The following is a 72089-nucleotide window of genomic DNA, read 5'->3' on the forward strand; positions in this document are numbered from 1 at the left end:
AGTAGTCACTGAAGACCATGCATTATCTGATTACATTTATAGTAAATTTCAAGAGGCAAATCTATGGAGCCATAAAACTGATTTGGAGTTACCTAGAGGTGAGAAGGTAAAGGGATTGGTGATAACCTGAATCCTGCAGGATTTTTTTTCGGGTCATGAGGATGTTCTAAAATTGACTGTAGTGTGAATGGTACAATTTTGTGGATATACAAAGAGCCCTTGTACACTTGAAATAGGTGAATTATATGGCATATGAATTAGATTTCAAGGCTGGTTTAAAAAAAAAAGATTGCTTGATTTTATCTCCATAGTCCTTGAACTGGTATGTGTGAGAAGTCACCTGAAAATTTAAAGTTGTGATGAATTCCTACTTGTTGACAATGATACTGGCCCAGGGACCATACTTGGGCAGCCACTGCAGTTGAGATGTATAACCTTGGCTGCCTTTTTATGATCACTGTGGAGCCTGAAAAAATCTGGATGCCGAGGATTAAAGCAGTATCTCTAGGGTGTGGCTCAGGTAATTTCTAAAGCTCCCTAGATGAACCAAACCAACCTACAATAAAGTTTGGAACTCCAAATAAATTAACACCACTAGTTACAGGCATTGGTGGGCAAAGTATGTAAGGAAGAGAGATCCACAGGCTCAGCTCTCAAGTAGGTACCTTATATTTCACAGTATTCTAAATAGAAGAATTAGCTAGAAGTGGAGACTAAGAAAATAATTAATTCAAACACTATGTTGACAAAGAAGTTGAATTGACTTTCCAACTCTCAGAGCATTAAAATATCTCAAATGCAAATAAAATTCACATTCTTAAGGTATACACTTAAAAGTACTCCAGGTTGTTTGCCCCGTAGGTTATCTTACATGCTACAGAGACTTACTTCTTCAATATAAGTGCTCCTATATTAGAATGGGGTCTGACTCGCTCTTTTCCTTCTCATAATATAAATAAACATACTCCTCCTCCACTGTTAAGGAAACAGACCAGAAAAAAAAGTTACAAGAGCTAGTTGCTATCATGTATATTATCATAATTTTCCAGATGTTCAACCCAGGTATGTAGCATAAACAAAGGTGTAGTTGGGTTGTACAGGCAGGGACTCACTTGGCTTGGCAGTGGCAAGCTGGAAAGCCGGCTCGGGCAGTAATGCCTTCCAAAAAACATGGGAATGAGGCATGGTTTCTTATTCAAACCTAGCATGAAGGAACAGTTAGGGTATGACATTCAGACAAGCAGACTGAGAGCAGGCAGGTGAGTTAGCATGGTAGCAAAAGTAGTCTATAAAGGCTGATCCATGGGAAGTCCTGCCTGCCCTGTATTCAGGTTTAAGAAACCTTTCTCCTGTGGGTTGGCAGAGTCAAGCAAGACTCAGTTCTCCAGGTGTAGAGGAATGCAGTTGGAGGTCAAGTGCTCTGGAGAGTCCCCAGATTTCCCTAGGCTCCTTCAAGCCCCACCTCTGCCATTATTTCCTGAAGTGGGACTTCTGCCAATTGATAATTTGATTGAAAGAACAAGAAAAAACAAACCTGTGGAGTAGACAAATACACCTACAAAACTTGAGCATTAAGTGTTTTCAAGTATTGAAATTCTTTTGATTCCTGAAACAATTAGATAAATGACATATGTCAATTTCATCATTGTTTCAAGTTTCGGTTACATCAATTGTTGCCTGGATCTAGGGCTTAAACATCAATTGGTAAAAATAAAAATAAAAATAAAAAATAAAAAATACCACCCAAATATTTTTCCCTCTCTTCTGCTTCCCAGTGAAATTCAACCATCTGTTGACTTTCCTCATTGTCCTCTGCTCCCTGCTATCTCTGGATTGCCATAAAGCTCTCTTAAATGAGGCAAATACTTGGTGATTCTTGATCGACTTAGTGCATGCATTTCTCTAATTTAACATACTTTGTATACCTGTTTTACCCAGGTTATTATTATTTTTTTTTACATTCCAAATGCCAAAAGGCAAGTACGCTCTTAGGTTTCATTCTGGTATACTCTTTACTGTGGACTCTGAAGAAGACATAACTGTTTGCACACATAAACCTGTGGGCTCTTCCTTGGTGTGAAAAAGCCATTCTGTTAGCCATCTGCCTAGTCCATACCAGTGGCTTTTTCTCATCTAGGACCCCACCATGTCCTCATTTGGGGTGAATCTCCCAACTTCTACTGGTTACTGAGAGGCATTTGGGGGTTATATCAAAAGCCTCTTAGGTCTTACCAGAATCTGTACCACTTTTTATTCCAGGCAGTTCTAGTCTGGCTTCAGCCAGTTCTGGGCAGGTGGAACCACACAGCATCTTGCTTCAGACTTTGTTGCCTACTTGCCTCTCACTCCATTCCCCAGGGGCTTTACTGACGCAGCAGCATGTGACAGCCATTGCAATCTTCTTGGCACCCTGCATGGGCAATGCAGAAATCTGGGGAAATTTATACCCATGCTGCTATCTCTGACTAATAACAAGGGGACCCAATGGATAAATAAATGGTGTGCTTTGTCCCTTGGCAGACAGTTCTGAGATAACTTCTACAAGGTTCTCAATAATGCTCCCAGATTTAATAACCATTGACCCACAGTGGTGGTTAACTAGGTGACAAATTATTTTTTTTTTGTGCTTTCCTTCTTCCTCTGTTTGTCTCTTTCCCTCCCTTCTGTTCTCTGGTATGGAATTCCCAGAGAGTGTACCCATAGGAGCATTTATATCAAGTCAGGTTTTTGGGAGAAACTCAGGTTAAGACACTGATAGTTCTTTTTCACTTTGTTTTTTCTTTTTTTCAAATTTTTTTCCTGCCTATTCTAATCTCTAGACTCACTTGTTGCCTGAATACTATTTACTTTCAAAATATCTTTCACAGTGCTTCTGCCTTATCTAACTCCTGGGCTAACTCTACAGATGACATTTTGATTATTGTCTAGGCATACTTTGGTCTCATCCTCTGGATGTAAGATATTTCTGTGGAATTTCTATTTATATTAACCAGCATCCAGTTATATTATCTACCGTATAGAGTCAGCTTGGCCTAGCATCTGAGTAGTTTATGCTGACTTAATTTTTCTTAGTTGAGTCTTGGACATTTGAGCAGATACCCTTGGGCTCTGAGTAATTTAGTTTGAGACAAACATAGTGAACATGATAAAATTTGGATGAGGGTAGCATGGGTTTTTATAGATGGGGAGAAAATGCCAGTTGCTTCCTATAATTAACACAGCCCCATATGATCTGCACCCTGTTTACATCTTCAATATTTTCTCCTGCCCCTACTCCTCTCAGGGTAGTACTCAGGGCAACTGGACTTGTTTGTTCCTATAAACTATCCTGATTGCTCTTGGCTTAGATTTATCTATGCCCCTTTCTTTACCTCCAAGCTGCCCTGTATGCCAACCTTCCCATTCTCATCCTAGTTCTCTTTCCCAGTATTTATTCTTCATCTAATTTATTTTTATTTAAATTTGAGGTTCTTTGGTCCTATGTTCCATTTCTAGACTTCTTTGTTTTTTTTTAATAATAAATTTATTTTTTATTGGTGTTCAATTTGCCAACATACAGAATAATACCCAGTGCACATCCCGTCAAGTCATTTCTAGACTTCTTTGTTAGGTGTTCCATAACCTACTATGTCATCTTGGAGTAATGATTTCAGTTACCTTTGGAATTCTGTGTGTCTCCTGAATTTTTTTTTTTAGATTTTATTTATTTATTTATTTTTAAGAGACTGTGAGAGCATGAGTGGAGGTGGGTGGGAAGGAGAGGGAGAATATCCATCAGATTTACCCTGGAAGAAAAAGTGATAATCTGACTGAGATCTGAATGGTTACAGATGGAGATTTGGATGGATCTGAAAGCAAGGAATGGATAATTTTTCCAGTTGCTGAAAGGCTCTTTAAAGCCTTTGTGAATTAGGAGGAGTCAGAATATACCCATTACCCATACGATGGAGAATTTTCAGTAGTTTGTATAGTGGTTAAAAAAATGTTACTTGAGTTACAGTGATTTTTATTTAATTCATCTCATCAGGTATCTCTTTGAAAACTAGTATATATAGAAAGGAAAAACCCAATTATAAAACACTGGTGACAGAATATTGATCATTACCAACTAGACATTTTTTATTTACAATATAATATTAAGCATTAAAATTACATAATGATTATCTTGACTCAATAATTCTAAAAAAACCCCTAAATCCTTTAAAATCTTTGTGTACAAAGTGTCAGTTATTTATTTACTGCCCAGAAAATAACTCCACAGTAAAAAACAAAAACAAACAAAAAAGTGATGGTGTCTGTTTCATTGAATCACACTTTTAGAATCAACACCTGATTTTAAATTTTTGTCAGTATTCCAGTATCCTTGGTGAATATACCAAATAAGCTTTATATGAATTATCTAAAAGGGAGAAGAAAGTACCAGGTCTGAGGATTGAAATAGTGCTTCTAAAATAGGAAATGGCTATATCTGTATCATTAAAATTTGATAGAATTGGAATAAATAAATAACGACTATCTTTCTAAGTTTAAGGTAACCCAGAGGAACATTTATAGACAAGTAGCCTGATAATTTTGTATTGCTAAACCATCAAAAATGAAAGATCAAGTCATTTTCACAAGAACCATCTAGAATTTCATTTACTCTTTCCTAGGAGATAAATGCTACATATATATTAGAAGTCTACCATCTCTTCAACCTGATAGAGTTTTTTTTCCCCGATAAAAACTTGAATTTATCTTCTAGAATCTTAAAACAGCATTTTAAAAGAGAAACATATGTTTCCTATTGATGAAACTCTAGTCTCATTCAAATACTTTGTCTTTCAAGGAAAACAAGCCATGTTCCTTGATATACTTGAAATGTCTTTTAAAAAGTGTGACTGGGGTGCTTCTGTGCACACACATGAATATTTTTCAGCTTTAAAAAGTGAGATCCTGCCATTTCCAACAATGTGGATGAACCTGGAAGACCTTATGCTAAGGGAAGTAAGCCAGACACAGAAAGAAAAAACAGCACCTACTCACTAAAGTTGAATCTAGAAAGGTAGGATACAAAGAGAAAGGGAATATGATAGTGGTTAATACGATCAGGGAGGTGGGGAATTGGGGATACATTGGTCAAAGGATATAAGGTTGCGATTATGGAAGATGAATAAATCTAGGAAAAGAAGGTACAGCATGTAAACTATTCTGTAGTTAATAATATTATATTGAAAACTGTAAATTTGCAAGGAGTAGATTTTATGTTGTCTCATTACACACCAGAAAGGTGGCAATGTGAGGGTAAGTTATGTTAATTAGCTTGACTACAGTAATCCTGTAACATATATATGTATATCAAATTATCATGTTTTATACCTTGAATATATGCAACTAAAAAATTTTTAAAGGTGGCCAAGAAATAATGTTGAACAGAGCAAAGTATATATTAGACTCAAAAAAAAAAACAAAGTCCTGTGAATTAGACACATTTTCCAGCAACTGTGAATCTTTACATTTTATTATATCATGGCATCAGATATATTAGCTGCGGAAAATGTGGCTGTCATTTTCCCCATTATCACCTATGCTTCATTCCAAGTTGGTTCTTAGGGAATGGAAAAATTACTAATCCTGCTGGCCTACAGGCAAGCATTAAAAAATGCTTGTTGAAAAGATAATCCTTATAAGGGTTTGTTGGAACAATCAGAGGCAAGCCCTGAGTGAGGATGTAATCTGCTAGAGATGGTTTACCATAAATGGTGGTAATATCACCAGGCCTGGTCATAACGACTTAAAGTTTAATCTAGATTTCCCATGAAAACATCTATTCTCAGAGGGCAGATGCTACATGAGTACTTATTAGGTTTAGTATTCTATTTACTATATATTCTGAGAGCAAAGTCCTAACGATTAACACCAATTTACTTATTTATGTTGTATATATTTCTGGATTCTTTTACCCATACTTAGACCTTCACTAAAGAATGAAACCAAGAATTATGTTTAAATAGTGGCTTTCTATTCATTACATTTCATCTGAAGGGATCTATCCTTTGTCAGATCTTTAGTACTTACTGTTTATATGCTGCTATTCAATTGCTAATTATACGCTATTTTCTGATGATTTCATGCATACTGTCTCTCCTGGAGTCTATCATCTAGTCATTTGCACTGTGACTTCCCCATTCCTCCTCAGGCCATATTTATTGAACAAGAGATACATTTAACTGAAGTAGTCAAAGCAGGTGCTATCTTAAGTATTGGGACTGAGACTGATACAACCAGAAAGTAAAAATGTTTGTCAGGCATTTTAGCATATAAAGTTGGTATTATGGATAGCTTTGTGCAATATGAAAAGGGAAAAGTAGAAAATCCTAGCTGAAGAGACAGAGAAGAATGAAAATAGCATCTTGATAAACTTGTAGTTTTGTTTACAGATTTAAGACCTCGTTGACATCTTGATTTGATTCCAAGAGCTACACTTTGACTTTGAAATCGACTGTCCCTGGCCCTTTAAGAAGGATGATGCAGAGCTAAATAGATAGGAAACAGGAATTCTTTCCAAGGGAATTGAGGAAATGAAATTGGAAGATCTCACGAAGGCATAGTCAATGATAATGTAGATGATAGTACAAGATGTGGCTCTGAGTCACTTCTCAGACATGTAAAATATTTTATCTCCATTCTAAAATGAAGTTAATGGAATTTCTCATAGTGAATAATTTCAAAAGTTGTTTTATAGTATCAACTGTATGTAAGTGGTATACATTTGGACTAATTGTTAAATCAGCTCTTTAGGTAAAATAAGCGAATCAGGTCTTGGTCATTATTTGGTAGGCTTCATATCCTCTGCCTTCAAAGAGTTAAAATTTTGCCTTCCATATATTTTCTTCAACTTAAAATGAACAAATTATCTAGAAATCTTGAGAGAAGAGATGAAAATGAACCATCTTTTTTTTTTAATATATACTTTGCCTCTGAAGAAGGGATAAGATTGTTTACTTAGGATTTAGGTATGGGATATTAGAAGAGAGATGAGGAACTTGAAGAACGTAGAATATTTTCTGAAGATAATTGAATAGGAATTGACAGTGTGTCGTAAATATTTGTGAAGATCATTTAAAGCTTCCTTAAAAATTTGAATGGGTAGGGATCAGACTACCTAGCTATATTTATTTTATCTAAAGGCAACAAATTATTTCCGATTCACTAATTTGTCATGCAGGTTAGTAAGCATCTGGTTTTTAATACTGTAAGAAATGTGTATATCTAATAATATGCTGCCTGAATATTCAGTATCTATTTGTACAAGACCAATATAGTAAATTTTTAAAAGGAATGCATAAGAAATTCTTCCAAAACTCTGCTCCCAGTATTTACTAAATTCACATCTAATGTATTTAACTGATAAAAAGAATGACTTTCATTTTTTCACAGACCTGTAATACATGATATTGAGATGTCAAAAATTATTAAACATACTTTAATGTATTTTTTTACATAACTTAATGAAAAATCAAAAGAATTTTGAAAAGGGTTTTTAAAGCTTGAAAAATATAATGTCATCAATGCCAATTAGAACAGCATTTGAAGAAAAGTCCTTTAGAAAATTTGATTTTTAAAAAAAATCCCTAATGAATTACTTTTAAAAATATATATTCATTTCATTAATTATGTCTAAACATGTAAAAAGGCAAAGTCAGTTAATTGAGTCTGAATAATTTATCACAACTTTTTTCTCTTTGGCATAGCTGCAAGTCACAATTACTGAGAGGGAACATTTTTTCCAATCATGCAGCTTCAAAAAAAAAAAAAAAAAAAAAACAAGGTGATAAAATAAAAGAAGGAATCCACGACTACTTTAGTCTTCTGTTCAATTTTTGTTTTCCTCCCCCCTCTGTCTTCTTTCTTCTTCTTCATTACCTTACTTTATTTAATTTTTAAATACTTCATTATTTTTGAGAGACACAGAGAGAGAGGCAGAGACATAGGCAGAGGGAGAAGCAAGATGTGGGGCTGGTCCCAGAACCCCAGGATCACACTCTGAGCTGAAGCAGACGCTCAACCACTGAGCCACCCAGGCATCCCCTTTACTTTATTTTATTAAAATTGTTTTTTAATTTGACAAAATTGGAAAAGATTTTTATATGCCTGTGTGTATTATAAAATTCCAGTCAACTGTATGTTCATAATTAGGCTCATGATTATTCATAGAAATGACATTCCTAGAAATGACCTAGAAAGTTAACCTGCAGGTCAATGGATTTCAATGTAGTTTTTTCCAACCATTCTTATGGAACTAGCCTTAGAGCTACATATAATATAAGAAAATATGGTCTTTGTGTTCCCACATTTTGTAATCTGGTATAAATATGTATACTTACTACCCATCTAATACTCCACTTAAAACTATCACTTTTTAAAAAGTGTACATTGTAGTATTTGGAATAAAAATGTAAAAGGCAAATGAATTTTAAAAAACAATTTCACCTTTTTCCATCCTGGAAAGAACAAATGTTTGAAGGACTTAATCACTTTTTTCTCCATTCAAATTTTGTTTATAAATATATTTGTAATTTTTTTTGAAAAAAAATTTTAACCTTATAATCACTTGCCAACCATCCAGTTTTTCCAGGGACTTAGGGGATTATCTGATGTGGGACTTTGAGTTTTAACGTCTAGATGGTCTCAGGCAAACTGGACCTAGTTGATCTCCCTAGAATTGGAATGGATCAGCATCATCCATTTTAGCTGTTTTATTTTATACAAAAAGTTACTGACTGATTATACTTCTCAAGGCTCTTGGCTGGCCCCAAGATTCTTGACTTGTGGTTCACTGCTTCATGAATTCACTACATAGTAGTTTTTGAGGTTAGATAAAGACGTTTTGGTATCTATTCTTCACAGTTCCTTCCCCCTTTTTTATGCTTGCATAAAAATGTCTATTACATCTTGTGGGATAAATAAAGGCATCTTTAAATGATTAAGTGTTACAGTATTGGTATATAATCAAAACTTTCATTGAGAAACATAAAGTCTGCATATAGATCTTATATGTCAATTTGAAGGTTAAAAAAAAATACATGTCAATGCTAAATCTATCCAGGTTTCCTGAGCCTCGAAATGGAGTCCATGGAAAAAATTTGGGCAAAATTAAAGGATTATATTACTAAATCAAATTCTAGAAGATGAGGCAAACACAGAGTTGTAAGACTCCCATAGGGTAAAACACATAACATCCTTTTCAAGTTTTTATCCAGCTTACCCTTCAATATTTACTTTGTTAGAAACATCATAAACCCCTAATATAAAATTGATATTTTGGGTAATACATGGGGATATTTCATTCATAAGACGAATTTATTTATCTCCCTATTAGGTTTCATCCATTGGCCCTTGAAACAAATAATAGTCTTTCATTTCCCCTTAGTTTGGGCTTTTGAATACCCCAATTCACTATATTGTCATATTATTATTTTTTAACTTTATTAATCTTTAATCTTAGTTCATAGAATACTTAAATTTCTTTCTCTAGACTCATATCCTTTTTGGAACGCATCATAACTTGCATATAGTAACTTCTAAAGTGTGATCCACATACCTTATTTTGTTTTATTTTTTTTAAGATTTTATTTATTTATTAATGAGACAGAGAGAGAGAGAGAGAGAGAGTGTGGCAGACACAGGCAGAGGGAGAAGCAGGCTCCATGCTGGGAGCCCAATGTGGGACTTGATCCTGGGACTCCAGGATCAGGATCAGGCTCTGGGCTGAAGGCGGCGCTAAACCGCTGAGCCACCTGGGCTGCCTCTCCACATACCTTATTTTAGATGTACTGTGATCATTATGGCTATGATGTTTTTTGTAAAACCAAAACCCTAATACCGCCCCCCCCCCCTTTTCTGAACCACCCCCATTGTCACCTATTGAACTTACTATGTATTGGTAAATTGTTTATTTGGGAGGACAACATATTTTAATGCCTTTGCACTTTCAGTACTCTAAAGAAGACACTATCTTTTCCTTTGTTTTCTATTGACTATCTTGCTACATTTATCAGACTCTTGAATCTTCTGATGGTGAATCAGAGGGCAGACAGAAAAAGGAGGTGTCAGAAGGTGAGAATGGAAGGCCTTGGGGGCACACAGCTTTGGGGGCACACAGCTCTGTGCTCTGTGCTTGGGGGAGTGAAGATTTGCTATTTCAGCTTTTGTGGTGGGTGAGGACAAGTGAGTGGAAGTAGAAAAATAAGGATCTTAAAAATTTCTGAGGAATATTATCTATAGTATTAAGGAAATACTATAAGTGACTGAAATTATAATGAAATTAGCATGGACTCTATTTTTGTGACCGTCAGTATACTAGGACTGAACAAAGTGGGTCAACTTAGGAGAATTGTATATATATTCAAGAATGCATATTTTACAATGTTGTAAATAGGTATATGTGTTACATAGAAAGATTCAGTTATTTGCTCAGAGTTAAACTGCCTCATTATAATTGCATAGCAACTTAATGTATGAGAGTATGAGGCCTTGATAGTTGAGAAACCATTTCCTTTGAATGAATGATGCCTGAAGTATAAGTCTGTCTCATACCTGAAAACTGGAGTCAGCCCAGAAGTAAGCTGGGGGATCCACTAATGGGGTCCTCTTCTCTGCTAGACTTCCAATCTAAACTTGAGACATTTTCAGGTTCTCCCGCAGGATTTTCAGAATCTGAAATCTATGTTTTAAAAGATGGATAAGGAAGAGAAAATATCTTTGACAGTAGGACTATTGTAAGAAATAACTGATGTTATTTCTCTTATCTCTGAAGACTACCCCCCTTTTCTCCCCTTTCCTGTGTTTTTCAAAGCCATTGAAGTTAAGAACTCTAGGTTGTAGTTTCCACATAGAATAAACATGAAACATGTTATGTATGAAATAGGGTTAAAAGCTTAAAATATACCATATGTTGTATAAAGTAGCATAACGGAAAATATTGTAACCTTTATCAATTGCTTAAGGGTACTTCTCTGAAAGGAGGAAGAAAATTGGTAACTTGGTTTTCATCTTAAAAAGCTTTCTATGAAGTAGATGAATAGAGATTTAAAAAGCACAGGCTATGTCTGACTTCATCTTTCATTGCTGGTTAAGTTACTTTACTGACCTTTAGTTGCCCAGAGGTCACAATAGGAGGGAAAATCACTGATGAGAATATCAGGAGTCCTTGTTCTGAGTTGATACTCAATGACTGCATGGTAAATTAATATTCAAAATGAATTTACCCAAGGAACATTGGGGGACAGCTGGACTCTATTCCTAAATTTGGATTCTACATCACACATTTTGCAAGTGTTTTGCAGGATATAATGTTTGTTTGCTGTATCCTGGATTTTTTATGCTGGTTGTTTATCCAGAGAGAAATTAGACTATTTTATCTACTCTAAGTTATTTTTACATGTTATTGGAAAATATGACAGAAATGAAGCAGGGGTGTGTGTAGGGAGTTGACTTTTCAAATGGAGAGAATGAAGAAATAAAAAGTGCAGAGGGACTGTATGTATGCTTATTTTTGTTTTATGAAGCACAGGCTCATTCTCAGACCGAGGAGAAATGTGAGGATTGTAATTTTCTGTGTTTGATGCTGAATCAATTGGAGGGAAAATAAATAATACTAAGAACAATCAAGGATTTTGAGAGAATCAGGTAAATAGTGACTTCAATGCTGGAGTTTCAAAAGGACTCAAACAGTAAATAGTAGCAAAGTTTTTCTGACAAGGGAACAGAAAATTATACCATATTTGCCTCATTCATTCATGTACTTAGTCACATAGCATCTACTGGGATCCCTTTAAAAGCCAGACTTACCAAAACCTTTGTTACTTTATAGAAGAGAAAACCAAAATACCAAGAAATTAAATATATCAGATTTATTAATATTTTTATAGTTAAAATGGTATCCATTATCAAATACTCAATTAACTGTTATACAATTTTGAATCTGGGTGTTACCTTGGTTTTGAGATGGAGAAACCAAAGTTGAGAAGGCTATCAAGTGGCCTTAATGCAGTTATTCAAAAGTAAAGCCATGATTAAATTTAGGATTTGACTCCATTAACTTAATCATTTATCATCATTTATTAAGTTTAGTAGATTTCAAGGCACACCACATACAGACATGAATAAAATAGATTTCTTGTGTCCAAGGAGTGAATGGCAGATAGGGAATAGTAAATGGGTATCACTTAGTCCAATAAATACTACAACAGAGCTACACAGTGCTATAGAGTGCAAGGATGAGCAGCTACCCCTAATCAAGAGGCTAGAGAGGGATTCCAGGAGATGGAAGTCACATCGATACCAAGAACTCAATGTTGAACAAAAGCTGATTAGTAGGCATGTGACTAGACATATGGGCAATGGACCATCTGTGGGTGGTAGTAAGGCAATGTCCAAACAGAAGGAATAGCAACTGAGAACAAAGTTCAATGTGGGAGGAGAGGAGAAACTCAGGACAATACAGTATGGCTGAAACAGAGAGTTGGAAGTTAAATTTTAAAAAGTTGTGCCTTGATAAGAATCCTTGAATTTTATGAGGCCTTAAAGCCATGTTACAAATTTTGGGCTTTATTCTTTCAGTTGGCTAAAAATAAAAATGTTCTAAGTTTACTGTGGGTATGATAAGATCAGATATGTTACTGAGATCTCTTGTGATAGGGCATTGAAAGTTGAACAGTTAAATGGTTACTACAGGTTCAAAGTTAGACTAGGATTGAGCTATAGGAATCAGAACGTTTGATCTAAAAGAAAATTCGATTTTCAAAATCCCATGCTTGTAAGATTGTTTGGTTTAGAAAAGCATAGGCGAAGAACCAAGGATAAAAGTTGTTGGGATGGGAGACCAAATACTTTCTGAAGTGGTCTACCTCTCCCTCCCGCTTCCTTCCTATTGCAAGCCACCTCCCCACCTACCTATAGACCACTGTAGGAGTAATTTCCTGTCTGGGCTCCATATACCCTTATTTCCCCCCCCTTAAGTTGCTTATTTTATCCAGAATGACTTTTCAAGAACTTCTGAATATACTAGTCCTTACTCATAATTCAATTTTTGTTCTTAATCTAATGACCAAAATCTTTTAAAGGCTTGCAAGTGTAAGCACCATCCCTTTCTACATGAAGTACTAACTCTCACTTTTCCTCTCTCCCTCTCAATATGCTTTAATATGCTGGAAGAACCTTTTCAAGTTCCTAAAATTAGACACAGTCTACCCAACCTTAATCTTTTATACATGTGGCTTCCTCTGTGTGATGCTTTTCCTCTTCTTTTTTATGTCTCCAGTTAATCCTTTGCCATTTTATAAATGTTTAAATCTCCCTTCCACAGGGAAATGCCTCCCTGCTGCTGGTTTTTGTCTTGCACTAGACTAGGACATTCCTTCTGTCTTTTACCTCTACTAAACTGTAATCTCCACGAGAATAGAGACTGTCCTTATTAATGCATACAAAGCACTGAATAAATGAAATATATCTGTTCAATACGTTAATGGTGCTATTTCCTAAAACAGGGAAAATATGAGAAGAGGCTATGAGGGAAAATATGATTATAGATTTTCTACTCACTGGGTTTGAGGTGTGTGGAGATCCCAAAGCTAGGTGGGATACAGATCAAGAAAAATGGTTCTACAACTTTCATGTTTATCAGAATTACCTGTAGGATTTATTAAAGATTAAAGTAATACAGATTACTTGGCACCATCCCAGGGTTTCTGATTGAGTTTATCAGGGGTGGGACCTGAGAACATAGATTTCTTCTAGACTGAGGTGATGTTGATGCTGCTGATATATGTACGATACTTAGAGAACTTATCTAGAAAATAGAAGCGAGTCCATCTGGTGATGAAGTAGGAGCTAACTGTCTAAAGAGAATAATAGAATGGATTTTAAAAGATGAGATTCCTTAGTTTCTTGATGACAATAAGGAAGACAGAATCTGGTGTGGGTGGGGGCAGCATTTGAAGGACAGAGGATCCTGTGTAATAAAGAATTTGGTTAGTCTTTGGGTCTGGTTCCTGGAGGAGGCCTAAATCCTTGCAATTTCTGGAGAGATGAGTGTCTTATTCATGGTGGCCCTGCTAGTTGATGCCAATGAAGTTGACATACAGTGTGTCCCTAAGTGGTTTTCGCTAAGATAACTTGGGATGGGGCTTGGCCATGCTAGAAACGCCAACCATGTGATTGGAGGGTTGGGACTCTGAACTTCATGATGTTAGCCTGACCTGTGGAAATTCAACCTAGGAGCCAAAGATTTAATCAATCTTACCTATGTAATAAAGCTCCAATAAAAATTCTGGATTCTGTGTAGTTGGCAATATTTTGTCTTGTCACACATGGATCTGGGAGGAAAGTTACATGTTCTGACTCTTCACTCCATGGTGAAGAGACCTTGGAACATGTGTATTTTAAAAATATCCCTGATCTTGGTTTGTATATCTCTTCTTTTGGCTCATTCTGATTTATGCCCTTTTTGCTATATAAAACTATACTAATCAGTATCACACTTCCCTGAATTCTAGGAGTTGTTCTAGTATTTAAAATCCTGAAAGGGTAGTGGAAACCCCCCTATGTTATAGCCAGCTGGTCAAAAGTAAAGGTGGCCTAGGGACCTGGAACTTGTGGCTGGTATCTAAACTAAGGGCAGTATGGAGGATTGTGCCATTAACTTGAGAAGTTTGGCTCAGCTTTGGGGAGCTCCTGTCAGAAATCCATTGCAGAAGAATAATGGTCAGTAAAGGAAACTGAGCTAGAACAGCCACTGAGGCAGGAGATGGACAGTGAGAAGAAAGAAATAGAAAAAGGCAGGAGAACCTACCAGAAAGGTGACTGTGCACCAGGCTTTCTATAACTGCTCTAAGAAGGCTGGTGATGAGAGCATGGGATGCTGATGATGGCAGAAAGTGGCATGTGATTTGTAAAACTGCCTAAAGTGTATGTGTAGGCTACTAACTCTTTAAAAACATGACTGTGATCAACATTATCATTTGCTCCAATGATGTCAGTAAACTCAACCCTCACATTGTTGGTATAAGACTTTCTTTGTAAATGAGTGGAATAACCAAAAGGAGATTTCTATAATATTTTATTCCTAGGAGACCTACATTTCCTTAACACTGACGATGAAGGACAGCAGAAGATTGTAGGGGAATAAGAAAATGAAATTTGATTCCAACTCTATCATTTGGTAGATGAATATTAAGTCTATATTCAGTTCTTGGCCAAGTTTTTCACTTTTGTGTATAGAAAAGCATTGGGATATGTATTACTGAATTTTTTGGTCCAGATGAAACTTGAGAGAAGCATTCATTATTTCGTTTGTTATTCAGAAACTCAACCAACATTTGGGATTTTGTAGTTTTTTTTTTAATTCAAAAATTAATACTCAAAACTTCAAAGAAATTTTGTGTGTTATTTCTGTGTATATCAGAAAATCTTGCTCTAACACTATGTGATCTGGAAAGGAAATACTTTGATGACTCTTGGTCCTTACATCTGTAATTCCTCTTCATCCTCATTGAACTCTGTACCAATTGATATTCATTCAGTTCATGATGTTGTTTGGCAGTCCACGAATTTTATATTTTTAAACGCTTTTGGCTTTTTGGTAAGAAGTGAGATGTTATCGATACCTGGGTGGCTCAGCAGTTGAGTGTCTGTCTTCGGCTCAGAGCATGATCCTGGAGTCCTTGGATCGAGTCCCATATCAGGCTCTCTGCATGGAGCTGGCTTCTCCCTCTGCCTCTGTCTCTGCCTCTCTCTCTTTCTCTCTCATATGAATAAATAAGTAAAATCTTTAAAAAAAAAAGTGAGATGTTAGGACCTCATATGGTGTCATACCTTTCTACAACAGAAAAACTATTAGATGATACATATGTAACTTAAAGACAGAGATCTGGGCCCTTTAATTTGCTCAACATCTTTGAGTAGAAGTTTCAAGATTATTTATGATAGAGGGAAAGTACTTGTCACCATCAGTATGATTAAGTGATGAAATCTGAGGGGAAAATTCAGTTTTGATTATCCTCAAAATAGATTTTGAAATAACAAAAAAGAATATATTTTTATACATGGTTCTTTAATCAATCCTCTTTATCTATACTTAGACTTATTAATCTGAGATGTAGTTTTCTATAAAAAGAATCAATATGCAAAGCATTGGATCTTATTAATAAAAGTATATATCCATCAGAAACCATATTTTAGCATATGCAAGGCAGTATGGCATTACTGAAGAAGTTTTTTTTTTTTTTTTACTGAAGAAGTTTCTATTTAGTGAGAGAATACTGAAAATACATTATAATTTTTAAATGATACATAAACTTGATTATCAACTCAAGAATTGTTAGAATTAACTACAAAGTATATGTACACATTTGTGTTATTTAGTAATATTGTCTGATTGCCTCTGCTAAATTGTAGCAATTCACACCTCCATCTTTCTTGAATAAAGAGTATCCTTACTCATTCTAGTATCCGTGTACATAAATATACAGAGGCATGGATGTCAACTAATATAACACATTGAAAATGACATCTGGTATTCTAATTATTTGGGTTAAAATGTTTTTCCCTTGTGTTTTTTTATAACGTTTTCTATGCTTTGGTTTACCTGTTGGATCAGAGTAACATATAAAAATTGACAGTAAAAAATATTCTTCCCATCAAACCCATGAGGAACACAATTTAACTTTTACGTCACAGCATATTTGGTTCTAGAGAAATTGAGAATTAGTTTTCAAAGTTGATCTAGGGTTGTCTGGCTGGCTCAGTTGGTAGATTGTGCAAGTCTTGATTTCAGGGTCATGAGTTTAAGCCCCATATTGGGTGTATAGATGACTTAAAAAATAACAGTACTTTTATTTAAAAAAATTATTGGAGTGCCTGGGGACGCAGCCAGTTAAGTGTCTGTCTCTTGGTTTTGGCTCAGATTATGATCTCAGAGTCCTGAGATCAAGCCCTGCCTTAGGCTCTGCACTTAGCACAGAATCTGCTTGTTCCTCTCCCTGTGCTCCTACCCCTGCAATCTCTCTTGTTCTCTCTTATCCTCTCTTGCTCTCTTGAATAAATAAAATACAATAAAAATTTAGTAGAGCGCGAGACGGTAAGATGTGCCGGCATCTGTGGCAGGGTTCAAGGAATTTTTCTATAAATAGTTCTAAGAGCAGTACAGCCAGAAATGGTGGCTTTCTCCTCAGTACCAGCATGAAATGGGTACAGTTTTGAAGCCTACATGTTGATATTCCCAAGGATTTGACTAAGCCTACGATAACCATTTCTGATGAACCAGATACATGATATAAGCGCCTGTCAGTTTTAGTAAAAGGCCATGATAAGGCTGTATTGGACAGTTATGAATATTTTGCCGTGCTTGCTGCAAAAGAACTTGGCATCTCTAGTAAAGTACACGAACCTCCAAGGAAAATAGAACGATTCACTCTTCTCAAATCAGTGCATATTTTCAAGAAGCACAGAGTTCAGTATGAAATGAGAACACTTTACAGATGTTTAGAGTTAGAACATCTAACTGGAAGTACAGCAGATGTCTATTTGGAAGATATTCAGCGAAACTTACCTGAAGGAGTTGCCATGGAAGTGACAAAGACAAAATTAGAACGGTTACCAGAACACATCAAGGAGCCAATCTGGGAAATGGTACCAGAAGAAAAAGCAGAAGGCAAGTCCTAACGTCTCAGCGAGTCCACTGGTGCTGGCATTTGACCCGAGGGTGGGTCGGACATGTATGTTGAGATAGAAGGGCTTCCAGTTGGGATGACTGTGAGTCTACCTGAGTGCTCTGTTGAGCCCACATGAGCCTACCACATGCCCTGATCAGCTCAAAGCAAGGGGTGGAACTTTAATGACACACTGGACTACAGTGAAAAACCACTGTACCTATTCTATACACATCATCATTTCAGGTCTGATTTTAACAAATGTGAGCAAGACACTTTGACTACCATCTGTAAAAAGAATCGAGTCTATATTTTGTTATTCTGTTATTGGTCAATTATTAGTTTGCACGGATTTTAATTTGTATCATTTCATTCATCTGAACGTGAATGTTTGAAATACTCCTTACGCACATTTTTTTCTTTTGAGGTACCTGGAAGGAACCTTCGGTTATTTTGGTTCATTTAACGCTGAACAGTTAAAGTTCTTCATATTTACCTCAGTGCAAGCTGGGAAATGCTAGTTGAGGGAAGGTAACCTCCAATTTTACCTCATTTAAGCATGACACTCTTGAAAACTAATACACTGTGCAGCAGATCATGCACGTTTGCGGCATGCACTGAACTCTTTGTTGCCCAAACCCTTACTTACCAGGTTGCCTAGAAGGATCACTGTTAAGGAATTTGAGCTCTCGAGAAATAACTGTATCACCTTTTATATCCTGTGATTCATTCATTCAGGAAGCTTTTCTTTTGTTCTGTAACCAGCACTGCAGAAAATACCAAACATTGAATGGAAATAATGGCTTTTGAAAACTGTGCAGGGCACAGATAAATATTTTTCCTTATTAAGTCCCACATTATAAGGACTCTTTCTTTTGGTAAATAGCATTCTTTTTGTTTGGAGATGGCTACTTTTCCATGAAATTAAATCGGAGTGAAGGCCCCGAAAGAGGCAAGGCTGCAGTGTGCTGAAACTGCCAGTGCATCAACCGCCAGGGAGCGATTCATTTCCTTTTGACAGCACAATCGTATCCATGTCTTTTGCGGTTTCTTCATCTGTGGGGTAGTTACACCTTCTCAGTTTTTTCCCCCATAAACCGGAGTCGGAGTCCCGGTTCTCTTTTCCCCAACCTACTATCAGGTATCTGTTTTGAATGCATACTGCTTGTGCATCAGACTTACAGTACTGCCATTAACAAGAAAAGAGTTACAGCCTCGTGCCCCATGACCTCATTCAGTTCATTCACAAATGCCTAAAGCACACTTATCCCAGGTATAAGCCTAGGGATTAAGAACTAGTCAATAAAACAAGAGCGATATAATGGAATTATATCTAGCAAAGCGGCCATCAGTGACCATTTTTACTTTAAAAGAAATAATTCCTTAAATACAGATCTACATCTAAGCTTTTTTTCTTTACAAACAATATTAATCACCATATCATAAGATGATTTTTGCAAACTTGCCTCCATTGACTCTCCATGTGAGCTCTTTTAAAGGGGCATCTACTTTGAGCTGTTTTCACATTAAACCAGATTACTTAGCACTACATGTTAAAATCTTGTTTTAAGGTAAATATACAAATAAACTACATTCACAACAACAACAACAACAACAAATTAGTAGAGTTACATGGAATAGTATGTAAAAAACTTGCTAGTTAATAGAATAATTGCTAAGTAAATATTAAGAACACTTCTGAATTAGAAGAAAAATCTACTGAAATAGCCTTGGGAAACATATTCATTGAACTAATCTCATTTTTTGGCTCCTGAAATATTCCTGTTTTGAGTACATGGCAATATGTGGACAAATTGTAGCCATGGAGAATTAGCCTTATTGTTTATGATAACTTTGAATTAAAAAAAAAAACTAAATCAACAAGGTAAAAGGCAAGTATCATTTGTATCTGAAAAAAAAGTGCCTTAAAATGATAAACTGAAAGTCCTATATTTAGAATAAAAAAGTCCTTGAAAGAGGGGGAAAAAAATCCTAGGAAACATCTAATTTGCCGCTATTCCCTGGAACATTTATTTGATATTTTGAATTAGTAGTAAGTATCCAGAAATATTTCATTTTCCATTAAATCACATTTTCCTTCTGATCATGGAAAGCACTAAATAGCATCCCTATATTCTGATTACATATTCAGTCTGCTGATTTAAGAACCAGAGTATTTATAAAAATATCTTTCCTTGGCATTTTTTCACTGGAGCTTATTATTCTCTCCTCCATTTCTTTCTTTTTACATATTTTTGTCCTTGGCCTCGCTTTCTGGCAGTCTCCTTTTTCTTGCTTTGCCTTCTTTTGCCTCATACAGAGGGTGAGATCATAATTCTCCTGGAGCAAATTGTTAATGGTATTTAGATGTGGGCTTTGGACAGAAACAGGCTGAAAAGTCTACCACATGGTGATAGTGAAGAGACATACAACATGCTTTATTTTCCATGACGAGTGTTTTGTTGTTCTATTTTTGTCATTTCATTGATCTATGATGATAAATAGGGTAATTGTGCTAAAATTACCACTCTATGCAAGCACCCTATATTCAACTCCCCACCCACCTCTCTCATCAGTGGCTTTTTTCCACCACTCATGAAAGGGTTCAGAGCACTAAGAACACACATTATTTAGCTTCAAAGATAGAGACACAGAGTATGTTTGAGTCCCTGACTGCCTTCAAATTAAAAAAAAAAAAAGTCACACCTTCACTACATGATGTGGTCTTGCTTAGTCTCCTACTTTCAATTCGGAAAAAAAAAAAATTTAGGAAAATTCAGTGTGAAGCCCTCTGTGCAAACTGCTTGTGGTATCATAGGATTGACATTTCGTGAGGTCAGCCTCCAAAGACCCCACAGTGTAGACAGCACTTATATATGTGAAGATATTCATTGTGTGTGAAATGCACCCTACACAGTGCTCGGAATACAGGGAAACTTGAAAAAATGTTAAATCTTTAGTTTTCCTTTTTCTTGATTCCTTTGTTAAAAAACTGTTTCAGAGTAAAGCAGACATTTATCAGTTTCTGAACTCACGTATATGATGTTCCTTCATTATGGAATGCCCATCCCCTTGCCTTCTGCTTACTGCTCTCCCCCACAGACTCCCCCTGGGTTTTTACTTGATAATTCTTTGTTCCTCTTCAAGAGCTATATGAAAGGCATCTCCTCAAAGATGCCTCCCGTGATCCCCTCTGTCAATCTGAGTTAGGTACCCCTATCAGGTATTTCTGGTGGTTTTTACATACTCCATTGCTGTCCTCATGGCTTTTGTGACTGCCTCCTAGGAGTTAGTTAGCTGTATTGACCAAGCGGGTGGGGTTTGTCCTAAGTGGAGGGCAGGAAGAAGAGAGCCTACTACTCCAGAGCTCTTTCTGAATCCGTAGTGTTACTTGACGTAAAGTTACCTGTATGCAAGTTCCTTGTACGTATAGATTTGTTCTTTCAGACATTTGAAAATTTAAGGGTGAAATAGATTTAATTTTCTTTTTTGGGGAGAGCATGGAAAAATGATGCAAATGAAGAGAACTGTAAATTGAAACAATAAAAACAAAGGATAAAGATTAGCAATATGCTCCAAGGCAGCATTGTTACAATGTCTTTGGCCTTTGGAACCATCTTTCTGGCTGAATGACTCTTAGATACTTTAAATCCATGATCTCATGATACTGCTTAGCAGGATCCTTTTTTTCAAAAGCGCTTTATAAACTAATTTGACATCTATTCTCAAGGTGCAGTCGAACTGTGATCAGGGATGAATAGTGGGCACATTTGGAATGAGATGGTTTCTAATTTGGTCTGTAGTGCCTGGCCCTGGTGCCTTGTTAGTGGTTGTGGGTATTGTGCATAACTGCTTTAGGAGAGAAACAAGACTGGGGTATCATTGAATTAATTAGACGAGAATAAAATTAGAAATGAAAGCTCTTTAGTTTCTTAACTGCTAATGGTAGAAAATCAAGTACAATAAATACACTCCAAGCTTTGATGAACCTTACTTACAATTAATTAACAGATTTTAATGGCCTGCCAAAATGTGACAGTTATTCGATTGATCCTCCTAATTAAGGATCATGAAAGGAAAGGGGTGCTTATCTTCACTTTGACTGAATTTCCCCTTGAATCAACCAAACTGCTCAAATGGCTGCTCAAAATGATTTTGGTTGTTTTATATGTGATGTTCAATACATATGCATACATTCATGGGAGGTGTGTCTATTGCGTACTTTTATTTCACTTTGCTGGGGTCACTAGATACAGATGAGGAATATGCAAGGCTAAGGGACACTTATTCCAAAATGTAAATACTTCATCATATACCTGCAAATGGTAGAATTTAATTACTTATAGCTATTGATCTAAAATCTATTTGACTTGTCAAATTCTTTCATTGGGTGTTGAGTTCAGCATGAGGCACTAAGAAAAAAGCCGCACTACTGTATTAAAATTGGCAAGAGCTGGGAGACTGTGCATTAGGGGTGCACAGTATTTCTCAATTCTGTGCTATAATATGAATTCATAGAATCATATATGCTAAGACCTCTTTTAGCTTCAATGGAATGACCAAGAGGTGTATTAAGACAGAGAAAATAGAAAGGAAAGCCACAAATAAACTATCTGTGCTGGTCAGGGTCTTTGTTTTTTGCAAAGGGCATCAGGATGGGATCTTGACTAGCCTGGAGAAAAGGGGTGAGAAGCTGGGCATGGAAACACCTGGGGAGCTGTCACCTGCTCAGGGGTGCTGATTATACTTGGGCAGGGATGCTAGAGATTCTGTTGTTCCTACTTTGTGAGGATGGGACTCACCACATGGAGAATAACTGAAAGATTGAAAGGCTCTTTAGGCTTGATGGACCACTCTATATGTCTGTGTCCACACCACAGTCCTTCTGGATAAGCTTTCATCCTTTCCTCTGTTCTTCATCTCTTTTTCTCTCTTTCATTTTTTCTTTCCTTTTCCTATCTTGTGCTTAGTCCTATACTTGGTGCCATTGTGAAACTGTATCAAAATGCTGTATTCTAGGGAATGATACGATATCAAGAGAGCGTGAATTCAAGCATTTTAGAAATTGACACCTATGGGTGAGTTTAAATTTTATAAAGAAAATATCAAAGTCAATAAAGTCTTATTACTCTTTCAGAGGCTTAAAGATTACTTCTAAAGTAAGTATTATCTCGGTGAAAGCAATATATCATTCATTGCAGATGTTTCAGTTCTTCAGAAAATGCACAGAGAATTTCAGTTTTGTATAATTGCAAATACCCCATTTGTGAATTTAAAGACCAGAGAAAGTGTTAGCTTAGCAGTTCTAACACAATGCACAGTGATAGTTCAACTTCTGCCTATACCCTTCAAAAGTACTTCAGTAAATAATAGTGTTCACATGAAAGAAAAAGAAAGAAAGAAAGAAAGAAAGAAAGAAAGAAAGAAAGAAAGAAAGAAAGAAAAAGAAGGAAGGAAGGAAGGAAAGAAAGAAAGAGAAAGGAGAAAGAAAAAAGAAAGAAAGAGACATGCCAGGGTACTTTGAATCAGTGGCAGAGTTTTTGATAGATTTTTTTTAAAGTTCTAACATCTGGTAAGTCAGTCAAAAAATATATACAAGTCCTCTCCTCCCCATTAAAATAGAATATTGCCGATTTACATGGACAACATAGAATTTAATACACTTTTAAATATAGTGGGTCCTTAAATTTTAAAGAGAGCACTTGGTAAACCATGAAAATATGAGAACCTAAATTTTTTGCTCAAAAGCAAAAAACAGGATCAACATGAACCATCTTAATTATGTATTTCTATTCTGTGGTCAGGCTGTACAATTACACAAAAACTAAATCTCAGGAATAATACATTGTACAATGTGCAGTATAGTACTAGAAATATCCTTTCAGTGTACAAGGTTAGAAATTTCTCAAGCCTCTACATAGCAACATTTGGTGCTATCTAAAACATGAATAACGAGGAAATACTCAACAGCTACATTTAAAATAATTGTTCCTTTTGATAATTACTTTTTTCATTGATTTAAAACTCGCTTTCCTTCAACAATTATCTGCATGGCCTCCATTGCAAACATGGTTCTCTTGACTAGTGAAAACTATATATCCTAAATAATTCCAAGTGAATTTTTTTCCAGTTTCAGGGACTTTACAAAAATAGCAAAAATCACACAGCATTTTCAAGTTGACTGAACACCTAAGTAGAACAGCATTATTTTGTGGTGCCAGTGGTCACTAGGACTGCAGGCGCTGGCTCTGCCAGGGAGTGTAAGGCTTTTTTTTTTGTGTGTGCTCTAGGATGTTGCTGTATCTTATGACCACCCCACCCTCTAGACCATTATCCAGGGAGGTGGGATATGTTTGAGCTTAGAGCTCAGTCCCTACCTTGACTCTTCTCTTCTCCTTTCTCCCTGGTGCAATTTTGAAAAGAATTATGTTTAAGCCTTGCTCTCTTTCCTCTTCCTTGCTGGATCTTCTGCTCCATCATGGCAAACTGACAGTCTAGGTCTCGGGAAACTGGCATACTGCCTCTGCCCCTCTCTGGATTTCTGGACTTGGATTTCTGATAGCTATCCCCCACACAAAACCCACATAAATTAGTCAGTTTTGCTTTTTGAAACTTGCTTCTGGGTGGCAAGGAGAGGGTAGCAGCTCTGACTGCACTTAATAGCGATTAACTGGCAGAGCAAATCTTCCCTTTGTCTTTCTTGTTTTCATTCTTTTTGAGGAGGGGATTTGATAGGGATATGATTTTGGATATGGTTTCTGATCACCACTGCCTTCTCCTAGAGCACATTGGCTAATAAAACACATCATCTGTTTTTACAGGGCCAGTGGTTAGAAATGTGATTGACTCAGATGGCTCTTCCTTTGATCTTTAGTCCATTAAAACAGATGACAGCCAGAATCATGCTTCTCTAGACTTCAAAGCAATGATAAAACAATCCCTTGGACCACAAGTCCTCTTGTCTCATAGGAGATAAATTTTAATATTTCCCTGTTTTGTGAGAATACATGAAGATATCCCTCTTCAGTTGATCCCTAAGGAAGAGCTTAAGAAAGATCCACTGTCTCTCCTTGGAAGTAGAGTGCCAAGACCTAAACAACCACTCCAGGCTTGGTTTTATGGTAATATGGCTTGTTGATCAGTTTTACTTTAGTGAGCGTATTCATTTGTGCTAGCTAGGGCTTTACATACACATAATAGGGAGTGACTTCCATGATATATGCTTAGGCCTGTCCCCTAATATATACATTTTATACAACACAATTTAGGATGTTTTAGAACTATGAATATATGAAGGGTAAACATGAATTTGTCTAAGATTGATTTTCTATAAGTTTGTTTCTTTTTTTTCTTTAAAGATTTATTCATTTATTAGAATCACAGAAAGGAAGAGGGTGGGACAGAGAGAGAGTAGAGCAAGAGCGAGAGCAAGAGGGAGAGATAGAGAGAGAGAGAGAGAGAGAGAGAGAGAATCTTCAGTAGAGTTCTCCCCGCTGAGCACAGAGACCCAGGTTGCCCATGATATAAATATCATGACCCTGAGATCATGACCTGAGCCAAAACCAAGATCTGACGCTCAACTGACTGAGCCACTGAGGCACCCCTGCAAGCTAGTTTCTTAGAAAAAGAATTGTCTTCTGCAAAACACCGTAGAAACCAGTTAAGCCTTCCTTCCTGCAAAACACCATAAAAACCAATTAAAGCGCACTAGTCAGCCCCTGGACTAGTACCACAGCTCCTGCATCATACGGGGGGGGGGGGGGGGGGAAGGGGGATGGGGAGGAGGGTGCTTTAGCATTTTCCCAAGCAGGATTCCAGAGGTGATGAACCTTGTTGCAAGCTTCCTAAGTCTTGGAGCTGCAATTTGAATGCTTGGATGCCTCATCAGATGAAGGCCTTGTGCTTATCCCCACATATACGGAGTTGCCAATTAGGACTGGAGGCAAAAATTCCATCATGAGATACATTTCTTAAATGCATCCCAGCATAACAGATCTGGGAGGTGCTGTTCATGGAGAGTCAGATGTCTGGCCTCGTGAGGTGGCTCTGAACGTCCGCAGAGTGTGGTAGGGCAAGAGAGACTGGTGTCTTTGCTACTTACCCTGACTCCAGGAGCTTTTCCCAAAGAACACTGCTCTAGCAGGTTAGAAATATACCCTGCTTAGCTAATCACCTTGTTTGTACCATGTTTATCCAAGGGCTTTACATTACTGGTGTATACAATGTTGCTGAGACAAACATGAATGCTGAATCGTTTCTTGAAAATGAGGCAATTTGTTCAATTCATTCTACAAATGGTTGAGTCTCTGCCCACTCGATGCTACAGAATGTACTGGGATTATTTTATAGTTATAACAAATCCTGCTTTCAGTCTTACAGGGAAAATCAGACCTATTCCCTAATAATGATAATGGAAAATAAATGTGGTAAAAAATATAAAAGGTGTTATGAGAGTTATAGAAGGAAAAAGAAATTACTTTTATTGGCAGTTTCTTGCAAGAGTTTTGGATGGCTTATAAGGATTGGTATAATTTAAGTCTTTAAAAGACCAACTGAATGGCGTTCTACCTGGAAGTGGGAAAGCACAGGGGAATAAAGTAGAAAATGAGTTTGGTTGGAGTGGAATGCTTATGGGAGGCATAATGGTAAATTGACTTTGAAAGACAAGTTGTATCAAGACCATAGAAGGCCTTGGATGCCAGGCTAAATAATTTGAATTTTATTGGAATTACTCCCCAGGAAGATGAATCTGGCAGTGGTATGTAAAGGTTTTGGCATAAGAAGAAGCGTTTTACAGGGCTGAAAGGATCTAGGTGAAAGGTTCTAACTTCTCATACCCCTTGGTTTGAATAGAGGAAAGTAAAAATACGTATATAAAATCCACCCTACATGGAACGTTATAAGAAGCATTGCTTGACATAATGTGTGAAACATAATATTACTACAGCTGAGCACAACATAGTTAATGGCCATTAGCAGAGTGAATGCAACATGGTGTCCTGACACATGAAACCTGACAGTGTACCATCTTTCTACAACCAGTGGCTGGCTTCTGGGGGATTTCTTACTATGAGGAATATCTAGACCTACCAGCTGGGGATGATATAGAAATAAATGAGTTTTTGCCTTACCTCTGATACCTGCAAATCTTTTTAAAAAAAGATTTTATTTATTTATTCATGAGAGACAAACAGAAAGAGGCTGAGACATAGGGAGAAGTAGGCTCCCTGTGGAAGCCTGATGTGGGACTTGATCCCAGAACTCTGGGGATCATGGCCTGAGCCAAGGCAGATGCTCAACCACTGTGCCACCCAGGTGCCTCCTACACTTGCAAATTTTAATTAATAAAGGTATCAAAGTGGAGCATCTGGCTGTTTCAGTCCATAGAGCTTGCAATTTGTGATCTAAGGGTTGTGAGTTTGAGCCCCACATTGGGTGTAGAGATACCTTTATTAAAGATTTTTGTAAGTAATCAAAGTGAAGAAAAGATTTTTATAAGTAATCAAAGTGAAGAAAAGAGAAAATGTAACAGATTATTTGAAAAGAAAAAAGGTTTATATCTGATATACTTAGAAGTAATAGCAGTGGATAAAGTGGGCAACCACATGCACAGATGACCAATCCCTTATAAAAATATGTAGATAAATACAGGATCAGTGAAATTTGCATACAGAAGGGTTTGCCTCTAATCATAGCTTCTCATTAGAGAATACTGCCCTACTTTCCTATCCTGGGTAGCACGGTCCAACCTGGCAGCATTTTTGTATAAAACCAAAGAGCGTGCAGTCTGGGCCAGAGTCCCTGCTGTCTGCACTGAAAACTTACCAGCTTTCCAGAGAGTTGAGGGCAGTAAATCTCCCCTGCCCTGGAAACCACATTATGGTATCTGAGATCAGCTTTAACTTGTTTGTGGCTGAGAAAGAAGGAGAAGATTTCATTATTACCAACCTGGATTTTAGAGACAAGAAATGTATATGTGCACAAAAGCTGGTATTTTCTGTTACAACTGGGGGCAATATTTAGCTTTGCTAATTTTATTTGGGTCAAGTTGATGTCTCCCATGTTCAGACACCATTCATGATCAGTATTTCTTTGGAAAAAAATGTGCTAAAATTTCTGGTAAAATTGAGCTCTGATTTGATCTATTTAGTGAATATGGATACAAAGATACTTTACTCTTTCTTAGCAAGAGAATAAAACTAACTGGTCTCAGACCATGATTTTAATGAGCATGGGGGTAAGCAATTTGTATATAATAACTGAATCATCAAAAACTTAAATGTAATACAGCTACATTCTGTTTCCCTATGTGTAACCTAAAAGGGATATTGTAGCGGTTTAAAATAAATGCTGAAACTACAGTGAACAATGAACCCTTTTGGCATGAGTAGTATCCAGTTCAATAAACGTGATGAAAAAGCTTTTTTCTTTCATGGATTATGCTCTTGTTGGGTAGCCCATCTCTCTTACCTTTATATGTCACTGGCAATAGCATGGAAATCATTTTTGCATTCTTCTTGGAGTGACTGCAGTATTCCTTCCTTTGCCCTGAGCATGATGAGAGCTGTCCTTTATTTTTTAAGGTATTAATTCTAGTGCCCTCTCTATTTCTCACATTTTTTTCTGTTGAGGATAGGGGTTTAAAATTCATGTACCCTGACTTAAGCTGCACAGTATTTATTTTAAAGTTTAAATTAATGTTGTGATCATTTATCATCTGTTAAGTTTGTATTGTCAAGCACAAAGAAATTAAACCTTGGATGAAACAGACAAGCAGGATGTAAGTAGTAGAATCTGTTAACAATTCAACAAGTCCAATTTATGGGAGAATAGACTGAATTTCAAGCCAGATAGCCTGCAGCGGGCAGCAGGCACTTGGACCAGTGGGGAAATGCTTTAGCTTGTGGCATTTTTCAGTAATCTAAGTGATTTTCCTTATGTTAAATGATTTGATTCTCAAGAGAATTTAAAAAAAAAAAAAAAGGACAATAAAATTGACTTTGGAGAACAAAGCCTGGGGTGGTTAAGGGTCCTGGTAGACAAACTTGGAGTGAGGAGCTCAGAGCCTGCAAGTGGACTTGGCCTATAGCTTGCTACCTGTCTGATCTCAAGGGAGGTTCTTTGATTATTTATCCTTTCAAAGTTATTCCTTCACTGATGACTTGAAGGTTGTGAGAAGTAAATAAGATACTCCATGTATATTTGTAAGTGAAGGACTTGGATTCACAGTGAGGGAAAGCATGGAATGGCTGACATTACCAAGTGCAGGAAGGAGAATGTAGAGCTGATTTCATGAAGCATTGGAAGTAAGGACCACCTAGATGCCCCAGTGCTGCCAGACTCCATCTCTCCATCTCCTCCTGCCCCTGCTTCTCTTCATGCATGTGTCTCCATGAAGTGAAGGTTACAACAGTTTGAATTTCTAGGGCTCTCATTTTTAGTTTTACTGTTAAAGAGCATGAAGCTTCCTTCAGTTTCCAAATTAGAAATTACCAGAATGTTGCAATTCCTAGGGCCCTTGCCAATTTCTGACCCATTTTCTTTTCTCTTTTACATATTTTAGTAGGGTTGATACACAATGTTAAAATAATTATTCAACATCTCTATATGTTATGCTATGCTTACTGCAAGTATAGCTACCATTTGTCGCCATTTATTGTATTCCCTACACTATTACCTTTTATTCCTATGACTTGCTTATTCAATAACTGGAAACCTCCATCTCCCATTCCTCTTCACCCATTTAGTCCACCTCTTCACCCACCTTGCGCCTGGCAACCATCAATTTGTTCTCTATAGGTCAGGTTCTGCTCTTAGTTTCTTAATTTTTTTTTTTTGATTAGGCACTGAGTGAAATGATACAGTATTTGTCCTTCTGAGTCTTATTTAATTTAGCATAATATCCTCTTAGTCCATCCATGTTGTCACAAATGGTACTATCTCATCCTTTTTAATGGCTGTATAATATTCTATCATATATATCTATATATATACATATCTATACACACAAACACACATACACACTATGTCTTCTCTTCTTTATTTATTTCACTATTGATGGGCACTTATGGAAGCAACCTATCTTGGCTATTGAAAATAATACTACAACAAATATAGGGGTGCTTGTATCTTTTCATATAAGTATTTTTGGGTTTTTTTTTTGGTAAATAACCTAGAAGTGGAATTACTGGGTCATATGGTGGTTCAATTTTTAATTTTTTGAGGAAAATACTTAAAATATTGTTTTCCGCAGTGTCTATACCAATTTACATTCCCACCAACACTGTAAGAGTTCCTTTTTCTTCACATTTTCACCAATACTTTATTTCTTTGCTTTTGACAGATTCATTTTCTTCTTGTGTGTGGTGAGGTACACTATCAAGCTTTGCCCAGCTTAGTTCAATAACTGCCTTTCTCTAGGATCTCTGAGTTCTGAGACTGGCACACCAACCACAAATACACAATTAGAAAAACTTTTTCCATAAAAATGTAATGGAAGGACTTGACCTAAAGTTTGATGGAAATTAAATGGTAATAACTGGTACAGAGGAAGAAGGGCTAGTGCCCGGCCTATAGAAAGTATTCCATGCATGATGGGCTTATTATGTAACTTCATTGCTATTGTTGTTGGTAGTAGATTTGTTTCTCTGTCCTTTCTGTAATGTATCTAGTGTTCTTTCTGCCATAGCCTTCTGATCCAAGGAAAATTGGCCACTAATAGATAAAACTGCCAAGTGGGTAAACCATCTTCAACCTCTCTTCTTTTTGCCAAGGGTCACTCACCTGGGCTTGCCTTCCTTCCAATATCTCAAACTGCAAAATTACTTCTCTCACTGTCACAGTTGATAAACCACTCTTACTTATTTATTTAAAGATTCTATTTATTTATTTGAGAGTAAGATAGAACACGAGTAGGGAAGGGCCAGAGGTTGAGAAGCAGAGGGAGAAGCAGACTCTCTGCTGAGCTGGGAGCCCGATGTAGGGCTTGATCTCAGGACCCCGGGATCATGACCTGAGCTGAAAGCAGACGTTTAACCAACTGAGGCACCCAGGTGCTCCAAAACCACTCAAATTTAAATACAATTGATCCCACTAGCCCTCAAAAGGATACTTTTCTACTCAAAAGAGTAGTTGATAAAACTTGTTGAATCTTTGACGAAGGGTGTATTTCTGAACTTGAAAGGTCAACAGTGGGCATGTTGATTATACATGTCTTTGCCTGCATGACAAACTGCCTCCTCCCCACAAAATGGACATTTTCTCACTCCATATTTTGGTCTTCATTATCCCAAGCCTCCCTCCGCCATACCCTCAAAGGATATCAGTAACTTGACTCATTTTCTGAAAGATAAGCACTCAATGACACAGGAAATGTATCTTTTCAGGAGCCTTAAAGGTAAGTCATACAGAAATAATGCATATTATTATTATTTTTTTAAATAAATTTATTTTTTATGGTGTTCAATTTGCCAACATATAGAATAACACTCAGCTCATCCCATCAAGTGCCCCCCTCATTGCCCGTCACCCAGTCACCCCCCTCCCCCCCCAACCTCTCTTTCTACCACCCCTAGTTCGTTTCCCAGAGTTAGGAGTCGCTCATGTTCTGTTTCCCTTTCTGATAAGAAATAATGTATATTAAATTGAACCTGCTTATGTATAAGGCAGTAATAGAGCTGACTTTTGAAACCTCATACAATGAGAAATGGAAACAGAAGCAAATTATGCTCTCCCCCACAGATATTTGCATACTCTCTTGTAGGTATTGCATTTCAGGAGACAGAATTTGCAACTACGGATTCATCCTCAAGGAGATAGATAATTTTAAGTGAGGCAGATGAAATACTGCATAGATAAATCTAGAGAACACTGGAAAGAGAGAGAATATAGTGAGGGAAGGCTTTATTTAAGAAAATGTCAGCTATGAACCAATTGTGGAGTGTAGGAAATTTATTATAGCTAAGAAAAATCTAAAACAGGCTCTTTTATGTATTGAAAAATCAACAAATGAACATTAGATTTCTGTATGAGGTAACATTTTTTACCTATACAAATTCCCAGGGAGTGTCTTCCTTTCTCAAACTCATCAGTACCTCTCCACTGCTTTTAAAAATTTCCCCATGCTACTAAATTGCTAATTTGAAGTTAACCGAGTCACTGATCCCTACTATAATCTAAAAAGGTTACCTGAAGTGAGATACTCATTCAAATGCACTATCTCTTAGACTCCTAGAAGCTTCTGCTACCACTAAAAATATACCTCACAGAACTAGCAAAACCTGCTTGTAGGTCAAAAGCTATTCTAAACTTGTATTACTTTGAACTGAAGATTAGATTATTGGACAACCACTAACCTCTAGGCTCCTAGGTGTGGCTGTAGCTAAAATTGAACCCACAAGAAAATCAGCAAGATAATGGACTCTCTCTCACTTGAACATGATCATTTATCAAGTGTTCTTTTTTTTTTTTTTTCATTTTTTTTCAAGTGTTCTTTTTAATGAAATCACCACCGTATTAGGTCTAGAGAAGATCAGCCCTGACAAGGGAAAGTTTGAGGCCCCAGAGAACAAAGGCAGCCAAGCCTTCTTTCCATGAAATTTTCCATGGCTGATGTCACTGGCCAGGCCTTCTGGATAAAAAAATTTGGTACAGCTCTCCTGTTTACTTGGTTGTTTTTGAGTTGTGCTCTTCCGGCAATTTTCTTTGAAAGGTGTTAATTTCTCGGCCTAAATAAAGACCATAAGATAACCATTTAGGAATGTAGCAAAGAAATGCCATTCTTGATCTCAGAAAACTTGATCCTTTGAAAAAGATTTAAATGGACTCATTTGTGCATTCATGATGAGAGACAGAGTAGAAAGGAGGGACAGAGTAGAAAGGTTGTCAGGGTTGAAGAATGAAGACTGAGTCCTTTTTCTGCAGCATGATTAGAGTCATCAAGTTTGTAATCCTTGATGTTTATAGAGAACTCTGTATTTTCAAATCACTTTCATAAATATTCTTATTTGATCCCATTCCTATTTGATGTCTTTCTCTTTTTTCTTTGTTAGGAAGGAAAGGGAGGAAGTAGTAGAACATAGATTAAATAATAATAATAAAAAAAGCGCTTTGTAGTTTCTTTGACACAAATTCTTCCAGACACAAGGACAGTTGGATTTGCCTCAGAAGACTCTGCTGCAGTCCAGCATCAAAGACTTCAATAGCTTACACCAAAAAAATAATTTGATTCAGCTGCTTGCTGGTATCAAACGAATATATTAGAGGTTGATATGATGGATTCAGTTTATTGAAGACTTCCTGAAAGGCTCTGTAAAGTACATTCATATCCATTTGCAAAATTTCCTGAGTAGAACCATGTTTATGGATAATGTGTTCTAGTTCATGTCCTCCAAGCCAACATGATAACTCTGGAATTGACGTGGCTTTTATAGAGGGGCTCAGGAATTGAACATACAGCTTTGTTTTTTTCCCTACTGTTTGTGAAAGAATCCTAATGATGATGATGAACTTGGTGTAGGTAATGTGGTCTTTACAGTAAGGAAGTGGAACAGGGATCAATATTTCAATGTTGCCGATCAGAAAACTAGTTGATTTGCTTACAACTGCATATGATTGTGGGTAAAAGAAGGAAAGGAAAGATTTCTAGGTATATTGGCTTAATGGGCTTTTATTGACTTAATAGTATTTTCTTCAACTTTAGAATGGAGGTGGATTTGGAAAGACATTCTATACTTAAATATAAATAGGGCACAACAGAACAAAGCTTGGATACGCAGAGAAGAAAAGTGAGCTCTGGCCACGTCATTTTAGTAAGGTCATTAAACTTTTTACATCTTGCTTTCCTTGTATATAAAATAGGGGCATTTTCATGCTAAAAAATTCTTAGCAGATTGATTGATTGATTTTTAGTGCTAACCTCCAAGTACAGAAAGGCCAATCTTAGAATAAGAGGCAGGGCTTCCATGGCAATGACTGGACTAAATTAAAAAGAAAAGATGTGTGTGTGTGGGGGGGAGGGCATCGGGAGGAGGGGGTGGCCAGCTGGTGCAAAAACCTTTGCAGAAAGGGATCTCAATAGGCTTATGTTTCAGGTCCCTGTGTTAATAACTTGCTGGACTATATGCCATGTTGAATCTGGAGAGAGGACAAAATAAAGATGAATTTGTCTATGTTTGCATTATACTAATTCCAACACAGTTTGTTGAGTATTATTATTGTTTTTTTAAAGATTTTATTTATTTTTTCATGAGAGACAGAGAGAGAGAGAGAAGAGAGAGAAGCAGGCTCCATGCAGGGAGCCCGACACCGGACTTGATCCTGGGCCTCCAGGGTCAGGCCCTGGGCTGAAGGTGGCGCTAAACCGCTGAGCCACCCAGGCTGCCCAGTTTGTTGAGTATTATTAACATCAATAGGACTGTCGTCTAATAAGTAGGACTAGATTATAATGATCTGTAAAGCACTCTTTCCCTCCTTCTCTCATTAGATTTGGTTGATTTTGATAATGATATGAAAATATTGGAAGATGGCGGAAGAGTAGGGTCCTCAAATCACCTGTCCCCACCAAATTACCTAGATAACCTTCAAATCATCCTGAAAGTCTACGAATTCGGCCTGAGATTTAAAGAGAGACCAGCTGGAACGCTACAGTGAGAAGAGTTCGCGCTTCTATCAAGGTAGGAAGACGGGGAAAAAGAAGTAAAGAAACAAAGGCCTCCAAGGGGGAGGGGCCCCGCGAGGAGCCGGGCTGAGGCCGGGGCGAGTGTCCCCAGGACAGGAGAGCCCCGTCCCGGAGGAGCAGGAGCTGCACCGACCTTCCCGGGGGAAAGGGGCTCGCGGGGAGGTGGAGCAGGACCCAGGAGGGCGGGGGTGCCCTAGGGCTCCCCGGGACAGTAACAGACACCTGCGCCCCGGGGGAGTGCGCGGAGCTCCCTAAGGGCTGCAGCGCGCACGGCGGGACCCGGCGGGACCCGGAGCAGCTCGGGGGGCTCGGGGGCAGCTCCGCGGAGGGGGTTGCGCGGCCCGGGAGCGCGAATCCACCAGCGCAGGCTCCGGAGCACAGGGCGCCGGGACACAGCCCAGGATCCGGCCTCCCCCCGGGACAGGCAGAGGCCGGGAGGGCCCAGGACCCCAAGGACGCTCCTGCCCGAGCTGAGCAGATCAGCGGCCCCGCCCCGGAGCCTCCAGGCCCTGCAGACTGAGAGCTCCGGGGTTACTGCGGGGGCTGACTCCAGGGCTGCAGAGCTGGCCCCGCCACTGGGGCTGTTCCTCCTGCGGCCTCACGGGGTAAACAACCCCCACTGAGCCCTGCACCAGGCAGGGGCACAGCAGCTCCCCCAAGCGCTAACACCTGAAAATCAGCACAGCAGGCCCCTCCCCGAGAACACCAGCTAGACTGACAAGTTCCAGGGGGAAGTCAAGGGACTTAAAGTACACAGAATCAGAAGATACTCCCCCGTGGTTTTTCTTTTTTTTCTTTCTTTTTTTTTTTTTTTTTTTGCTTTTTGATTTGTTTGCTTCCCCCACCCTTTTTTCCCCTTTCTTTTACTTTCTCTTTTTCTTCCCTTTTTGCCTTTTTTCTTCCTTTTTTCTTTTTTCTTTTTCTCTTTTCTTTCCTTTTTTTCTCACTCTTTTTCTCCTTTTCCCAATACAACTTGTTTTTGGCCACTCTGCACTGAGCAAAATGACTAGAAGGAAAACCTCACCTCAAAAGAAAGAATCAGAAACAGTCCTCTCTCCCACAGAGTTACAAAATCTGGATTACAATTCAATGTCAGAAAGCCAATTCAGAAGCACTATTATACAGCTACTGGTGGCCCTAGAAAAAAGCATAAAGGACTCAAGAGACTTCATGACTGCAGAATTTAGAGCCAATCAGGCAGAAATTAAAAATCAATTGAATGAGATGCAATCCAAACTAGAAGTCCTAACGACGAGGGTTAACGAGGTGGAAGAACGAGTGAGTGACACAGAAGACAAGTTGATGGCAAAGAGGGAAACTGAGGAAAAAAGAGACAAACAAAAGACCATGAAGATAGATTAAGGGAAATAGACAACGGCCTGAGGAAGAAAAACCTACGTTTAATTGGGGTTCCCGAGAGCGCTGAAAGGGACAGAGGGCCAGAATATGTATTTGAACAAATCCTAGCTGAAAACTTTCCTATTCTGGGAAGGGAAACAGGCATTCAGATCCAGGAAATAGAGAGATCCCCCCCCCTAAAATAAATAAAAACCGTTCAATACCTCGACATTTAATAGTTAAGCTTGCAAATTCCAAAGATAAAGAAAAGATCCTTAAAGCAGCAAGAGACAAGAAATCCCTGACTTTTATGGGGAGGAGTATTAGGGTAACAGCAGACCTCTCCACAGAGACCTGGCAGGCCAGAAAGGGCTGGCAGGATATATTCAGGGTCCTCAATGAGAAGAACATGCAACCAAGAATACTTTATCCAGCAAGGCTCTCATTCAAAATGGAAGGAGAGATAAAGAGCTTCCAAGACAGGCAGCAACTGAAAGAATATGTGACCTCCAAACCAGCTCTGCAAGAAATTCTAAGGGGGACTCTTAAAATTCCCCTTTAAGAAGAAGTTCAGTGGAACAATCCACAAAAACAAGCACTGAATAGATATCATGATGACACTAAACTCATCTTTCAATAGTAACTCTGAACGTGAACGGGCTTAATGACCCCATCAAAAGGCGCAGGGTTTCAGACTGGATAAAAAAGCAGGACCCATCTATTTGCTGTCTACAAGAGACTTATTTTAGACAGAAGGACACCTACAGCCTGAAAATAAAAGGTTGGAGAACCATTTACCATTCAAATGGTCCTCAAAAGAAAGCAGGGGTAGCCATCCTTATATCAGATAAACTAAAATTTACCCCGAAGACTGTAGTGAGAGATGAAGAGGGACACTATATCATACTTAAAGGATCTATCCAACAAGAGGACTTAATAATCCTCAATATATATGCCCCGAATGTGGGAACTGCCAAATATATCAATCAATTAATAACCAAAGTGAAGAAATACTTAGATAATAATACACTTATACTTGGTGACTTCAATCTAGCTCTTTCTATACTCGATAGGTCTTCTAAGCACAACATCTCTAAAGAAACGAGAGCTTTAAATGATACACTAGACCAGATGGATTTCACAGATACATACAGAACTTTACATCCAAACTCAACTGAATACACATTCTTCTCAAGTGCACATGGAACTTTCTCCAGAATAGTCCACATACTGGGTCACAAATCGGGTCTGAACCGATACCAAAAGATTGGGATCGTCCCCTGCATATTCTCAGACCATAATGCCTTGAAATTAGAACTAAATCACAACAAGAAGTTTGGAAGGACCTCAAACACGTGGAGGTTAAGGACCATCCTGCTAAAAGATGAAAGGGTCAACCAGGAAATTAAGGAAGAATTAAAAAGATTCATGGAAACTAATGAGAATGAAGATACAACCATTCAAAATCTTTGGGATGCAGCAAAAGCAGTCCTAAGGGGGAAATACATCGCAATACAAGCATCCATTCAAAAACTGGAAAGAACTCAAATACAAAAGCTAACCTTACACATAAAGGAGCTAGAGAAAAAACAGCAAATAGATCCTACACCCAAGAGAAGAAGGGAGTTAATAAAGATTCGAGCAGAACTCAACGAAATCGAGACCAGAAGAACTGTGGAACAGATCAACAGAACCAGGAGTTGGTTCTTTGAAAGAATTAATAAGATAGATAAACCATTAGCCAGCCTTATTAAAAAGAAGAGAGAGAAGACTCAAATTAATAAAATCATGAATGAGAAAGGAGAGATCACTACCAACACCAAGGAAATACAAACGATTTTAAAAACATATTATGAACAGCTATACGCCAATAAATTAGGCAATCTGTAAGAAATGGACGCATTCCTGGAAAGCCACAAACTACCAAAACTGGAACAGGAAGAAATAGAAAACCTGAGCAGGCCAATAACCAGGGAGGAAATTGAAGCAGTCATCAAAAACCTCCCAAGAACAAGAGTCCAGGGCCAGATGGCTTCCCAGGGGAATTCTATCAAACGTTTAAAGAAGAAACCATACCTATTCTACTAAAGCTGTTTGGAAAGATAGAAAGAGATGGAGTACTTCCAAATTCGTTCTATGAGGCCAGCATCACCTTAATTCCAAAACCAGACAAAGACCCCACCAAAAAGGAGAATTACAGACCAATATCCCTGATGAACATGGATGCCAAATTTCTCAACAAGATACTAGCCAATAGGATCCAATAGTACATTAAGAAAATTATTCACCATGACCAAGTAGGATTTATCCCTGGGACACAAGGCTGGTTTAACACTCGTAAAACAATCAATGTGATTCATCATATCAGCAAGAGAAAAACCAAGAACCGTATGATCCTCTCATTAGATGCAGAGAAAGCATTTGACGAAATACAGCATCCATTCCTGATCAAAAGTCTTCCGAGTGTAGGGATAGAGGGAACTTTCCTCGACATCTTAAAAGCCATCTACAAAAGCCCACAGCAAATATCATTCTCAATGGGGAAGCACTGGGAGCCTTTCCCCTAAGATCAGGAACAAGACAGGGATGTCCACTCTCATCCACTGCTATTCAACATAGTACTGGAAGTCCTAGCCTCAGCAATCAGGCAACAAAAAGACATTAAAGGCATTCAAATTGGCAAAGAAGAAGTCAAACTCTCCCTCTTCACTGATGACATGATACTTTACATAGAAAACCCAAAAGCCTCCACCCCAAGATTGCTAGAGCTCATACAGCAATTTGGCAGCATGGCAGGATACAAAATCAATGCCCAGAAATCAGTGGCATTTCTATACACTAACAATGAGTCTGAAGAAAGAGAAATTAAGGAGTCAATCCTATTTACAATTTTACCCAAAATCATAAGATACCTAGGAATAAACCTAACCAAAGAGGTAAAGGATCTATACCCTCAAAACTATAGAACACTTCTGAAAGAAATTGAGGAAGACACAAAGAGATAGAAAAATATTCCATGCTCATGGATTGGAAGAATTAATATTGTGAAAATGTCAATGTTACCAGGGTAATTTACACGTTTAATACAATCCCTATCAAAATACCATGGACTTTCTTCAGAGAGTTAGAACAAATTATTTTAAGATTTGTGTGGAATCAGAAAAGACTCCAAATAGCCAGGGGAATTTTAAAAAAGAAAACCATATCTGGGGGCATCACAATGCCAGATTTCAGGTTGTACTACAAAGCTGTGACCATCAAGACAGTGTGGTACTGGCACAAAAACAGACACATAGATCAATGGAACAGAATAGAGAACCCAGAAGTGGACCCTCAACTTTATGGTCAACTAATATTTGATAAAGGAGGAAAGACTATCCATTGGAAGAAAGACAGTCTCTTCAATAAATGGTGCTGGGAAAATTAGGCATCCACATGCAGAAAAATGAAACTAGACCACTCTCTTGCACCATACACAAAGATAAACTCAAAATGGATGAAAGATCTAAATGTGAGACAATATTCCATCAAAATCCTAGAGGAGAACACAGGCAACACCCTTTTTGAACTCGGCCACAGTAACTTCTTGCAAGATACATCCACGAAGGCAAAAGAAACAAAAGCAAAAATGAACTATTGGGACTTCATCAAGATAAGAAGCTTTTGCACAGTAAAGGATACAGTCAACAAAACTAAAAGACAACCTACAGAATGGGAGAAGATATTTGCAAATGACACATCAGATAAAGGGCTAGTTTCCGAGATCTATAAAGAACTTATTAAACTCAACACCAAAGAAACAAAAATTGAATCATGAAATGGGCAAAAGACATGAAGAGTAATCTCACATAGACATTGCCAACATGCACATGAGAAAATGTTCCGCATCACTGGCCATCAGGGAAATACAAATCAAAACCACAATGAGATACCACCTCACACCAGTGAGAATGGGGCAAATTAACAAGGCAGGAAACCACAAATGTTGGAGAGGATGCGGAGAAAAGGGAACCCTCTTACACTGTTGGTGGGAATGTGAACTGGTGCAGCCACTCTGGAAAACTGTGTGGAGGTTCCTCAAAGAGTTAAAAATAGACCTGCCCTACGACCCGGCAATTGCACTGTTGGGGATTTACCCCAAAGATACAGATGCAATGAAACGCCGGGACACCTGCACCCCGATGTTTATAGCAGCAATGGCCACGATAGCCAAACTGTGGAAGGAGCCTTGGTGTCCATAGAAAGATGAATGGATAAAGAAGATGTGGTTTATGTATACAATGGAATATTCCTCAGCTATTAGAAATGACAAATACCCACCATTTGCTTCAACGTGGATGGAACTGGAGGGTATTATGCTGAGTGAAGTAAGTTAATTGGAGAAGGACAAACAGTGTATGTCTCATTCATTTGGGGAATATAAATAATTGTGAAAGGGAATATAAGGGAAGGGAGAAGAAATGTGTGGGAAATATCAGAAAGGGAGACAGAACATAAAGACTCCTAACTCTGGGAAACGAACTGGGATGGTGGAAGGGGAGGAGGGCGGGGGTTTGTGCTGACTGGGTGACGGGCACTGAGGGGGGCACTTGATGGGATGAGCACTGGGTGTTATTCTGTATGTTGGTAAACTGAACACCAATAAAAAATATATTTATTATAAAAAAAACAACAAAAAGTAATAAAAAAGAAAATATTGTATTTATATATAATCATTGTGTATATATATGTGATATATATATATTTGATGCATATACTATCAAAAATTTGATATATATATATACATATATATACATATAATCGTTTTCAAAAAGAACCAAATTATACTAGGTGGTAAAGCATGTTTTCCTAGATGTCATTTTAGATTTTATTCTGAAAAAAACAGAAAACCAAAAATAAAACCACAAAACCCTCAGTTTCCAAAAAGAAAAAAGAGCATAAGATATGAAGATTCATGAAATGGACACCACAGGCTAATATCCATAACAAATGCAGTTTTAAAATATGTGACAAATGTATGTTTCTTTTTAAATGTCTTACCTTGTAGGGAGTATGAAATAATGATTTTCTAAGTGTTTTTCTCCTTAAACAAAGAAACAAACAAAACAAAACAAAAACCTCTGGATAGAGATTTCTGAAACATATCTGGGAATCATTCTTGAGGATCAGTTTTATGACTCTTGATTGCATATGTAGGACTCTTGAGCTATGTTGATATCTACCAGTAGAACTTAAATTTGAAGACCCTCAATGCATTATGACCAGTGGGCTCATTGCAGATGTTGTGTGGACTAGGGCCAAGTATAAAGATTGTTCCTGCATGTGTCAGGAGTTACATGATCAGAACATTGTAAAGGAACCTGAAAATACAGGTGCATGTAAATTGAAATGAAGGTATATTTAATACAAGGTAAAAATGTAAAACACATAAGTTACACATACTTATACATGAATTTAGTTTGAGAACCCAGTCTAAAGGCTTTTTCCAAACTTTGAGTTCCTACTGGTCTGGTTTGCTTTCAGATTTTCTCAACAAATAGTCTGCAATATACATATATATATAGAGTATAGGGATATAGGAGTATTGGAAAATAGGTAGAATATAGAAAAGGGAGATAATAAAGCATACATATACATACACTCAGTGGTACGATATTTAATATGTAAACATATAGAGAATATTCCTGTAAAATAGCTATCTATTATGTGAATGTTGGATGCCAGGGGAGATTTCTTAAAAAAAAAAAAAAAAAAAAGAGGGCAACCGAGGTGGCTCAGCGGTTTAGCGCCGCCTTCCGCCCAGGGTGTGATCCCGGAGACCAGGGGTCAGGTCCCGCATGGGGCTCCCTGCATGGAGCCGGCTTCTCCCTCTGCCTGTGTCTCTGCACCCCCGCCCCCCGTGTCTCTCATGAGTAAATAAATAAAATCTTTAGAAAAAAATAAATAAATAAATAAAAAAGAGGAAGCAAACTTAGTGAAAAGCTAAGACAGCCATTTGCTGTATTTGCAACTGAGTGTTGGTGTTGCGAGGCATGGTCAGGTCAGTCGAGTTATTTCATACATCCTGAAGAACTTAGATTAAAAGTGGAATCGTGCACACAAATTGGAAAGTGTTATTTTTCAAGATGAATGTTCCACTTGCAAAAGAGAAAGCTTTGTTGTGTTTTTTTTTTTGAAAAAAAAAAAAAGCTTTATTTATTTATTTTTTAAAGATTTTATTTATTTATTCATGAGAGACACAGAGAGAGAGGGGCAGAGACACAGGCAGAGCAAGAAACAGGCTCCACACAGGCAGCCCGATGCTGGACTCGATCCCAGGACTCCAGGATCACGCCCTGGGCCAACGGCAGGTGATAAACCGCTGAGCCACACAGGGATCCCAGAAAGAAATTGCTTTAAATGTAAGTCATAAACATCCTCCTTTATCCACCACAGCAATATCCAGACAGAAAAATAGATTATGACTTACTGGACAAATCTAAATGATTTAAATAAATAAATAAATAAATGGTCAAACAGTAGATGAAAAAAATTCCGTGAATATTGATTTCCAATTTTTTGTGTCACATAGATATCTTGTGCTTTGGCTAATTCTATCCAGAATTTAATTCACATAATATAGGTGTATAGATAAATAATATTACATTTTGTATTTCCAAAATTTTTTAGTATAGTTCTGGATCACAAAAATTTTAATCAGTGAAATGAAGGCAACAATCTCCAAGGCTGATTCATATAAAGTATATCAATGCTTGGTCTCTGGCACTGGATATACAACTATCTAAATTCTATGTTAAGCAAAATAGAATCATATTTAATTTATCATCTGTTCTCCTTTGATGCAAAAGTTATTTATTACTAGATAAGTGCCCCTTGTAGATTTTTATATTAAATTTTAACTTTGAAAGATACCATTTTACCAAAATAATCAGAAAAACCCATATTAAAACCATTATTTCTTATGTAGCAAATCCGTGAAAAAATTAAGTCTAATTATTTTTTTATTTTTTTATTTTTTTTTTAAGTAAGGGTTTGAACTCACAATCCTGAGATCAGGACCTGAGCTGAGACCAAGAGTCAGAAATTTAACTGACAGAGCCACCCAGTGTGTGGAGCAAAAGGAGCTCTCATACACGTTAGGTAGAAAGCTAAATAGGTTATCTTTGCAGTGAAACTGGATCATATTTACCAAAGTCAAAGACAAACACACTCAGTAGCCCAACCTATACCACTTGTGGGCTCTAGAGAAACATTCATACAAAGACGAGAGAAGAAAAATATGAATATTTTTATAGTACTATTTATTTCATTGGTAAATACTGGAACCAACCTAGATATAGGTATGTATGTACACACAAGCACATACACACACATACAGAATGGAATACCATTTATCAGTGAAAATAAATGAACAACAGTTATCTAGATTAACATAAATGACTCTCAAAACATAATTTTGAAATGAAAAATTGAAAAAGCTGCCAAAGAATAGAGGTGATAGGACATTCATATCATTCATATAAACTACAAGGTGCAAAAGAATGCAGTTTTTCTAGTGTTACATAAGTGTTACAAATCCATGGGAATTATAAATCATAACTTCATAACAGCAGTTAGCAGTAGGATGGGGGCACTGAAAGAATCAGCCTCGTGGGAATGTTTCCACAAGCTCTGAAGCATTTTAGCAGTATTGCATTGTTTAAGCAAAGGTGTGGGTACGGAGTACTTGTTGCTTTTTTTTTTTTTTTCTAAAGATTTTATTTATTTATTCATGAGAGACACAGAGAGAGAGGTAGAGACACAGGCAGAGGGAGAAGCAGGCTCCATGCAGGAAGCCTGACGTGGGACTCGATCCCGGGTCTCCAGGATCACACCCTGGGCTGAAGGCGGCGCTAAACCGCTGAGCCACCTGGGCTGCCCTTGTTGCTTTTTTAAATATATATTTTCATATATTCTAAAAACTGATTTTTAAGAAATTGAAATGAGAATGATGTGTAAAAGATTTCAGTCAATACATGAAAATATTTAGAAGTTAGTGACTATATTAAATACATTTCTAACACTAGTTTTAAAAATGGGGAGATGAGGAGAAAAGTGGGCACAGGACTGAATAGAGGACCCCCTAAATTGCTGGTAGAGGTTTATTTCAGGAAAGTGAGTCAGGTGTTTATGGTAATGTAAATTGATTCTCCTGTACTGTTTGATAGAACTCTGAATTATGCAGTTATTTTACAATACTATACTCATGTATCGTATAAATAGGTGAATGAGGATAAAGGGAAAATAGAATCTTTGCTGTCTAGAATACATTTATTTTTCTCAGACATTCCAGACCTATTGAATAAAGAGTGAGATAAAATAATTCTAGAAATGAATTTTCTTTTAAGGAAATGTGCAATTTCATATATGATTTTTTTAAATTAAAAGCTTCATATTTTGGTACGATGAATAAAACATGTTGAAATAAAGGATTAATTTTAAGCTTTTACCATATTTTAAAGAATTTGTAGTCTCTACTTACCTTAAGTTATCATAAAAGAAGCATTTCCTTGTTCTTTGCATTGATGAGATTTGATTCACAACGTGTTGCTGTATTTTTCTAAAAAAGTGGAAATGTTTATTGGCACTCTTAATATTGATTTGTCATATTTAATTTTTAAATACCACACTCCTGTCCAAATCATGTAAATAGAATCAAGAATATAGTTAGAAGTGTTATTTATTGTTAAAACATAAGGTACATTTTAAATTTTTAAAAATATTTTATTCATTAGAGGGAGAGAGCACACACACAAGCAGGGGGAGGAAGGGAGGCAGACGGAGAAGCAGACTCTGGGCTGAGCAGGGAGTCTCAGGCAGGGCTCCATCCCAGGACTCCAGAGCATGACCTGAGTGGAAGGAAGAACCTTAACCAACTGAACCACCCAGGTCCCTGTTAAGGTGCTTTTTTAAAATTTTAGTTAAGGTGCTTTTAAAAATTTTTAAATTTTAAAGATTCATTTGAAAGAGAGCATGCCTGTGAGCACATGAGAGTGAGCTCTGGGGATGGGGGGAAAGAGAGGCAAAGGGAAAGAAAGAGAGAGAATCTGGAGTGGACTCCATGCTGAGCACAGAGCTTGTTGTGGGGCTCCATCTCATGACCAAGCCATGGACGTCCCAATCGCCCAAGCACCCGAAGTTGCATTTTAAAAGAATGATTTAATGTAAGTCATGTTTTAAGTAAAAATAATCCCCAAACAGAACATTTTCAAAATTGTACAAATCAGGTAATTTTCAGGTAATCATGTCTTGAATTCAAATACGTATTTTACGACAGGTGAAGTAATAAGATTTGGAATGTTTTTACTACCCACATTTACAGAAAAAAATTATGAAAAACATACATCAAAACTATGTGGGCATTATAACCTGTCTCTTGAGTTTCAGAATCCTACATGCACCAAAGTCACTGCTGCCTAATGAGCAGTAACAGATCTAGGCCTAAAAGATCAATACAGTTCTTACAGGTTATGGACTGCATAGACATATACAGACTTAGGAAACCAAGCAAAGGTAGGGAAAACTAATCCACAGCTCGTTTCCTTATGTTCTGTTGGGGTCAAGTGGGCACTGTGGGGGAGGGTGACTAGTGCTCCTGAAACCATTCTTTTTTTTTTTTTTTTTTTATTTATTTACTTATGATAGTCACAGAGAGAGAGAGAGGCAGAGACACAGGCAGAGGGAGAAGCAGGCTCCATGCACCGGGAGCCCAACGTGGGACTTAATCCCGGGTCTCCAGGATCGCGCCCTGGGCCAAAGGCAGACACTAAACCGCTGCGCCACCCAGGGATCCCTCTACCTGCATTTCTTAAGTGTATTTAATGGATATCATTAGTTTTATAATATTTCAACATATTTTGAAAACTTGAGTTAAAAACACCACATGAATATTATTGGGGAATGCATCTACATCTTTGGAATGTGTTGATGGTTGCTGTGAATATACACATATCTATATCAACTTTGTACTCCTGTTGAAAAAGACGACATCCCAGAGTTACATGGGAACACCTGATGGGAAATTAAATTCTACATTTGGATACTGGAATTTCATTTTCTTTTTCTTCTAGGTGCATAGGTTTAAGAAGATTATATCTGTTCTTTACCTGTATGAACAGGCAAAGTTAGACAACAAACAACCCCTTTGTCAAACAGTAATGTATAAACACATGAAATTGCACAAGCAGAACTGACTCCCCTTCAGGCTGATCCAAATACTTAATGAAGGACACGTGCAAACTCAGCCAGAAGCTCAACAAGTCTGTACAGTTCATCCTATCTGAAACTGACTTCAACTATCTTTGTATAACTTTGATAGTTACTTACCTGTTCTTTCAGACCAATCTGAAAATAAGACTTATCTACTCATGTACAATCCACCAAAATCTTGACATCACAAGAGCTATTAGATGTCCTCTTTTATCCTTGGGTATGGGTATGCCAGAAGTCAGAGTGACCTTATCTGCTCGGGAACACAGATAATGTCAATGAGATACAAAGATTCAGATAAAAGTTGGCCAGGCTGCTATTATGGTATATCTCCTTCCCAGGGCAGTTAAATATTTTAAAAATATGGTTATAAGCATATCAACTAGTATAGTATGTAAGTTCTTACACACTTTGGATCCAAGATAGACAAAATTAAATGCAGTGTATGGTACCTTGTTCTCTTGGGTTTTTACAATGCAGTACAAATGACTGGCCAAGATCCAGATCTATCTCTTTCTCTATAGTGTGTTTTGGACTGGATTGAGTTGGTTAAGCACAAGGCAAATAAAACATTCTTCTCTTTTAAGAGTTAGCGTTTAGAACGACATGCAGTAATCATGGTTTATTTACAAACAAAAAGTGTAATTTGCCAAAAAGGGCAATTTTTAACCACTTGAAATATTTAAAATGAATTACTTATCCAATAAAGGAATGCTGAAGTTTAAGTGAGCTTAGAAAGGACTGTGGCATTTTAAGCAGGTATACAGCTCCTTTTATGATTTAGTTTTTAGATAGAATGTTGGTTATAATAGAAAAAAAAAAAACACCTTGGGATTTAATTAGAAAAAATAATTGAGTTCTAGTCCTCACCACAATTTGACCTTGGGCAAGTAACTTAAAGCAGATTTTGTTGTTTTCACCTTTATAAGGAAAATGAAAACTCTTTCCTCTACCTTAAAGGATGGATGTAAGGACAAGTGAATTAGTGTAGGAGAAAGTGCTTGGCAAATAGTTAAACACTATATAAATTTCAAGGCAGACACGATGTTAGTTATATAAACAACAGCTTGTTTTGTCTTCTTCATCTGGATTTGTTTGCTTTGTCAGGTTGATCTGGTCCAAGCAATAATTAACCTAGATCTTGAAAAGAAAATTGGACATAGAATAAGAATCACAAAACATGAGTGCAGATGTATTGCAGGTCTCCCGTGGTCAGAATTAGTTGACATCTGGGTAGTTCTAAGACACATATGCCCTCTTTTTGGACATTGCCAGAACTGGGTTGCCTTAGGTCCCTCCTTCACCCCCTATATTTGTGGGGAATAGAATGAAAGGCATATTAAGATATTTTATTTTGGAAATCTACATGTATCCATAACTAGATACCAAACAGCCTTATAAACAGAGCTTGCATCTTTTAGTGTTTTACATGTTTTTGAAAGACAGATGGATAGGTAGACTTTGAACCTTGAGATATCCTGTATGTGTGCAGATGTTACATCCTTCTTACCAGTAAGAAAACTCAGATACATTTTAACAAAACTACTTATATAAGATCACATGTTAGGTGTTTGTTGGGTAAGGCAAAGGGAGATTAGAATTAAAAGACATTTTTATTTTTTTAAGATTTTATTTATTTATTCATGAGAGACACAGGAAGAGAGGCAGAGGGAGAAGCAGGCTCCAGGCAAGGAGCCTGATGTGGGACTCGATCCCAGGACTCCAGGATCATGCCCTGGGCCTAAGGCAGGCGCTAAACCACTTAGCCACCCAGGGATCCCCTAGAATTAAGATACAAATAGAAATATTTCTTATTCCACATATTATGATAATAATATATATATATATATGGTGTATATAATATTGCTTTATTTTCACACAGTTTTACTACAGCTGTGTCATCTCCCTGCATTCTCTAAGGCCTGCTTACCAGCAGCATCAACATTACTTCCTCAGAGAAACATTCTCTCACGTAGTTAGGTGACCCTCCTACATACACTCCTAACAAAGCATTGATCATGTTCCATTATTTGTTGGATTTCTTTTGCCCCACCAACTGGTCTGTTGAAGGTCTTCATGGTTCATAGAACAAAGTACATAATGGATAAATGAATGAACTTTTTATTTTATGAGAATTGATGCATATCTAACTGATTCTCAAGACCTACTAGAGTTTTTACTAAATCATACCTTGTTGGCTCTTCTTGGAGCTCAGATTCTGCATATCCTTTTCCAAACCTGGGGATACTTATCCCCAAATTTCTATGAACTCATTGTCTCCAGTAATAATCTTAACATGGACCGGAGGTATTTAAAAGGAGTTTTAGCCTGAGTATCTGTATTTTACCTTTACTCTTGTTAGTTAGACTGATTCTCAATTTATGATTCGGTAGGATTTTTTTCCCCAAAGCTCAATCTCCAACCTCAATTTTTTTTTGCACCCAAATCTTCACTTCTCTATCCATGTGTCAGAATCTTGGTCTTGATATGATAATATTCTCTCATTGTACTCTCTGCAATAAACTTCTTTTCAAGCTTCTAAACTTTTCTTTTAATATTATAAAATCCTTCAAGGTATGTCTCCACTTTGATAGAATAATTTTTCTCACTCAAGCCTGATGGTCATGGGATTTGCCCCCTAAGAAATGATTTTTCTTGATGCTAATTGCTTCCCTTCCTGTATGTATTTTAAAATCTAATCTATACATGGATTTTCTGTCACCAACTTTTGCTTGCTTGTTCACATATGCTTTCTAATGTGTATTGAACTTCTAGAATTTTTCCTGTTACATTGCTCATGTTAACTTCTTGCCTGGACTATCTTTGGTCAGTGTATACAAATAAAGACACTGATCTTTAACATCAAAACTCAAATTTTATGTTCCCAGGAATATTCTACAACTCATTCACTGACTCTTCACTTAATTAAAAATTTTTTTTTATTGGAGTTCAATTTGCCAACATATAGCATAACACCCAGTGCTCATCCCATCAAGTGCCCCCCTCAGTGCTAGTCACCGAGTCACCCCATCCCCCTGCCCACCTCCCTTTCCACCACCCCTTGTTCATTTCCAGAGTTAGGAGTCTCTCATGTTCTGTCTCCCTCTCTGATATTTCCCACTCATTTTCTGTCCTTTCCCCTTTAATCCCTTTCACTATTTTTTATATTCCCTGCATGAGTGAAACCATATAATGTTTGTCCTTCTCCAATTGACTTGCTTCATTCAGCATAATACCCTGCAGTTCCATCCACGTTGAAGCAAATGGTGAGTAATCGTCATTTCTAATGGCTGAGTAATATTCTATTGTATACATAGACCACATCTTCTTGATCCATTCATCTTTTGATGGACACTGAGGCTTCTTCCACAGTTTGGCTATTGTGGACATTGCTGCTATAAACATTGGGGTGCAGCTGTACCAACATTTCACTGCATCTGTATCTTTGGGGTAAATCCCCAGCAGTGCAATTGCTGGGATGTAGGGCAGGTCTATTTTTAACTCTTTGAGGAACCTCCACACAGTTTTCCAGAGTGGCTGCACCAGTTCACATTCCCACCAACAGTGCAAGAGGCTTCCCCTTTCTCCGCATCCTCTCCAACATTTGTGGTTTCCTGCCTTGTTAATTTTCCCCATTCTCAGTGGTGTGAAGTGGTATTTCATTTTGTGGTTTTGATTTGTATTTCCCTGATGGCAAGTGATGCAGAGCATTTTCTCATGTGCATGTTGGCCATGTCTATGTCTTCCTCTGTGAGATTTCTGTTCATGTCTTTTGCCCATTTCATGATTGGATTGTTTGTTTCTTTGCTGTTGAGTTTAATAAGTTCTTTATAGATCTTGGATACTAGCCCTTTATCAGAATGTCATTTGCAAATATCTTCTCCCATTCTGTAGGATGTCTTTTAGTTTTGTTGACAGTTTCTTTTGCTGTGCAGAAGCTTTTTATCCTGATTAAGTCACAATAGTTCATTTTTGCTTTTGTTTCCCTTCCCTTTGTAGATGTATCTTGCAAGAAGTTGCTGTGGCCACGTCCAAAAAGGGTGTTGCCTGTGTTCTCCTCTAGGATTTTGATTGATTCTTGTCTTAAATTTAGATATTTCATCCATTTTGAGTTTGTCTTTGTGTCTGGTGTAAGAGAATGGTCAGTTCCATTCTTCTGCATGTGCCTGTCCAATTTTCCCAGCACCGTTTATTGAAAAGACTGTCCTTTCAATAGTCTTTCCTGCTTTGTCAAATATTAGTTGACCATAGAGTTGAGGGCACATTTTTGGATTCTCTATTCTGTTCCATTGATCTATGTGTCTGTTTTTGTGCCAGTACCACACTGTCTTGATGGCCACAGATTTGTAGTACAACCTGAAATCTGGCATTGTGATGCCCCTGGCTCTGGTTTTCTTTTTCAATATCCCCCTGGCTATTCGGGGTCTTTTCTGATTCCACACAAATCTTAAGATGATTTGTTCCAACTCTCTGAAGAAAGTCCATGGTATTATGATAGGCATTGCATTAAATGTGTAATTTGCCCTGGGTAGCAAAGACATTTTCACAATACTAATTCTTCCAATCCATGAGCATGGAATATTTTTCCATCTCTTTGTGTCTTCCTCAATTTCTTTCAGATGTGTTCTGTAGTTTTTAGGGTATAGATCCTTTACCTCTTTGGTTAAGTTCATTCCTAGGTATCTTATGCTTTTGGGTGCAATTGTAAATGGGACTGACTCCTTAATTTCTCTTTCTTCAGTCTCATTGTTAGTCTATAGAAATGCCCCTGATTTCTGGGCATTGATTTTGTATCCTGCCACACTGACAAATTGCTGTATGAGTTCTAGCAATCTTAGGGGGGAGTCCTTTGGATTTTCTATGTACAGTATCATGTCATCTGCAAAGAGGGAGAGTTTGACTTCTTTGCCAATTTGAATCCTTTTATTTCTTTTTGTTGCCTGACTGCTGAAGCTAGGACTTCTAGTACTATGTTAAATAGCAGTGGTGAGAGTGAACATCCTTGGCGTGTTCCTGATCTTAGGGGAAAGGCTCCCAGTGTTTCCCCATTTAGAATGATATTTGCTGTGGGCTTTTCGTAGATGGCTTTTAAGATGCTGAGGAATGGTCCCTCTATCCCTACACTCTGAAGTGTTTTGATCAGGAATGGATGCAGTATTTTGTCAAATTCTTTCTCTGCATCTATTGAGAAGATCATATGGTTCTTGTTTTTTCTCTTGTTGGTATGATCTATCACATTGGTTGCTTTATGAGTGTTGAACCAGCCTTGCATCCCGGGGATAACTCCGACTTGGTCATGGTGAATAAGCTTCTTAAAGTACTGTTGTATCCTATTGGCTAGTATCTTGTTGAGAATTTTTGCATCCATATTAATCAGAGATATTGGTCTATAATCTCCTTTTTGGTGGGGTCTTTGTCTGGATTTGGAATGAAGGTGAAGGTGGCCTCACAGAACAAGTTTGGAAGTATTCCATCCCTTTCTATTTTTCAGAATAGCTGTAGTAGAGTAGGTATTGTTTCTTCTTTAAACGTTTGATAGAATTCCCCTGGGAAGCCATCTGGCCCTCGACTTTTGGGTCTTGGGAGATTTTTGATGACTGCTTCAAATTCCTCCTTGGTTATCGGCCTGTTCATGTTTTCTATTTCTTCTTGTTCCAGTTTTGGTAGTTTGTGGTTTTCCAGAAATGCATCCATTTCTTCTAGATTGCCTAATTTATTGGCGTATAGCTGCTCATAATATGTTTTTTAAATCGTTTGTATTTCCTTGGTATTGCTTGTGATCTCTCCTTTTTCATTCGTGATATTATTAACTGGAGTCTTTTCTCTTTGGGTTTTAATAAGGCTGGCTAGGGGTTCATCTATCTTATTAATTCTTTCAAAGAACCAACTCCTGGTTTTGTTGATCTGTTCTACTGTTCTTCTGCTCTCAATTTCATTGAGTTCTGCTTGAATATTTATTAACTCTCTTCTTCTGCTGGGTGTAGGTTTTATTTGCTGTTCTTTCTCCAGTTCCTTTAGGTGCAAGGCTAGCTTTTGTATTTTAGTTCTTTCCAGTTTTTTGAGGGATGCTTGTATTGTGATGTATTTCCCTCTCAGGACTGCTTTGGCTGTATCCCAAAGATTTTCAACTGTTGTATCTTCATTCTCATTAGTTTCCATGGATTTTTAAAATTCTTCTCTAATTTCTTGGTTGACCCTTTCATCTTTTAGCAGGATGCTCTTTAACCTCCATGTGTTTGAATTTCTTCCAAATTTCTTCTTGTGATTGAGTTGTAGTTTCAAAGCATTATGGTCTGAAAATATGCAGGGACAATCCCAATCTTTTGGTATCGGTTAAGACCTGATTTGTGACTCAGTATGTGATCTATTCTGGAGAAAGTTCCATGTGCACTTGAGAAGAGTGTGTATTCAGTTGCGTTTGGATGTAAAGTTCTGTAAATATCTGTGAAATCCATCTAGTGCTGCGCATCATTTAAAGCTCTTGTTTCTTTGGAGATGTTGTGCTTAGAAGATCTGTCATTTGTAGAAAGCACCGTGTTAAAGTCTCCCAGTATCAGTGTATTATTATGTAAGTATGTCTTAACTATGGTTATTAATTGATTGATATACCTGGCAGTTAGGGGCATAAATAGTCATGATTGTTAGGTCCTCTTGTTGGATAGATCCTTTAAGTATGATATAGTGTCCCTCTTCATCTCTTACTACAGTCTTTGGGATAAACTTTAATTTATTTGATATGAGGATTGCTACCCCTGCTTTCTTTCGAGGACCATTTGAATGGTAAATGGTTCTCCAACCTTTCATTTTCAGGCTGGAGGTGTCCTTACGTCTAAAATGCATCTCTTGTAGAAAGCAAATAGATGGGTCTTGCTTTTTTATCCAGTCTGAAACCCTGCGTTTTGGTGGGATCATTTAGCCCATTCATGTTCAGAGTAACTATTGAAAGATATTAATTTAGTGTCATCATGATACCTATTCAGTCCTTGTTTTTGTGGATTATTTCTTTGGGTGTCCCGTTTCTTTTACAGAGTTCCCCTTAATATCTCTTGCAGAGCTGGTTTGGTGGTCACATATTCTTTCAGTTTCTGCCTATCTTGGAAGCTCTTGATCTCTCCTTCTATTCTGAATGAGAGCCTTACTGGATAAAGTATTCTTGGCTGCCTGTTCTTCTCATTTAGGACCCTGAATATATATATATCCTGCCAGCCCTTTCTGGCCTGCCAGGGCTCTGTGGAGAGGTCTGCTGTTAATCTAATATTTCTCCCTATATAAGTTAGGGATCTCTTGTCTCTTGCTGCTTTCAGGATTCTCTCTTTATCTTCGGAATTTTCAAGTTTCACTATTAGATGTCAAGGTGTTGAACATTTTTATTTATTTATTTATTTATTTATTTATTTATTTATTTATTTATTTATTTATTATTTTAGGAGGGGACCTCTGTATCTCCTGGATCTGAATACCTGTTTCCCTCCCCAGGTTAGGGAAGTTCTCATCTATGACTTGTTCAAATACACTTTCTGGACCTCTGTCCCTTTTGGCACCCTCTGGAACCCCAATTAAATTAGATTAATTAATTAATTAATTAATTAATTAGATTTTTCCTTCTGAGGCTGTCATTTATTTCCCTTAACCTTTCCTCATGGTCTTTTTTTTTTTTTTTTTTTAATTTTTTAATTTATTTATGATAGTCACAGAGAGAGAGAGAGAGAGAGAGAATGGCAGAGACATAGGCAGAGGGAGAAGCAGGCTCCATGCCCTGGGAGCCCGATGTGGGATTCGATCCTGGGTCTCCAGGATCGCGCCCTGGGCCAAAGGCAGGCGCTAAACCGCTGCGCCACCCAGGGATCCCTCCTCATGGTCTTTTAATTGTTTTTCTCTTTTTCCCTCAGCTTCCTTCCTTGCCATCAACTTGTCTTCTATGTCACACACTCTTTCTTCTACCTCGTTAACCCTTACCATTAGTACCTCCAATTTAGATTGCATCATTTAATTGATTTTTAATTTCAGCCTGATTGGTTCTAAATTCTTCAGTCATGAAGTTTCTTGAATCTTTTATGCTTTTTTCCAGAGGTTTATAATTGTGCTTCTGAATTGGCTTTCTGACGTTGAATTGTAATCCAAATTCTGTAACTCTGTGGAGAGAGTACTGTTTCTGATTCTTTCTTTTGTGGTGAGTTCTTCATTCTAGTCATTTTGCTCAGTGCAGAGTGGCTAAAAATGAGTTGTACTGGAAAAAGGGAGAAAAAAAAAAAAGAAAAAAAAACCCAAACAAACAAACAAAAAAACAAAAAACAAAAACAAAAAACAAGGACAGGTATCTTCTGGTTCTATATACCATAAATCCCTCGACTTCCCCTGGAGCTTTCCATCAAGAAACCTGCTCTTCCCCCTGTCCTTCCAGCTGGTCTTCTGGGGGAGGGGATGGCTGTGCTGATTCTCAGATGTGTGCACCTGGGGTAGCTGCCCTGCCACCCACCCCCCCAAGGTGCACAGCTCAGTGGGAGCTGTTTATCCTGTGAGGCCTCTGTTCCCTGGCGGTCCTGCTCCATCCCAGGCACAGGGTGACACCAGGAGGGACAACACCACTGGCAGCGGCCAGCTCCCCAGCCCTGGAGTCAGCTCCCCCAGTAACCACCACAGTCTCCCAGTCCTCACTGGCCTGGCAGGAGCATCCTGGTTGTCCTGTGCCCTCCCCACCTCTGCCTGTCCCGGGCGGGGGGGAGCGCAGGATCCTGGGCTGTGTCCCCCGGCGCTCTGGGCTCCGGGGCCTGCGCTGCTGGAATCGCCTTCCCCGGAGCCCCCTCCCCGGAGCCGCCACCTGAGCTGCTCCCGGGCCCGCCGCTGCCCCAGCCCTTTACCCGCTCGGCCCGCGGGGTGCGGGGCGCTCTCCCCGGGGCGCACCTCCTCTGTTCGCGACCCCGGGAGCCTGGGCTCCACTGCCCCTCCTGCGATCCTGCCTCGTTTCCCCGTGAGCGCCTTTCCCTCCGGGAAGAATCCGGTGCGGATTGTTCAAGTTCCCGCTTCTCCGGGGCTGGGCCTTCCTGTCCTGGAGGCTCCCGCCGCCCCCTTAGCCGGCTCCTCGCGGGGCCCCTCCCCCACTGGATTGATTATTTATTTATTTATTTATTTATTTATTTATTTATTTATTTATTTCCGTGTATCTACCTTGTTAGAAGTGCAAACTCTTCTCTCTGTAGCGTTCCAGCTGTTCTCTCTTGAAATCTTAGGCCGAAAAAATAAAATAAAAATAAAATAAATAAAATAAAATAAATAAAATAAAATAAAATAAATAAAATAAAATAAAATAAATAAAATAAAATAAATAAAATATAAAATAAATAAAATAAAATAAAATAAAATAAAATAAAATAAAATAAAATAAATCTTAGGCCGAATTCGTAGGTTTTCAGGATGATTTGAAAGTTATCTAGGTAAGTTGGTGGGGACAGGTGACTTGGGGACCCTACTCCTCCGCCATGTTGCCCCGCCCCCCACCTTATTCTTTATTCTCTTAAACCTCATTATTCCACCTGGATACTTCAGCCTACTTCCTCTATATTCTTACCACATTTCCCTCCCCCAACAGCCACAATACATTCATATACAGCTGTACATCCAGAATAACAGTAACTTGTGTATGACAACAAGAAACAACATAAAAATGTAGGGTAAGTTTGTCTCCATAGTCTCCTTCATTTATAGGTAAATGTCAGATCACCTAACGAGTCTTCCCAAACATCAAAATTGATTCAAAGACTTTTCTGGGTGATGTAGGTCAATTGCATTTGAGTACATCTCTTCTAATTACTGAAATAGTGTCACTATTAGATGAAAATATGTTCAGAAAATAATATGATAGCTTGGCTTACTGGATTCAAATAAATAATACTGCTGATATGGCATTAAAATAACCTAATAAAATAAGTATTTAGTAGTCAAATACACTATGTACCTACATTGAAGAAATAAGTGATTTAATATATAATTTATCAATCACAAAATGTTTATATATATATGTAAATACCTATCTCCAATGACCATAGAAAAGGAAAATGTTAGTGATTAATTTTAATTTACATGTCAATTATTATTTTTTTAATTTGGTATGCATTCCATCATTTCTTTCCTTTTGACCTAAAGCTAAATTTTTTTCCTGGGAAGTTCACGCATAAAAATTGCAGGTTCATTTTGCAGAGTTATCATAATTTAATTTTGCCTCCCAAGGGCCAAGTGATTGTTTTTTGCTAGAATAATTCATGAAATGATGTAGAAAAACACCATTGTGATCTTTGGGGGTGGGGGAGTGTGATCCAATTAAATGACAAACAATGGAAAGAATTTCTCTTATATATCATGGACTGTAACTGGTCTTTTTTTGTCATCCTCGTTCAGAAGAATATTTTCCTTACTAAGTGAAATGGGATAGAAGTAAACATATGATTATGCAAAATGATAGGTCTGCTTTCTCTCTGGATTAGTGGCAAGAGCCAGTTACTATTTACTGACTTGTCTCAATGGGCAGATGAAATCAGAAGCTACATGACTAAGATAAAGCAAAAATTAAAGTCTTTTTGCTCCCAGTGCGGTTCGTTCATTTGGTTTTGAAATTCTGTTAGAAAACCAGTAGCTTTGGGAAAGTTAAAACTTAGTAATAAACCCTAAAAAGAAGCAATTGGTAGGTCTCTTCTAAATAAGTCACATGTTTCTGTAAGGTTCTCTATTCGTTTTAATAATGTTAACATTATTTCAAATTTGTGATCTCTTAGCATGCCTTTAAGCTTTCTTATTTGTTGAAATATTTTCTTAGTCTTTAGTTTCTTACATAGTACAGATGTTTAAAATATTAACACATTAACCTATGTTAAACTGTCAGTGAAGTCTTATATGCAATTTCTTGTTGACAGAACAATCATTTGTTCTTAGATACTATTGACATTCTATACATTTCTATAAATCCCTCTTCTTTAATCCTCTTTAATTTTTTTGCCAACGTTTGACTTTAACTGAAGTTTATTTGGTTTGTTATTCAAGATTTATTTCTAGATTTTCTTCTCAATTTCTATTTAGATACTCCATGTTCCTAATTAGCTACTTTAAAAATAATTCTTCCTAATCTCCTTGTTTTGCAAATGTAAAAGATCTCATTAGGATTTGTATTAAAAAATTAAACATAACATACATGTAGAATAACAAACAATGTACATGTGAGCATGTAGATTTAAAGGGAACCTGTTTAAGGGAGCTTTGAGGTCTCCAGTGTGTCTTTGATCTCTCCACCCTACCACCGTCCTATTGAAGTTAATCATTCTTTTATTTTCTTGGTAATTTTATGTCTGTAGTTTTCAGTTTTGTAGTTACTGAAATTTGCATAGATTAGTAACATGTGTGTTCTCTTGCTGGTTTCAAAAACATTCTAAAAATTCTTCTATGTCATATGAAAAGCTTTAGTTGACTCATTTTCTATTATGTGGATGTTACCATTCCCCTATCTAGGGACATTTGCTTTGCAGGATTTGCATTTATATAATGCTGCTATGTAAACATTGGCTCTTGAGTAAAATTTTTAGGAATATATGGAGCTCTATCTTGGCTTTTCATTTGTTCAAATATCTATGTTGTGTTTGTATTGAATATCAGTAGGAATTTTGAAAGCAATTATAATAGTTTAAGTTACTATTGGTTATATAACCATTATTTTAAGTTGCATACAAAATGCTAGCCTAAGAAGCAGGGTATCTGGCTCACAAATATGAAGAACTTTAGTCACTCTGAGAATATATTATTTAAACAGATTTAAAACTATAAAATATTGAATGAAAAATGTGAAGCAATTTTATATTTTTTAAATGATTTCATTTTTTCCTGAGTTTATTCAACAATAAGCATAGAGTGCTAATAAAAATTAAGGTCTGATTACCTGTGTCTATTCCTTTTTTTTAAAAAAAAGATTTTATTTATTTATTTGACACAGAGAGACAGGGAGAGAGAGAACACAAGCAGGCAGAGGGAGAGGGAGAAGAAGGCTCCCCACTGAGCAGGGAACCCTATGTGGGGCTCGCTTCCAGTACCCTGAGACCATGACCAGAGCCAAAGGCCGATGCTCAACGAACTGAGCCACCCAGGCACTCTGCTATTCCTTTTTGTTATTGTTCTTAGAGTTTATAAATAGCTTTGGATATTCACCTTCTCAAAATTAAGTCATTAGTAAAGAGAAAGAAGTCTTTAAGAGCTTTTTTTTCTTTGGAATGCCATGGTACTTTTAATGGTACCTTCCATTAAGGAGACAAGTAGCCCACACCTTATTTATGGTAACACTGGGACAGTGTGATTTTTGCATGATTTTGTTGCAAATCTAGTATATTTGGAAACAATGTCTTCATTCCCTGGAGTAGATTTTATTTTTTACTATTATTTTTTAAAGATTTATTTATTTGAGAGTGAGAGAGAAAGCACTGCAAAGGAGGGGCACAGGGAGAGGGAGAGAGAAAGTTAAGCAGACTGCTCTGAGTGCAGAGCCCAGTGCCAGACTCTATCTCTTGACCCTGAGATCATGACCTGAGCAGAAACCAAGAGTCAGTTGCTTAATCATATGTGCTCATGTGCTCCTACTTACTATTTTGTTGTAATTTAAATTCTAGCTGGTTGACATATAGTGCAATATTGGTTTCTTGAGTAGAAGTCAGTGATTGATCACTTATATACAACACCCAGTACTCATCACAAAAAATGCCTTCTTTAATACCCATCACCTATTTCGCCCATCCCCTACCCCCTTCCCTTCATCAGCCCTGTTTGTTCTCTATTATGAAGAGTTTCTAATAGTTTGTTTCCCTCTCTCCTTTTATCCTATTCCCCTTTCCCATATGGTCATCTGTTTTCTTTCTCAAATTTCACAGATGAGTGAGGTCATAGGGTATTTGCTTTTCTCTGACTGACCTATTTCACTTAGCAGAATACCTTGTAGTTCCATGGCAAATGGCAAGATTTCATTCTTTTTGATGGCCGAATAATATTCCATTATATATATACTCACCACATCTTCTTTATCCATTCCTCAGTCAATGGACATCTGGATTCTCTCCATAGTTTGGCTGTTATTGATAATGGTGCTATAAACAGTGAGGTGCATGAACCCCTCTGAATCTCTATTTTTGTATTCCTTGGAGTAGATTTTAAATAGACCCACTATTGCAATGTGAAGGAAAATGCAAGTTGAACATACTAGTTTCATACCCAATAAAAATAAAATGTAGATTAACAATAAAACATACCAAATCTTTGAGCAATTTGTGTGTAAGATATATACGCAGCACAATCTATAGGTTAGGCACATGGATTTTAGCTAATCAGCCCTGAGATGAGTCCTGACTATGCTTAAATACTATGTGAAATTAGACAAGTGACTAAATCTCCCTGGATTGAGTTGTTTCATCTCTGAAATGAGAATAAAGATAGTATCTACTTCATATAGTTCTGGGATTAAGTGAGATTATATACCAAAATGCACTTTGCAGTGTCTGACATAACATGTTAGGCTTTATTGAGAGCAATTGTAGGGAAAATGTCATTCCCTAGTCAAGTGGAATGAAGATACAACACTCTTACATTAATAGATCAATGAAAATCCACTCCATTTAGAAAAACTCTGACAGTAACTTTCAGGAGCCGTAAAATTAGGGAGTCTTTTCCTGAATAACAGTATATATAGATGCTTATTTTACAGGAAGAAACAAAATTGGGGAAAAATGCTTGCAAGGAGATAGTATTTGTAAAAAAAAAAGTACCAGAAATAAGTGGGAAGAACCAAAAGTAAATCCATTTAACTGGATAGAATATTTTGTAGCCATTAGCAATAATGATTATGAAATTTATGGTAAGACAAATATGCTCACAGCAGAAATGGAAAAAAAAATCTGATAAGAAACTTGTGTGTATATACATTATGAAGAGAAGGATGTGAAGATGGACTAGAAGAGAACATAGTGTCCTGTTGACACAGTGACTGTGATTAAGAATTGATCAGAATGTATGGGATGTAGCCCACTAACTTAATACCAAGTATTCTTGGCATCTAAGGTAATTGATTTAGGAGTAGCGTGTGAAAATTTCCCAAGGGCTTGCTTTACTCCTCATTAACTCAATTCTGTCTCCTCCCATAGCTAGCTAGCTCAGTCAGCTCTCCTATGTATTCATCTACATGTCTCATCAAGAATGTGGCAGGAACAAGTTGACTGAATATAAAATACCCAGGAAAAAAGAAGTTAAGCAAGCGATTTCAGTGTTCAAGTGTTCTTTCTGAGCAGCAGAGCTTCATAATTGTGCACTGGCTACAAAGACATTCTGTCTCAACCTTACCTTGTTCAGCCGCCTGCCAAACTTGTTTTTATATAACAGGATTAATGGTAGGACTACAAGTACAAACCTCATTTGTTGGCCCAAACAAGTTAGGAGTTTGCAAAGGTGCAAGGACGTGAGAATGATGGGTAGAACCCAGCAGTTAAAGGACAGATGGTATTACTCATGTTGTTAGTCTTCAGGCCCCAAAACTCCAATCTTCCTCTTCTCCATATGAGATAAGCCTTTATAAGGAATACAATCTGTGAGAAGCATTTTTCTTCAGCTAGCCTGTATAGACTTGCTTTATTGCACCTTCGATTTCAGACTCTCCTACCTCTCTCCTAACAGAAAAGTTCAAGTTGCAGTTGTGAATCATATGCACTGGATGGCTGTTCAGTTGACAAAGACATTTTTTTTTTAGTCACAAGATGAAGCTGTATGCTTTAATGACACATTCTGTGATTTTACAAAGGGGAACGGATGCTGGAATGCTATGAAGGCAATAGTTTTTAACATGAAACATAACTCTATCAAGTAGGATATTAACATATATTAAAGGTAGAGATGTGACTGACCAGCCACAATTTGATTTCACTTAAAACCAAATCAATGTTCATCATTGTAGTCAAACATCTGTTGTTAGTATGAAATAGCTACTATAATTTCTAAGGTGGTCTGTTGATTGGTGCAACATACTACAGAAGTTTTTCTTATATTGTAATTTATTAGTTTAATAGTCGAACAGTGAATAAGTGGATTTCTGCAAGATGGTTTTAAGTTGTCTTGTTAAACCAAGACACCCTTTCTTTCAATATTGGCCATATATTAAATAACACAACTTGAGGAGTGCCTGGATAGCTCAATCTGTTAAGTGTCTGCCTTTGGCTCATGATCCCCAGGTCCTGAGATCTAGCCCCACATCGTGCTCACTGGCTCTTACTCGTGCTCACTTGCTCTCATTCATGCTCACTTGCTCTCTCTCAAATAAAATATATTTTTTTAAAAAATAATACCACTTTAGGACTGGAAGGGACTTGGAAAGCATTTAATTGAATAATTTGGACTAGCCATTGTCGCCTATATTCTTGTTGAAAACAAAGATTTCTCTGGACTGGGAGAGGTCTTCCCGTTCTTTTTTTTTTTAATTAATTAATTAATATTTATTTATTTATTTGGTCTTCCTGTTCTGTACATTATAGTTGCTTGATACAGCAGCCAATCTCCCTGCCACACCCACACCCCCGTACAGCACCCTTTGTTTCCCATGCCGAAGAACATTGAGGAATCTGAAATAGATGACAGAGGCAGATGCTACTTGGCAAGAGCAGTGCCACCAAGTGTGTATAGAAAATGCCTGACAGAACTTAAACAATAATTCGAAAGAAACCATTTAAAGACATCCTCAAATCTGCCTTACCAAGCAAGCCCCAGACAGCAGAAAAGTTGTCATCCCCTGCAGCTCCACTATTTGATGCTTGCTTTTAAGAGATTGGTGGAGCAGGAAATAAGTGAAAATAATTGACCAGATAGTCTTTTATTTCATCCTCTTGGCATCAGTACTTATAGAATAATTTGAAATAATCAAATCATTATTTTCATCCAGAAAATTTAATAGAGGAGATTTGTTAAAATACACTGTCAAAATATGTGAGAAGATTGTCAAATTTATTTGCTAGTCTCACATGAATTAAGACTTACCTTGTGCTTGGCACTGGGCTAAGCCCTGAAGGTTCAATAAAAAAAAAAGACATGTTCTCTGTTTTCAGGAACTTTCAAGGCACTATGGCTTTATCAGTTATAATTCTACATTAAAGGTTATCTCCCCTAAAGAGTTTGGTATTATTTATAGGGTCCCCTCCCCCTGCTTCTATTCTTCTCTTCTCAAACATAACTATTTCTCATGGCACTTATTCATACAGTATTTATGAAAAAGATGAACTAAATTTTTTTAAAAAGTGAGTCATAAGAACATACGAAGCTTCAATTTAAAGTCACAAGTCAGGTATAGGGCTCCTGGGTGGCTCAGTTGTTCAAGTGTCTGCCTTTGGCTCAGGTATGATCTCAGGGTCCTGGGATAGAGCCACATGTTGGGCTGCTCAGCCCTCTGCCTCTGCTGCTCCCCCTGCCCATGCTCTCTCTCGCTGGCTCTCTTTCTCTCCCTCACAATAAAGATAAAAAGGTCATAAGTGTATAAATCAGGCATGCAATTTGGTCTGAGATCTGAAGGCTAAAATGTTGGTGGAGGATTCGGCTTTCCTGTTTTCAAATTATTTGGGATATGGCCTAACTTAACAGGCCATGAAAATAAACCCCTTAGTTGGCAAGGCAACAATTAAATGCACTTTTTTTTTTTTTGGTATAATGTGTAAAATAAGAGTCATGTGTAAGATAAGAATGTGTAAATAATTAAATGTTTTGGGTTACCCTAGTTAGTACGTGGGAATGACCATACAGATGCACAGATGTGGCATTCTCTGAATATTATGAGGGCCTGTACCTTAAAAAAATGTTACCCCATTACTAAAATTTGGCTGTTCGCCTCCAGATAACAAGTGTCAGCTGTGGTGTCACCAAGCCCACTGAGAGGCAAACTAGACGAAGCATGCTACGAATTCTCAGCTATAATGTACCCATCAGCCTCCTTATCTTTTTAGTGATGTCCTTCTGATAAAATCATAGTATGTACAAATGCCAGAATTTTTAAATTTATATCTAACCATATGTTCTCCCCCTCCAATAGTTCTTTTCCATACCTCTCCCAAAATAACTATCCTCCTGAATCCTATGTTCGTCATTTCTTTGATGTTCTTTATATATTTTTATTGCATTTATAAGTATACCTAAAAAGGATATATTTTTCTTTTGGTAATTTCAAGCTTGTGAAAAAGAGTTTATGCTCTTTGTAATCTTTTGAGCCTTTCTATCTTCATATTTTGTTTGCAAGATTCATCCATATTGTTGTGTCTCACTATAGTTGATTTATTTTGACTGCTGTATGTATTTGCATACAATTGATTGTGTGAATTTACAGTAGTTAATTCATCTAATTCCCTATTTATAGGGCATTTCTTCAGAATGAGACAGTCTGTAAGTTTTTTCTCTCCAGAAAATACTGGAGGATTCCTTCAAAATTAACCTTTTAATTTTTTTTCCATCTGCAAACCCTATCATGATTATTTGGTACCAGTTTTTTGATACTTTAAAAAATGTTGCTATGAATGTTCTCACATGTGTCTCTGGATATGTATGTTTAATAGCCTTCCCTAGATATATATTTAAGCTTAGATTTGTTAGTTCACAATTACTTTATTCTTTTCTAGAGTGGTTGCATCATTTTACATTTTAATCAGCAAAATTTAAGACCTATTGTAGATTTACATCTTTACTAATACTTGATGGAATCAACCATTTTAATTTTTGCCAATCAAATGTACATAAAATTGTATACATTTGTGGTCTTTATTTGCATTTACTGGATCAATTTTTAATATCTTTTCATGGGTTCATCGATATATGTGATTCACTTTCTATAAAATGCCGATTCATATATTTTTTTCTTAACGTGGAAAACACTGTTGGATCCCTGCCCAGTATTTTTTCCTCTTTTCTTTTCTTTTCTTTTCTTTTCTTTTCTTTTCTTTTCTTTTCTTTTCTTTTCTTTTCTTTTCTTTTCTTTTCTTTTCTTTCTTTTCTTTTCTTTTTTTCTTTTCTTTTCTTCTTTTCTTTTCTTTTCTTTTCTTTTCTTTTCTTTCTTCTTCTTTTTTTTTTGTACAATTTTATTTACTTTAGAGGGAGAGAACACACACACATGAGTGGGGCAAGGGACAGAGGAAGAGAGAATCTAAAGCAGACTCCATGCTGAGTGGGGAGACCCCACCCAGGGCTTGATCTCACAACCATGAGATAATGACCTGAGCTGAAACCAAGACTTGGAAGCCTAACCATTGGAGCCACCCAGGTGCCCCCCTCTTTCCTTTATTATTATGAGAGCCTAACTTTTCTTTCTTATTTTCTTTTATTTTTCTTTTCAGTGAGGGTAGAGCAATATGACCAGGTAAAAAACAATTTCTCTCCCCTGTAGGTAGGGATGGACACAAGACCAATCTAATTGTTGCTATTGAGATTCTCACAAAAATAAAAATCTGCAGCGATGAAAATTTCATATAGATGTGTTCATTTTCATTTTTGACTAATGCAATTTGAAGTGGGCAAAATTTTTATTTAGAACTTACAGTATTTGAACAGTTATTATACTTCACAACTCTAAGATATATCAAAAGACAGAAGGAACAGTTTTGGAAAGTAGTGAGATTCCTATCACTGGATACATTCAGTGTTGTGGCCCTGTACGCTCTCTGCCTCACTTCCCTCAGAGCCGCTGATTTATCATTAAGGATTCATGTAGTACTTGAAATGCTAAGTTCAATCCTGAATCTTAAAGTGGAACACATGATTAAGGCCAAGCCAGACAGCTGATTCAACCTGTGAGCCAGTTAGTAGTAACTGGCTATTGATTGAGCAGGTGACTTAAGGCAGCCTACTGAGCCTACAACTTTGCTTTGATTAACAGAACAAAGTTACTCATGGATGTAAAGAAAGTACCCTGATATCCTGAGGACTGTTGGCTCTTTGCTAACCCTGAGAAGAATTACCTTTAGGAGAATTTGACACCATGGAGTACCATGTAGAGTCATGGATAGAAGGTGGAACAGTGGTGGTTTTTTTTGCCACTGAATTAATACTTCCTTAGACTCGAATTTACTCCTGAATTTCAGTTATATGAACCAATTAAATATCTTCATTATTTAAGCTTATTAGTTGGGTTTCTGTTACTTGAAACTAGAAAACATTCTAATGGATACATTCAAACATATTCTGGGTAACACTATGGAAGACATATGGGCAAAAGGATTTGGAGTATAAACGGGTAGTTGAATTGAACGATCTTTTTTTAAAAGATTTTATTTATTTATTCATGAGAGACAGAGAGAAAGAGAGAGAGAGAGAGAGGCAGAGACACAGGCAGAGGAAGAAGCTGGCTCCCCGCCAGGAGCCCAATGCGGGACTGATCCCAGATCCCAGGATCACGCTCTGAGCCAAAGGCAGACGCCCAACCACTGAGCCACCCAGGTGTCCCAAACTAAACAGTCTTAAAGAAGCTTTAAATTCTGGAATTCTTTTCTTTTTTAATTTTTAAAATAATTCTGGAATTCTTATAGGGGATGAACCCAGGGTTCTGCACTTCACTACCTCCATGGAAGTCTAGAAATGTTTATCAGATTTCCTTTAAGCTGTTTGTATGTCATACACAGTGTAAGCTGTAGTAACCAAATTAGGACTATGTGTTTCTCATTTCAGGTTATTGCCAAATGATTAGTAAAATGTTCCCCTTTATCTAAGATGGCTTTCAATTCTAATTAAGACACTTTTTTTAGGGAGTGGATGGGGCAGAGGGAGAGAGAATCCCAAGTACTCTCCATGCTGGGCATGTTTAGCAAACGTGGGATGGGGCTTTATCTCACAACCCTGAGATCATGATCTGGGCTTAGATGAAGAGTTGGATGTTTAACTGACTGAGCCACCCAGGTGCCCCTAAGACACTTATTTCTAATTCTAACTAGAATACTTAATTCTGGGTAGGATTTCTTTTTAATAGGTCAGTATTCAGAATAAAAGAATAAGGTATGAAAGAGGCCTAATGTAATATTTAGGCAACATAGGGTCTAGGCAAGTCATCTTTGCTTTTATTATGCTGTTCCTTCTTATCCATTAAAAAAAGAAAAGAAAAACTGCATTTATTGTTGTAGATCTCCTTAGGTACTAAATATCTCTGATACACAGGAACATATTTTTCTGGGACAAAATTTTAGGTTGAAGCTTAATATAATTCTATTATCTTGAAAAAAAAAATTCTATTATCTTGGAATAATATTCTATATTGAAAGTGACATAAAATTTGGGAAATCTGGATTTTTCTGGGAACCCTACAGAATAGAATGATTTTATATTTTCAAGCATTGAAAGATGTCACATCTCTGTTGTATCATTAACTGAGAGTAAGTACTTTCTTTAAAAAAAAAAAAAAGAGTGAAAGCATGGGGATAAAACCAGGGTAGGCAGGACAATGGTGCTTTATCACTCTGTTCCTTCCAATAAAAGTTTGGATCATCCCTGGCATAGAAAAGGGGAAGGCTAATTCCAAGGAGGTCACCACCTGAGCTTGTTGGGATCCTTTCCAGACCAGGATGCCTTTTGTTACAAAGAACTTCTGTTGTCTTCTTCCTGGAGGATGTGCTTCAGAGCTTCACAGTTTTGGCAAACAAGCCTCCATTCTCTTTGTCATCTGTTACTTTCTTCTCTGAAGAGTAACCTTTTATCCTTCCATTAAATATAAAAGTTTTTTTCAATCTTATAGAAAAATCATACAGAAGGAATCTGCTAAGAGCATATCCACTATTTACATGTGTTTCAGTAATTGATCCACTCCTTCATAAAGATTTTATATGTCTCTAAAAAATTGAATCAAATAGAATACAATGTCTGGTTTCCATGCTTGACCCAGTGTGAGTCAGGATCACTAAGGGCTGGATATGAGGAGGTGAATTAATAAGCTTCAGAGTGTCATTGATGGGAGGCCTTGATTCTTTCAAGAGGTCTTTTAATAAAAAGAACAATATTCTTAAGAGTGCTAATTATTCTATTATTACAACAGCCCAAGAACATATTTTAGATAATTTCTCAACAGTTCTTTTTATTTTACACTGTATTTATATCCTATAAGTTGTTGAAATACTTTAATAGGGTGTGTTGTTTTCATTATTTTGCACATACATCGAAAGAACAAAATGGGACCATCTTTTGAGTTAAAATTGAGTCTTTAGGAAAAGACATGGTTCCTTCTCTATGGAATGCACTGGAAGATTTAATCTGAGGAAATTGCTTGTGTCACCAGCTGTCACAAAACATGTGGCTTGTTTTGGAATCTGGAGCAGCTGCCATGCTGAAATACTATTTCTTTTTCATGGGGAAATAAGAATATCAGTGGCATTTGTTTTCTTTGAAGTGCTTCAGTTTTTTTATTTCTAATTTCAGATGTTAGCAGCCTGTTTGGAATGACTAAAGGAGGCAGAGAATATTCCACTGAGCTCTTAATATCTGGGGTATTCCCCAGTAGCAAGAAATGTTTAAAGTGTAGCTGGGTGGGGAACATCCATTCATCTTGCCAGATGCCATAAAGTTCACAAGGAAAACATGCTCCAGGCTACTGTGAAGGTAGCTTTCCTACAAAAAGACTTATGGATTGTGTCCTACAAGGAACATGGGCCCTTAACTCGATCTGTGACACCTTAGACTTTTCCTCAAGCTACACCTTAAGTAACACATGTTCAGCTACCTCAATCTCCACATGTGCTGTTCCCCCCTCGGGGATTTCAGCATCACTCCAATAGCTGGGGAATTTCCATTGGTAGAGAGAGGTTTTCCTAAGTAAAAATGACTAACGATGCAAGGAATGTTTTCCCACATGAACAGAGGCCCAGACTTCCTAAATATATTTCTTACTTGGTTTTTATACCATAGATTCACTTCAATATATATGTTTGAAGTGTTGACCATGTACACTTTTTACATCTGGACCTACCCTAGGTATTTTCTGGATTAAAAATAACAGTACAATCAGATCCTGTGGAATAGAGATTAGGGGATAACCTGGCTTTTGATTCACTTGGTGTCCAAGCTCAGAGCAGAGAATGGCCTGCAGTAGGCTGCGTATTAACAGATTGAGGAGTCTGAGAGTGTAATGGTGAAGAATACAGGTTTGCCAATGCCATTGTACCAGAATTTTAGTGACCTTGGCCATGTTCCTAATGCTGCTAACATTTTTACCAAAGTATAAAATAGGTATAGTAATGGTGCCTTCCTCAGAGGAATGTTGTGAGAGTAAATGGAAACCATGCATATGAAGTGCTTAGCATAATGGTTACTATTAAGAAAATTATCATGTAACCTATTCAGTTCAGTGAAAAATCCTCTTCAAATCTTATTATAAATAAGTTAATATCACAAGGTTGCAAGAAGGATAAAAGCAACGACATCAACAAGTCCCTTTTTTAAAAGAAAAACTTTGGGGAAAAATGGAGTGAACTCCAATATATACGCATCCATATGGTATCTATGATCCCTATTTGATAAATACATATTTAAAAAGTAGTGATCCTTGCAAAACATCTTGTGAGCTATGCAATGACATGTAAATATTCAGTGTTGGTTTTAGTATCAAGTAACCATCGCTATTCCTACTGAGTCCATGAAAAGGATAGAAAGTGGACAAGGAGTAAAAAGATGAGGGACAACATAACTGCTAAATCCAAGGGAAGAGGGTCTCAAAAAATGGCAAGTATTTAATATTAACAGATACATGAAGTAATAGGAGAACAATAGTGATTGCATTGTTAGAAATGTATTTGTTCACACAACACTTATGGGATAGCCTTAGTAAAAACAAACTTTCAAATATTAAAATACTATTGAAGTGAGAAAGCAAGAAAAAAAAGGACACAGAATTCTGAGAAAATATTCTTCCAAACTTTATTTATTTATTTATTTATTTATTTATTTATTTATTTTTTCAAACTTTATTTTAGAAAAATGAAGAACTATACTTTCTTTCAATGAGTATTTCTGATCACCTATTGTATGCTAATACTACATAAGAAGACCAAGATGGGAATGTGAAGACAAGTGATGTACAAGACAAAGTAGCTGCCTTTTGAGGGGCTGTACAGAAAAATGAGGGAAGAATCAGGCAAAACATAAATAGAAAAATGAGGGAAACCTGGGTGGCTCACTGGTAGAGCGCCTGCTTTTGGCCCAGGGCATGATCCAGGAGTCCAGTCCCATATTCGGCTCCCTGCATGGAGCCTGCTTCTCTCTCTGTCTATGTCTCTGCCTCTCTCTGTGTGTCTCTCATGAATAAATAAATAAAATCTTTAAAAAAATAAATAGAAGAATGAAAAAGATGGACAGAAGGACAGATGTGAGGGCAGGCAAAAAATAAGTCTTGTGTTGAGTAAAGAAATTTGGTAAAGCACAAGTAGCAATTTGGAAGGTAGGAGAGGCGGTTTCTTCTGTATAATGAACTAGGAAGTGGCTGGAGCACTTTTTCATGTAAGCCATCTTTCTGTTCCACTGGCCTCTCAGAATCAAAATTTGTAGTGTCAGGGTCCCTAAAGACATCCTCCTGTCTCCATGGGAGAGCACAAGGTGTTTTCACACGTCAGCTGAATAAGGCACGCGTTTCTTACCCTGTCAATTAATCTGTAGTTGGAAACTTTAATGCATTATTGTTTCTTGTAGCCATGATGCACTAAACACTGTTCAAGACAGACACACTTTGATAAGAAAGAAAACAGAAGATTGACATAGGGGTCTAATCTCGAGGAGTCCGGACGCCTCCTAGGAAGACAGAGACTGTAGATAGCCTATGTTGGGGCTGTTCAGAGTGTGATAAGAAAGAGCCTACGCAGCAGCCCTGGCTGGAGACAAGAGGTAGAGAGGAGGACAAGAATAATTCTGTCCATCAATACAGACTTCAGCGAAGCTTCCTTCTTAACGTGTACCCAAAGTCCTTTCTCTCCAGGACAGAATTTCACAGCTCTGGTTCAGAATGCATTTTTTTCTTTTCTAAAAAAAAAGAGGCACTCTGATTCTGAAGACTCTGCTCCATGCAAAAGTTCCCCCATCTCCGATTTTTAGCTTTTCATCACTAAATACCTATAAGGTATTTAAATTTATATTTAAATTTATTATAAATTGAAGGCATAATGAAATCTGAGTATTCAGTCACTCTTCTTGAGGTATTTGCACTTGAATTCATTCACTTTCACTGATAAATGTGAAAGAGAAAAGTAACTCAAGGGCAAAATAAAGGCTGAAAAGGTGGGCGCTTGAAAACATGTGCAAACAGCCCTTGTGCACGTGAACTTGTGTGCTACCAGTGCGTTACTTTTGTTTGGTCTATGTAGCCAAAGAAAAAGCATCTGAGGTTCATTCAAACTTGGGTCATAATTTATATTTGACCCATTGAATATTCATATAATATCCAATGACCAGAAACTTCAGAGAAAAGGAAATTGAGTATATCTGTCTAAAGCCATGTTCTGTAAATAACACTCCAAGTGTACTTATTTGGTGTGTTTTGGATGAAAAGTCATATACAGAAAAAGTCTGAGTCATTATATTAAACAGTATAATTTTCAAATTGTGAATCTGAGTGGTTGTTGTGTGAGGCAATTCTATTTATATACCTATATATGTACCTATGTTTATGCAAACTTTGACACGGAATTTAGAATGCAAAATCCGCATTCACTGGAAAGCCATAAAATAACAAATTTCAAGCTTTTTAACAGCCTGTTCTGGAATAGACTATTCAACACCCATAGTACATGTTTTCTCTTCTACAGGCCTTTAGAGTAATCTGCCTTAGTAGAAGATTGCTCCTGCCACCTTAGAGTAGCTCCACCTTTTAGATTTTTCTCAAACTTGTATGACATTTCCTGTGGTTAGAACAGGGAGGAGGGAGGGATGTGGGGGAAAAAATAGGTAGAAGAGTGAAGTCATGTACCAGGCCCTGATATTTTTTATTCTCAATTTATTTACTAGGGAGCCTCTTAATTTTTTAAAATTTTGTTAACAATACTTAATATGATATTTATTCTCTTAACAATTTTTAAAAGATTTTATTTTTTTAAGTAACCTCTTAACCCAGTGTGGGTCTCAAACTTATAACCCAGAGATCATTAATTGCATATGCTACCAACTGAGCCAGCCAGGTACCCCTTAAGAGACTTTTAAGTCTACGGCATAATATGTCTATTTAAAGCCAGAGTATTGTACAGCAAATCTCTAGGATTTACTCGCCTTGCATAACTGAAATTTTATACAAGTTTGTTAGCAACTCCCCATATCCCCTTCCACTATAGCCCCTGGCAACCACCGTATTCTTTACTTCCGTGAACACTCTACTTTGGAGGAAAACTTTGGGAAAAAAAATAGATACAGCTCATTTTCTTATTTGCTTCTGTGATCTATTTTAGGGGCACTTAAATGGCTCAGTTAGTTCAGTGTCCAACTCTTGGTGTCAGCTCAGATCATGATCTCAGGTCATGAGATTGAGCCCCTGGATCAGGCTCCAGGCTCAACAGGGAGTCTTCTTGAGATTCTTTTTCTTCCTCTCCTTCTGCTCCTCTCTCCCCTGCCCCATGGTCGCTTGTTCTCTTTGTTAAATAAATCTTTATGATCTATTTTAGTTACCCCGTACAAGTTGAATCACTCAATATTTGTACTTCTGTGACTTAATCCACTTAGTGTAATATTCTCAAAGTTCATGCATGTTGTCTCAGGCAATAGGATTGCCTTCTTTTTAAAGGCTGAATAATATTCCATTTATGTATATACCACATTTGCTTAATCCATGCATCTGTCAATAGACATTTAATTTGTGTCCATAACTTAGACATAGTGCCACAGTGAACATGAAAGTGATTATTCTTTTGAGATTATGATTTCATTTCTTATGGATACATACCCAGAAGTGGAGTTGTTCTACTTTTAAGTTTTAAGAAACCTTCATATATTTCCTATAGCAGCTGCGCCATTTAGTATTCCCACTAATAGTGTGCACATCTTCCAATTTATGCATAACCTCACTAATATTGTTTTGTTTTTCTGCTAATGACCATACTAATAGATATGAGATGATAGCTCATTGTCATTTTGACTTGCATTTCCCTGATGAT

General features: G+C 37.3%; 1 pseudogene; it reads left to right on the top strand.

The window, feature by feature from the left end:
- Window positions 1–17124: 17124 nt before the first annotated feature.
- Window positions 17125–18539, top strand: LOC112670856 (28S ribosomal protein S10, mitochondrial-like; annotated as a pseudogene).
- Window positions 18540–72089: the final 53550 nt, after the last annotated feature.

Source organism: Canis lupus, chromosome 14, assembly GCF_003254725.2.
Source record: "Canis lupus dingo isolate Sandy chromosome 14, ASM325472v2, whole genome shotgun sequence".
Lineage (NCBI taxonomy): Eukaryota > Metazoa > Chordata > Mammalia > Carnivora > Canidae > Canis > Canis lupus.